General features: G+C 39.0%; 1 protein-coding gene and 1 long non-coding RNA gene across 2 annotated transcripts; one reads left to right on the top strand and one right to left on the bottom strand.

Annotated features, from left to right (window-relative positions):
• Positions 1-50,534: 50,534 nt before the first annotated feature.
• Dmrta1 (DMRT-like family A1) lies at positions 50,535-57,075 on the bottom strand. Its single transcript, NM_001107945.1, has 2 exons — positions 56,338-57,075; positions 50,535-53,826 (listed from the first exon to the last, which is right to left on the bottom strand). Exons 1-2 carry the CDS (start codon positions 56,960-56,962, stop codon positions 52,985-52,987), a joined length of 1,467 nt encoding a protein of 488 aa, NP_001101415.1. The 5' UTR covers positions 56,963-57,075; the 3' UTR covers positions 50,535-52,984.
• Positions 57,076-57,749: 674 nt separating this feature from the next.
• Positions 57,750-62,112, top strand: LOC103692411 (uncharacterized). Its single transcript, XR_592594.4, has 2 exons — positions 57,750-58,176; positions 59,759-62,112. It is a non-coding gene; the product is annotated as an uncharacterized LOC103692411 (long non-coding RNA).
• The last annotated feature ends 9,977 nt before the right edge of the window (positions 62,113-72,089 follow it).

The raw sequence follows: 72,089 nt of genomic DNA, 5'->3' as shown, positions 1-72,089 counted from the left end.
TCTCTGTGACAAACACCATGACTAAAAGCAACTTAGAGGGAGAAATGGTTTACTTCAGCTTACAGTCTATCAAGGGAAATCAAGGCAGACAGGGGATTGGAAGTAGAAACTGAAGCAGAGCACATAGGGTAATACTGCTCATATTCTTTAATTTTCTTGCTTTTCATAACTTAGCCTCGTTTTTATAGAAATACCTGCCAGGCCTGGCCCCACCCAGGTGGTCTGGGCCCTCTCACATCAATCATTAATAAGGAAAATGTCCCTTTTTCTGGCCTACAGGTCAATCTGGTACTATTTTCTCAATTATGGTTCCTTCTTCCGGGTGACCTGACCTTTTGCCAAAGACAGGTGACAAGAAAAATAACCAGCACAATATCCGACATGCAACTTATTAAAAATTTTAAATATATCACAAATCACTTATGATCAAATGAAATCTCAAAAAGTATTTGGACCTTAATTCTGAAGCATAAACTAATCACAAAATCAAGGCATGATGAATCACAAGACATGATGATGCAAGACATGAGGCATCTGAATATCACCAATCAGTTTCAAATAACTTCATTAAGCCACATATAAAACGCATGGAATCATTCTTCAGGTCAAAGAGAGGACTGTATTTTCCTTCTTTCTGCTTTCAAGTCAGACATGTTATTAATGTGCAACAATAAAACATGAGTGAACTAATGTCTGTTAATTCCAGGTAAAATGACTTAATCAGTTTATAAATCACTATATTTTTGACTGTAACCACAGAGGCCAATAATACTCCAGTCTACCAAAACAAACAAACAAACAAAAAAAAAAAAACCCTAGCTAATTTTTTAAAAAGTCGTTAAAAAATGCTCAATAGAGCTTTAATTTTAGTGCACACAAAACATCAATCATGTAATGAGTTAAAAATCAATTTCATATTGACCTATAAAATATGACCCTTTACTGGAATTACCAAATATAACTCAAAAGGTTTGAATGTAAAAGACATATATAAACAATCCTGTGAGTGAATCACATGAGATGGCATATCTCAACCCCTCCCGCCAATCACAGTTAAAGAGCAGACTTTATACTCTCAATATAAGTAATTCTAAACCCAATACATATATAGAGAGTAATTGACATTTATACATCTTATAATATGGCAACATTCTTAAGGCACAAATAACTCTGGAGAGAGAAAGAAAACTAAAACTATATTAGTTTTAAAAAACATTGAACTACAGAAGAAAATATAGCACATAATGAATATTTGGTGGAAATAGCATAGTAGTGGGTGGTGGGGACCTGGGGGTAGCCACTAGAAAGTCCCAGATGCCGGGAAAGCAAGAGTCTCTCAGGACACCATGGGGATGACATTAGCTGAAATACACAATAAAGGGGAGAGAGAACCTGTAGAGGCCATATACAGAGGTTAAGCACGGCCCCTAGTTGAGGGATGGAGCCACCCACCCGTCTCAAAATTATTATGCCGGAGTTATTTCTGTCTAAAGGAAACGCAGGGACAGAGTGGAGTAGAGTCTGAAGGAAAGGCCATCCAGAGACTGTTACCTAGGGATCCATCCCATCTGCAGACACCAAACCCACACACTATTGTTGATGCCAAGAAGTGCTTTCCTGACAGAAGCCTGGTATAGCTGTCCCCTGAGAGGCTCTGCCAAAGCCTAGCCAATACAGATGCAGATGCTTGCAGCCAACCATTAGACTGAGCACTGGACCCCAATGGAGGAGTTGGGGAAGGGCTGAATGATGCAATCCGATCAGAAGAACAATATCAACCAACCAGACTCACCAGAGCTCCCAGACTAAACCACCAACCAAAGAGTACACATTGGGGGAGGGATACATGGCTCCAGCTGGATATGTAGCAAAGGATTGCCTTATCTGGCATCATGGGAGGAGAGGGCCTTCGTCCTGTGGAGGATGGATGCCCCAGGGTGGGGGAATGCTAGGGCAGTGAGACAGGATTGGGTGGGTGGATGGGGGAGCACCCTCATAGAGTTGGGGACAGGGAGGATGGGATAGGGGGTTTGCGTAGGGAAAACCAGGAAGGGAGATAACATTTGAAATGTAAATAAATAAAATAACCAATAAGGAAAAAATGTGAAAATAACAAAGTAATATTTTCTGAAAAATATGAGAAAAATAACTATTAGTAAGGAAAAAGTACTTTTCACTTGGGATTTAAAAAACCTTAAGAAAATCCTGTGGCAGAGACAAAAATACATAGTTTAATGTTTACAATTAATTCATGTCCTAACTGGATATGTCCATTTCTATTAATTTGCATCTATCAATGATTATAATAATCATATATGCATATAGATAATTTTCCCGTATACTAAAGTAGACAAAACCTTTTTAACTTTCATAAAAATGTTATAAGTTACAAAAGAAAATTATAATTGTGGGCTGGCAGGATAGATCAGTCAGTAGAGTGCTTACAGTATAAGTAACTGAACTCAGTTTCTAGAACCCTTATATACAAATACTAGGACCTTACTCTCGTTCCCCAGAATTCATGTAAGAAAGCAGACAAGATGGAGGAGCATGTCTAACCCCAGCCTTGGGAGGCTGCAATACAGACAGAGGATATCAAAGCTTTTCATCCACCCAGCCTACAACTTAACATGCTTCCATTTCAACAGTCTTGTACCAAAAAATAATGATGAAGAGTATTTAAGAAAACTCATCATGTTGTTCTTGGACCTTCACATGACACACACACACACACACACACACACACACACACACACACACACACACACACACAAACAGAGAGAAATAATAAAAACTATAATTAAAAAGGAAAACTTGCATGAAACCAAATCTTCATCATAAGTAAAATTAAAAGACAGATGAGGAGGAGTTTATGCTCCAGAAATGAAATGCTAATCTCCCAAATGAAGAGTTCCTAAGACAGTTTTTAAGAAAAATAGCTCAGTAAGAAAAAATCAAAACCCAGTAGAAACACTACACACAACGTGTGAACAGATGTCACAGAAAGGGAAATAAAACACAATGATTCCCAAGCATCTGAAGAGAAGTTTAATTTTATCAATACAGAAATGCAGAATAGAACTACACTAGCAGGATGCTTCATCCTTAAAATCTGAACTACTGAGTCTATCAAAACCCAAACAAGGTAGAATTAGCTTTTGAAGTTACATATTATCTAGGTTCAATTACATTGAGTTTATTCTACCAATAAATTTGTATCAAAGAATTATGGTGAATATTCAAAATGACCTTTACAGGATTGTTTGTACCAGCGTAAAACTATAACCACAAATGACCTTCAGAGGGTTTTGAATTTAGCAGTTGCATCCATATCCTGGATCTCAAAGCTTGAACCTGATGTGGAAAATCCCCAATACACACTGTAAATTGAAAAAAAGAGAGGTGCTACATTTTGAAAACAGCCTGAGCATATGTAAGATAGTAAAAAGAAACTGAAAGGGAAGCAAAACTATTGTTTTGTACATGTTCTGGGTGTGTGTGTGTGTGTGTGTGTGTGTGTGTGTGTTTGTGTGTGTGTGTGTGCATGTGTATGTGCGTGTGTGTTATGATATATAAATGTATGTGTACTGGAGTGTTTACCCATGCGTGCACCTATATGGATCAGAAGTCAATACAACACAAAGATGTCTCCTTCACCCACTCCTCTGTACTTTTTAAAAATTTATTTAGTTAGTTTATTTGCTTTTTAAGCTATTTTTATTATTGAGAATTTTAGGCAACTACGCAATATAATATGATCATATCCATACTCATTTCCCTCTTTCAACTTCTTTCATACTCACTCCCAATATGCTTCCTCCCTAACTTCATGATTTTTTTTTGATAATTCACTAAGTCCAACTAGTGTCTCTCATATGTATGTGAGTGTGGTGCCACCCACTGGAACACATGAAACATACCAGTGGGAACATACTCTTCCCTCCATAGGCCCTTCAGTAAGGAGTTGGGCCTGGAGAAGACCTTTATACAGGAATTTTGTCTGACTTGAACTTGTGAAGATCTTGTACATATAACACAGCTACAATGATTTCGTGTATGTAATGATCATGTCATGCACAAAAGATGTCTTTTCCTTGCCCAGATTTTATGTTCTTTCCACCCTCATCTTTTTTTTTTTTTTTGGTTCTTTTTTCGGAGCTGGGGACCGAACCCAGGGCCTTGCGCTTCCTAGGTAAGCGCTCTACCACTGAGCTAAATCCCCAGCCCCTAACCCTCATCTTTCATAATAACATTTCCTGAGTCTTGATATGGAGAGATATTGATGCAGAATTTCTGTGTAGGCTGCACATATATATATATATATATATGTATATATATATATATTCATAAACACACACATATATATGTGTGTGTGTGTGTGTGTGTGTGTGTGTGTGTGTGTGTGTGTGTGTGTGTGATCTCACCTACACTGGATCCTACATGTTTTTTACAATATATAATTACCAGACAAGGTATTTCCAGTAGTGTAAAGTGGCATATCTGTTACAACTAACTACTCTTTTACAAGAATCGCTGCTTGCTCCACAGGAGGGAATTTCTTGTCTGACACTGTAACCCTGGTCAACACCATGGTTGGAGGGGCCACTGGCTCTAGGATAGAACCTGCTATTGTTATTTTTCTTTACAGTCATGTTGTCAAGTTGACTCTAAATATCTAAGTTTACATTTACAGAGCTGGACTTCTTTAAACTCTGCTCTAATAACTTTTGAAGTGGGTAGCAGTCAATGCAAATGCACACAATTGATCAAAGTACAGAGAAAAGACTGTCTCTCATCACTAAAAGAAATGTCTTTCTTGTACTTTTGAGCATAAGACACCTTCACTGAAGCTAGAGCTTGCTAGTTTGGTTGGACTGACTGGTCAGTATAGTTCCAAGGATATTCCTGCTTTATCCAACTATATTTGATTGCCAACACCAGCAACCATACCCAGCTAATATTGTAGGTGCTGAAAAATCTAAATTTGGGTGCTCACACTCCTGTACCAAATATTTTACACAATGAACCTTGTCTTAGCTCTGTATACCTTTTAATAATGCTGGATAGTTGATAACAAAAATTTTTCAATATATGTTCAACATCAATTCATTCATTATACATTTCAATGAGAGGTTAACATTTTTGAATATTTACTTTTTACTTGACTCCTGTGATTTTCATAAACAATGCAACTTATGGAAAGAGTCATAATTTCCCTTTGAAACTCTAGATTTTGGAAAATAGCATCTCCATTGAAAATAGAGAGAACTTATTGATGCTATCTATTTCATATATCTTTTGAGGTGAGAGGTATAAATAAGAAGTTGAATCTAAACTAGAGGGCTATTTTGTAGAGGAGACAGGCAAAGATTGTTTTATAAGAGTGTGGTACAGCTTTTTTTATACTTTTTCTTTTATTTTTGAGGTTATAATATAATTAAATCATTCCTCCTTGCCTCTCCTCCTTCAAAACCCTGTCAAACCCCTTTATGTCTTTCAAATTCATGGCCTTTTTTTTGATTAATTGTCGATATATATGCCTTTACATATATATTGCTAAATACAAAGTGTTCAACTGTATAATGTTACCTGTATGTATGTGTAGAGGGCTGACCATTTGGTATTGCAAACCAATTGGTATGCTTTTTCTTGGCTAGACTATTTCTCCTGTATTTATCATTTCTTAAATGCCTGCAGTTGTTTATTTTGGGTTGTGGTATCCTGGGCTTTCTCTCATCCACTTTAGCATGTCTGTTATCCTTATCCTTGTTCAGTTCATGTGTAAGCAATCATGGGGAGAGGTCTTATGGGTGTAATTTCTGGCCTCACTAGGAGACATTTCACAACAAATTTCCTGATCCTCTGGCTCTTCCGATCTTTCTGCCCCTCTGGTATGATCACTGAGTTACAGTTGTAAGTGTTGTTTTGCAGATGGATCTATTGGGACTTGGCTCCAAAATTCTTCATTTGATTTTTTTTCTATAATGGTCTATATCTGTTGCAAAGAAAGTTCCCTTGATAAAGGGTGAGGACTACACTTATCTGTGGGTATAAGGACGAATATGCATAATGTAGTAGTCATATGTTCTCTTCCAAGGTTCAAAACTTCATTTATCAGTGAGTATCTGGCTAGGTTTCCAGTACCAGGCATAGTTTTTCCTTGTGATTATTGGGTGTTAAGTTCAACCAGAGAGCTATTGGTTACTCAAAGATGTGTTTGTCACTACTGTGTTGACCTAGCTGTTTTATTGCTGTGAAGAGATATTATAAACAAAGCAACTCTTAAAAGAAAGTATGTAATTAGAAGTTTGCTTATAGTTTTAGATGATTAGTATATAACCATCATCAATATCATGGGAATCAGGCAAGCAAGGCACTGGAGCAGGAGTGGAGAGCCTTACATCCTGATCTAGAGGCACCAAGCAGACAGAAAGGGAAAGAAGGAGACCAAGCCTGACATGGGCTTTTAAAACCTCAAATCGTATCTCAGTGACAAACCTACTCCAACAAGACCACATCTACTCCAACAAGGCCAAACCTCCTAATCTTTCCCCATGTTTCACCACCTGGGAATCAAGCATTCAGAATATGTGAACTCATGTGGGCCTTTCTCATTCAAACTACCACATTTCATTCCCTGGCTCCCATAGGGCTGTACCCATATCATAATGCAAAATATGTTCAGTCCAATTTCAAATTTCCCCTAAGTCTTTCACAGTTTCAAGACATTTTCATAGTCCCAAGTCTAAAGTCTCTTCTGAAAATCAAGGAAATCTCTTAACAGTAATCACTTGTAAAATTAAAAAGCAGATTATTTCCCACTCCCCACACCCACACCCACACACAATGGTTCACAGTATATACTATCGTTCCTAAAGACAGAAAATGGGGCATAGTGGGAAATGATTGGACCAAAGAGAGTCTGAAAACCAGTAGGACAAATTTCAAATCCCATACCTCTATGTGTGATGTCAAAGCACTATTTCAACCTATAACTCCTTCCCACTTTGATGACAGCAACACACTTTTCCCTTAGACTCCTCTTACACCCTGTATGCAGCTCTCCTTTGTATTTATCTCACAGCTCTGGCCTTTCCAACTTCTTAGAGTCACCAATGCAATCAACTTCACCTTCACAGCTTCTCACAGTGACTTTTCCAGGACTCTATGCAGGGATTCCCCTGCCTGGGGATCTTTAATGTATAGCTTCATATCATCTGCAAATAGGGACAACTTCACTTCTTCTTTCCCTATTCATATTTCTTTAAGTTCCATATCTGCCATATTGTTCAAAAGTGTTGAAAAGGAGTGGAGATCTCTTTCTTTACAGAGGAATTCTAATCCAGTGACACCTAAACTTAACTACAGTTTTTGGGATTAAAGGTTAGTTGGTGGAAGGAAATGGCCATGTTTGAAAGTGACTTCTAATTGAGGGGAAGAAAAAAATTATGAATCAGAGAAAGATTTGAAAGAATGAGTCAGAGACAAGATATGCCCAACTCTCAGAATAGGTAAGAAAGGTGATGTAGGAGAACAATACAGAGAGTTGGGGGAGGGAGAAGAAGGAAGGAAGGGGAAGAGAGACAGCAATTTTATCAGAACAGTTTTACAGAGACAGGTTGCAGCGGAATACAGAACAAGTCATAGAATGAGAAGGAGCCAAAGGATTAGAACAGATTGACAGAGGTAATTTGAAGCCTAGCACAGCAATTCCATCAAAAGCTAAGAGAAGCCAGTTTGAATCACTTAGCTTGGAGAAGAGTTTGAGTCAGAAGAGCTAAGCTGAACCAGACATCCAGAGTTTAGAAAGAGCTAGAAAGTATGAACTTATTCAACAGTAAGTCACCAATATCACAATTACGTCTGGTGAATAAGATACTTTTACAATTCCTGACTTCATTGGGATTACTTCAGTCTTTTCTCCTTTTAGGATGATGTTGGTTATAGGATTTCCCTTTGGTTCTGAATTCTCTAGGACTTTTTAATCATGAAGTCATGTTGGATTGATCAAAGGTTCTTCCTTGAGATGATATGATTGTGTCTTTGGGTCCACTTATGTGGTTTACTATTTTTATTAAATTGTGTATCTTAGGTCATCTGGCATTGCAGGGATGAAGCTAACTCAGTTGTGGTATTTTGTAAGTGTCTGTATTCTCTTTAAAGGTGTTTAATGATCAGTGTCGTTATATCTTCATCAGAGATACTGGACAGTTATTTCCTATTTTTATTGTGCCTTTGCCTGGTTTGGGTATGAGAGTTTTGGTAATTCTGTATTAGATACTGGCTTCATAGAAAGAAGTAAAGAGTGCTTCTTCTGTTTGTGTAGTTGTAATATTTTAAGAAAAATTGAATGTAGATCATTGTTGAAACCTTTTAGAGTCATGCTGTGAATCCATATTATACTTTTAAGCCTTTAAATCAATCAACCAGTTTGTCTGTCATGTGCAATGTATATAAAAACGTTTTATCCAGTTCTGACATTTCTCAAAGTAGTTTTATCACTAATGCTCCTAAAAGGTCAAATAAAAGCTTGTTCAATAGAACTTGAAGCAGTGACAGTATCAAACCTCAGGCAATTCCTTTTTTTAGAATGTTAAAGGTTAGTGTTAAAATTTATAACATATTGTTATCTAACATTAACACTTCCATTGATAAATTCTCAAAATGTTCACTTTGATACTCCTGAAGGAAATTTTGTTTTATTATCTATGGTCTTAAATGTGTCCCTTCTTAATAAGTATGATCAGAGTCATTCCTCTGGAATATTTATGCACATATGTACACAGGTTGAGAACTTGGTTGCAGTTCTTGGCCCTAATAATATACTAGTCTTTAAAAAAAAATTCATCGATTCTAATTTTATGTGATTTATTTATTCTCACCATCACTGGCCTATATTATGGCTCAAATCACAAATGCCACCTGAAATTCATGTGTCAAGCTCCATACTTAGTTGATGGTGTTCTTGGAAGTTGGTGAAAACTTCAGAAATAAGACCTAATTGAATGCAATAGGTCGCTGGGCAATTTTTTTAGCATAGATAAAGCTGTCTTAATACACTCAATTTCACAGATATGCATTTTATGAATATATGAGCTAATAAAGAGGATACAATTACATACACCATCAATAATAATTAGTAATGATGTGCCTCTTAATTAAAACAAAGAGGTACAAGAGGATATGCACAACCTTTCTATGTTATTTCTATTTCAGAGAGGCACTGTGAATGCTGGCCTTACCTATGCTGTATACTGTACTAAATCCCAGGGAAGAAAACTACTTTCAACTCCAGAAGAAAAGATTAAATCCAAAGCATTACTGAAGGATGGGATGAAGCTGCTAGAACCAAGAGAGAAGGGAAGCATAGAAGTTAGATACTTTCCCTGCACCCTTTTACTGGTCAACCGAGTTCTCTGGGGCAAGCTCAGCTGCTCTGTTGACCTGTTGTCCACACCCACTTCCATAATCATGCTGCCTAGCCACCATCCTTTATCAGACCTGGAAAAAACAGAAATATACAGGAATATCCAATGATAACCAGGTGACTAAAGGCCAGCTAAAGACTTCTCCATCAAGATACTGGAGGCCTCAGGGAGTGAGGAGGTCTGGTGAGATGAGGGTTGGGGAGGTGGTAGCAACATCCTCATGGAAATGGGTAGGGGATTGGTATGGGATGTTGACTAGGGTGGACCAGGAGGGAGATAAAATCTGGAGTATAGAAGAAAAAAAGATTAAATAAAATTAAAAGAATAAATATATAATAACAAAACAGTCAACAAAAGCCAGGGTAATATGATACCTTCAAAGCAGAGCTATTCTACAGCAAGCCCAGGATATCATAACACATCTAAAAACAAGAAAATAACCTTAAATTCCATCTTATAAAGATGATAGGGGCCTGAAAAGAGGAAATAAATAAAACCCTTAAAGAAATACAAGAAAATACAATAAAACAGGTAGAAGCCTTTAAGGAAGAGACAAATGAATCCCTTAAAGAAATACACGAAATATAATCCAACAGGTAAAGAAAATAAATAAAATTGTTCAAGACCCAAAAATGGAACTAGATGCAAAAAAGAAAACACAAAATGAGATAACCCAGGAGATAAAAAATGTAGGGAAGAAAACAGGAGCAACAGACACAAGCATCACCAACTAAATTCAAGAGATTGAAGAAATAATCTCAGGCATAGATGATACACTAGAAAAATTGATATATCAGTCAAAAAATGTTAACGCTAAGAATTCCTGACATGAAACATCCAGGAAATCTGGATACCATAAAAAGACTTAAGATTAATAGGAATAAAAGAAGATGAAGAGTCCTGGCTCCAAGGACCAGAAAATATTTTCAACAAAACCATAGAAAACTTTCCCAACCTAAACAGATGCTGATAAACAGACAGGAAGCTTACAGAGCACCAATCAGGTTGGACCAGAAAACAAACTTCTCCCACCACATAATAATTAAAATGCTAAATCTACAGAACAAAGAAAGAATATTAACAGCTGTAAGGAATAAAAGGTCAAGTACCATAAAAGGCAGGCCAATCGTTATTACAGCAAATGTCTCAACAGAGACTAAAACCTAGAAGGACCTGGACAGATAGCATGTGACTGCTAAAAAATAAAATAAAACCACCAATGCCAACCTAGATTAACTCTCAATCACCATATGGTGAAAATAAGATACTTCAAGACAAAACCAAATTTTAAACAATATTTATCCACAAATCCATCCTACAGAAAATATTACAAGGAAGACTCCAACCCAAGGAGAATAAGTACACCCAAGAAAACACAGGCTATAAGAATTCTGCACCATCATAAACAAACAAGGGAAGTATACATAAACACACGCATTCTCTCTCTCTCTCTCTCTCTCTCTCTCTCTCTCTCTCTCTCTCTCTCTCTCTCTCCCTCTCTCTCTCTCTCTTTCTTAAACCACCAACATCAAAATTAACAATCACTGGTCATTAATAGCTCTCAACATCAATGGACTCAATTCTCCAGTAAAGACACACAGGCTAACAGAGTGGATGAGAAAACAGGATCCACCATTCTGCTGCAAACAAGAGACACATCTCAGCAATAAAGATAGACATCACCTCAGAGTAAAGGCAGGAGAAAAGTTTTCCAAGCACAAGGACCCAAGAAGCAAGCTGGAGGAGCCATTCTAATATCTAAAGAAACAGATTTCCAACCAAATGGAATCAAAAGAGATGGGGAAGGACACCTCATACTCATCAATGGAAAAATTAACTAAGATGATACCTCAGTTCTGGACATCTCTGTCCCAAATAAGAGAACAACCACACTTGTAAAAGAAACATCGCCAAAGTTTAAATTGCACCTCAAACCCCACTTATTAGCAGGATGCTTCAACACCCTACTCTCACCAATGGTCAGGACACCCAAACAAAGACTAAAGGGAGAAATAATGAAACTAACAGACTATATGAATTAAATGGACCTAACAGATAGCTACAGAATATTTCTCCAAAACCCAAGAGAAAATATCTTCTTCCTTCAGAGAACCATCTCTAAAATTGAACATACAGTGAGTCACAAACCAAGACTCAACAGATAAATGAAAATTAAAATAATCTCTTGCATCTTATTAGACCATCATTGATTAAAGCTGTACTTCAACAACAAACAAAAATAACATAGGCCTTCACACTCATGGAAACTGAACAATTTCTACTCAATGATTTCTGTATCTGGGAATAAAGAAAGAAAGAAATTAAAGACTTTCTAGAATTCAGTAAAGGCATAACATACCCACAGTTACAGGACACAGTGAAACCAGTACTAAGAGGAAGTTCATAGCACTAAATGCCTCCATAAGGAAATTTGAAAGTACATCTGAAAGCTCTAGAACAAAAGGAAGCAAATCTACTAAAGAGGAATAGACAACATGAAATAATCAAACTGAGAGCTAGAAGCAACCAATTAGAAACAAAGAGAACAATACAAAGAATCAACAAAACAAAGAGTCAGTTATTTGAAAAAATCAACAAGATAGACAAATCCTTAGCCAAAACTAACTAAAAGACAGAAAGCATCAAAATAAACAAAAATCAAAAATAAAAAGGAGATGAAAAAGTGAAAAATTCAAATAATGGTTAGATCTTACTATAAAAGCCTATACTCTGCAAAATTGGAAAAACTAAATGAAGATAACTTTCTAGACAGATACTACTTACCAAAGATAATCAAGCTCAGGTAAACTAAACAGTCCTATAATCCCATGGAAATAGAATCAGTCATTAAAAGTCTTCCAACAAAAAAAGAAAGAAACAAACAAACTGTTAGCTGAGAACATTGTACAGACAATCATAGAAGAGCTAATACCAAAACTCCTCAAACTATTCACTAAATAGAAACAGAAGAAACACTGCCAAACTCATTCTGTAAGACCACAGTCACTCTGATAAATAAACCACACAAAGATTCAAAAATAAAAATTCAGACCAATTTTTCTTATAAGTATTGATACAAAAATACTCAAAATTCTTGCAAACCAAATCCAAGAATACACTTAAAACTTCTACTGTGATCAAGTAGGGTTTATGCCAAGGATTCAGTAATGATTCAATATATGCAAATCCATCAGTGTAATCCACCATATGAAGAAACTAAAAGAAAAAATTGCATTATTATCTCATTAGATGCTGAAAAGGGATATGAGAAAAATCCAACATCACTTCATATTAAAAGTCTTAGAGAAATCAGAGATACAGTGATCACACCTAAACACAATAAAAGCAATATAGAGCAAGCCAGTTATAAATATCAAATTCCACTAAACCAGGGATAAGACAAGGCTGCCTATTCTCTCCCTATCTAGTCAATATAATATTAAAAGTTCTAGCTAGAGCAATAACAAAACTAAAGGTATTAGCTCCTCTTTGTAAAGTGCACACAAATTGGAAAAGGAGTATTGGAAAAGTATATATATATATATATATATATATATATATATATATATATATATATATATATATATACATATATATATATCCCAAAATTCTGCTACAGAACTCCTACAACTGATCAAAACCATCAGCAAAGTGGTTTGATGTAAAATTAACTCAAAAATAAGTAGCCCTCCTTCATACAAATGATAAATGGGTTGAAAAAGAAAACAGGAAATCAACACCCTTTACAACAGCCATAAATGATATAAAATATAGTGGTATAACTCTAACCAAGCAAGTAAAAGACCTGTATGACAAGAATTTCAAGTCTCTGAAGAAATAAAATTGAGGAAGGTATCAGAAGATGAAAGATCTCCCATGATCATTGATTGGTCGGATTAACATAGTGAAAATGACCATCTTACCAAAAGCAATCCACAGATTCAATGCAATTCCTGTCAAAATTCCACCACAATTCTTTGCAGACACTGAAAGAGAAATTCTCAACATCATATGGGAAACAAATACCCAGGATAACTAAGAATTCTAAACAATAAAAGAACTTATGGAGGTAGCCGCATCCCTAATCTCAAGCTGTACTACAGAGCAATCGTAATAAAAACTGCATGGTATTGGTATAGGACAAGACAAGTAATAAATGGATTTGAATTGAAGATCCTTACAAACCCACAAACCTGAGGACACTTGATTTTTGACAACGAATTCAAAACCATAGAGTGGAAGAAAAGAAAGCATCTTCAACATATAGCGCTAGTCTAACTGTATGTCTGCATGTAGAAGAGTACAAATATACCCATATTTCTCACCCTACACAAAATTCAGGTGCAAATGGATCAAGGACTTTGACATATAACTGAATATTAAGTCTAATGGAAGAGAAGTGGGAAAATGCATTGGTATAGGAGACAATGTCTTGACCAGAACATCAGTAGCTCAGACTCTAATATTATATAAAGGGACCTCAAACTGAAAAGATCCTGTAAGGTAAAGGACACCATCAATAGGCTAAAATGGCAGTCTATAGATTGGGAAAGGATTATCACCAACCCTACATAAGACAGAGGGCTAAAATCCAAAATATATAAAGAACTCCTGAGTGAGGTAACCCAATCACAGAAAAACACACATGGTATGCATTCATTGATAAGTGGATATTAGCCCAAATGCTTGAATTACACTAGATGCACAGAACACATGAAAGTCAAGAAGGATGACCAAAATGTGAATGCTTCACTCCTTCTTTAAAAGGGGAACAAGAATACCCTTGGGAGGGAATAGGGAGGCAAAGTTTAGAACAGAGGCAGAAAGAACACCCATTCAGAGCTTGCCCCACATATGGCCCATACATATACAGTCACCAAACTAGATAAGATGGATGAAGCAAAGAAGTGCAGGCTGACAGGAGCCGGATGTAGATCTCTCCTGAGAGACACAGCCAGAATACAGCAAATACATAGGCGAATGCCAGCAGCAAACCAGTGAACTGAGAACAGGACCCCCATTGAAGGAATTTTAGAAAGGACTGAAAGAGCTGAAGGGGCTTGAGACCCCATATGAACAACAATGCCAACCAACCAGAGTTTCCAGGGACTAAGCCACTACCCAAAGACTATACATGGACTGACCCTGAGCTCCAACCTCATAGGTATCAATGAATAGCCTAGTAAGGGCACCAGTGGAAGGGGAAGCCCTTGGTCCTGCCAAAACTGAACCCCCAGTGAACGTGATTGCTGGGGGGGGAGGGCGGTAATGGGGGGAGGATGGGGAGGGGAACACCCACAGAGAAGAGGAGGGGGAGTGGTTAGGGGGATGTTGGCCCAGAAACTGAGAAAGGAATAACAATCGAAATGTAAATAAGAAATACCCAATTTAGTAAAGATGAAAAAAAAAAGAACTCAAGAAATTAGACAACAACCTCAATAACCCAATTTAAAAAATGTAGTTCAGATCTAAACAAAAAATCCTCAAGAGAGGCATCTCGAATGCCCATGAAGCACTTAAATCTTCAATATCCCTAGTCATCAAGGAAACAAATCCCAACGACTCTGAAATTCTACCTTCTACCCATCAGCATTGCTAAGAGCAAAAACTCAAAGAACAGCACATGCTGGCAAGGTTGTGGAGCAAGGGGAACACTCCTCCACTATTGGTGGGAGTGCAAACTTGAACAACCACTCTGGAAATCAATTTAGTTGTTTCTCAGATTTGAAATAGTTTTACCTCAAGATCCAGCTATATCACTTCTGGACATATGCCCAAAAGATGCTCCACCATCCCACAAGTACATTTGCTCACCTATGTTCATAGTAGCTTTATTCATAATAGGCAGAAACTGGAAACAATTTAGATGTTCCTCAACTAAAGAATGGATTTTAAATAATGTGGTTCAGATACAAAATAGAATACTCAGTCATTCAAAACAAAAACATTATGAAATTTGCAGGCAAATTGATAGAACTAGAAAATATTCTCAGGTGAGGTTACCCAGATCCAAAAGGACATGCATTGTATGTACTCCTTGATAAGTGGATATTAGTTATAAAGTACAGGATAGCCTTGATGTAGTCAACAGACCTAGAGAAACTAGGTAATAATGAGGTCCCGAGGGATGCCTGACTCTCACTCAGAAGGGGAAACTATACAGTAGTCAGAGGTGGATGGAAAGAAGGAACTAACTGGATAGGAGAGGGAAGGAGGAGTGGAAAGGGGATGGCTATCAGATGTGGGGAGGGGAGTCAGGAGAGGGCTGGAGTGAGAATGGAAAACAGTGGAGGCATCTCTGGTGACTAGCAGGAGCCCTGGGATAGAGGAGGATACAGAAAGTAGAAGAGTGAACTTGAGATTCCTACTAGAGGGAGATAGACTGAAGTGGCCACCTCCTCATGAATTCCAAAGGAAGTCCACCCACAAAATTTTCAACCAAAAGTCTGCAACATGTACAGGGATAAGTATGACACAGAGACTGAGGGAACAGTCAACCAATGACTGCCCTAACTTGAGACCAATCCCATCTGAGAGAACCAACCCCTGACACTATTAATGCTACTCAGCTATGATTGCATACAGGGACCTAGCATAACTGTTTCCTTAAAGGCTTCATCCAGCAGCAGATGGAAGCAGATGCAGAAAACCACAGTCAAACTTCAGGCGGAGTCCAGGGAGTTTTGTGGAAGAGTCGGGAACAGAAAGTGAGCAAGTCAGAGAGGTCAAGGACACCACAAGTAAATGTGGAGAAAGCTAACCTGGGACCATAGGACTCACAGAGCATGGGCCACCAACCAAGGTGCAGGCAGGAGATGGACTTAGACCCCTATACATTTTTAGCAGGTGTGTATCTTGGTCTTCATGTGGGTCCATTAAGAAGTAGACCAGGGTCTGTCTTAGTCTCTGTTTCCTGCCATCAGATCCCCTTCCTCCTACCTTTACTACCTAGTAGGGCCTGAGTGATAAAGGATGGGCCTAGTCCTGCATGGAGTAGATGCCTCAGGGTGAGGCGGTACCCATGGAGCTCCTTTTCTCTGAGAAGATGAGGGGACAATGTAGGGAGGGATTTGTAAGAGTGGCACTGGGAGGAGAAGGAGGAGGGAGCTGTGATCAGCATGTAAAGTAAATTTTTAAAATTAATAAATTATTGGAAAAAGAGAGCAAGAGAGCAAGAGCAAGAGAGCAAGAGGTGGCGGGAGAACCCAAGTGATGGAGCTGCACAGATGAACAGGCATGAAAGAGCTCTTTACATTAATTTAGATATGTTGAAGCCATTTTTCAATTAAACTTTGTAGGCATGGCTATCCATAACTATCTTTTACCCTCAGAATATCTAGGTCATATTAATTACATTACAAGTAATAGACCATTGTGCATACAATGTGAGATGCACAAGATTCAGCTTCTCTGGGCTACCTAAATCCATCATTCCATCAGAATACCTTCTGTTATTCTCCTCTAAAGCGCTACTTTCAAAAAATAAAGGAAATATAATTCATTCCTGCTCTCAATAAGGTTCCAGACACTAAAACCAATCAGGAAAAAAAGTTTCTTGATGACCATGATGAGGAAAGTTCTCATTGATACAAGCTAAAAAGATGATGATGTGAACACTCTTAGTTACTGATACATTAATAAAATCACGAACATCAAAAAATTCAAAAAACTTAAGAGTATTCAATACAGATACAACTAAAAAGAGCAGAGAATAAATTCTCCAACAGGATTATTTGGAGAATATTTATGTTCACATAAAGATAGAATAGCAATGCATATCATCTCTTTTACTGTTACTTTGGGAAATTGTAATCTATGCAAATTGGTGGGTTAGTTTGCTCAGGAAATTGATTCTCTACAATAAAATAATGTCCCGGTTTCTAGCTGGCGCCGAAATCTCACTAATCCCGGCCCACAGCTCCCTGCTCCCAAACCCCATGGGAGAAAGAGCTCATTGCCCAGAAGTTTGGGCAATCCTGAGACTGCAGGGCACCTTTGCCCACATTCCTGGACCAAGAGGAAGCTGTATAGTGCATCTGGGCACAAAAAGATAAGGCAGTCAAGGTGTAGGAGCCCTGCAGTCCAGACTGCACCCAGATCTGAACAGACTTGGTCAAACAGCTCCCTACACCCAAATCCCATGGGAGAGAGAGCTAGACTTTCAGATGGGCAGAAATGCCTGGGAAACCAGAGGAGACTACGCTCGGCCCACATTTCTGACTCTAGAGGAAAACGCCTAGTGCCATCTGAACCCACTATACATAGGGACCCAAGAGAAGTAGGGGCAGGCCCTTCTGGTTACTGCCCTCATGGAGAGACGAAACTCAGCCCTGAGGAGCGACTACACGACTGAAAGTAGAACACTCTGTTTCCATAACTGACTGAAAGAAAACAGGAAAACAGGTCTAAAGCACTCCTGACACACAGGCCTATAGGACGGTCAAGCCACTGTCAGAAATAGCAAAACAAGGTAATACCAGAGACAACCTGATGGCAAGAGGCAAGCACAGGAACCCAAGCAACAGAAACCAAGACTACATGGCATCATCAGAGCCCAATTCTCCCATCAAATCAAACACTGAATATCCAAAAACACCAGAAAGGAAGATCTAGATTGAAAATCACATTTGATCATAATGATGGAGGACTTTAAGAAGGTCATAAATAACTCCCTTAAGGAAATACAGGACAACACAAGTAAACAACTAAACGCGCTTAAAGAGGGAACACAAAAACCCCTTAAAGAACTACTGGAAAAAACAACAAACAGGAGAAAGAAATGAACAAAACCATCCAAGAATTAAAAAATGGAAATAGAAACAATGAAGAAAGCACAAAAGGAGACATTGTGGACATAGAAACCCTAGGGAAGAGATCAGGAGTCACAGATGCGAGCATCACCAACAGAATACAAGAGGTAGAAGAGAGATTCTCAGGAACAGAAGACTCCATAGAAATTATTGACACAACTGTCAAAGATAATGTAAAACGGAAAAAGTTACTGGCCCAAAACATACAAGAAATCCAGGACACAATAAGAAGATCAAGAGAATGAAGACTCCCAACTCAAAGGACCAGTAAATATCTTCAACAAAATCATAGAAGAAAACTTCCCTAACCTGAAGAAAGAGATATCAATAAACATACAAGAAGTCTACAGAACTTCAAATAGATTGGACCAAAAAGAAAATATTTTCCAGTACATATTAGTCAAAAGACCAAATGCACAAAACAAAGAAGGAATATTAAAAGCAGTAATGGGAAAGATCAAGTAACATATAAAGGCAGACCTATCAGAATCACACCAGACTTCTTAATAGAAACAATGAAAGCCAGAAGATCCTGGACAGATGTCAACAGACACTAAGAGAACACAAATGCCAGCCTAGGTTACTGTATCCAGGAAAACTCTCAATTAATATAGATGGAGAAAGACAAGATATTCCATGACAAAACCAAATTTACACAATGTCTTTCTACGAATCCACCACTACAAAGGATAATAAATGGTAAAGCCCAACATAAGGAGGCAAGCTACACCCTAGAAAAAGCAAGAAACTAGTCTTTTGGCAACAAAACAAAGAGAAGACAAGCATATAAACATAATCTCACCTCCAAATCACTATTCCTTAACATCTCTCAATATCAAAGGACTCGATTACCCAATGAAAAGATACAGATTAACAAATGGGGTACATAATGATGACCCAGCATTTTGCTGCCTACAGGAAACACACCTCAGAGACAAAGACAGATACTACCACAGAGTCAAAGGCTGAAAGACAATTTTCCAAGCAAATGGTCCGAAGAAGCAAGCTGGAGTAGCCATTCTAATATTGAATAAAATAGATTTTCAACCAAAAGTCATCAAAAAAGATAAGGAAAAACACTTCATATTCATCAAAGGAAAAATCCACCAAGATGAACTCTCAATCCTAAATATCTATGCTCCAAATACAAGGGCAACTACATACATAAAAGCTCAAAGCATACATTGCACCTCACACAATAATAGTACGACATTTCAACACCCCACTCTCATCAATGGACAGATCATGGAAACAGAAAATAAAAAGAGACATAGACTAACAGAAGTTATGAACCAAATGGACTTAATAGATATTTATAGAATATTATATCCTAAAACAAAAGGATATAGCTTCTTCTTATCAGCTCATAGTACTTTCTGCAAAATTGACTGTATAAACGGGCACAAAAAGGCCTCAACAGATACAGAAAGATAGAAATAATCCCATGCATCTTATCAGACCACCACAGTCTAAAACTGATCTTCAATAACAAAAAGGAAAGAATGCCCACATATACATGGAAGTTGAACAATGCTCTACTCAATGATAACCTGGTCAAGGAAGAAATAAGAAAGAAATTAAAGATTTCTTAGAATTTAATGAAAATGAAGGTACAACATACCCAAACTTATGGGACACAATGAAAGCTGTGCTAAGAGGAAAACTCATAGCTCTGAGTGCTTGCAGAATGAAACAGGAGAGAGCACATATCAGCAGCTTGACAGTACACCTAAAAGCTCTAGAACAAAAAAAGCAAATACACCCAGGAGAAGAAGAAAGCAGGAAATAATCAAACTCAGAGCTGAAATCAACCAAGTAGAAACAAAAAGGAATATACAAAGAATGAACAGAACCAAAAGCTGGTTCTTTGAGAAAATCAACAAGATAAATAAACCCTTAGCCAGACTACCCAGAGGACACAGAGAGTGTGTCCAAATTAACAAAATCAGAAATGAAAAGGGAGACATAACTACAGAATCAGAGGAAATTCAACAAAACATCAGATCCTACTACTAAAAGCCTATATAAATAAAACTTGAAAATTTGCAGGAAATGTACAATTTCCTAGACAGATACCAGGTACCAAAGTTAAATCAGGAACAGATAAACCAGTTAAACAACCCCATAACTCCTAAAGAAATAAAAGCAGTCGTTAAAAGTCTCCCAATCAAAAAGAGCCCAGGACCAGATGGGTTCAGGGCAGAATTCTATCAGACCTTCATAGAAGACCTCATACCAATACTATCCAAACTATTCCACAAAATTGAAACAGATGGAGCGCTACCGAATTCCTTCTATGAAGCCACAATTACTCTTATACCTAAACCACACAAAAAAACAACAAAGAAAGAGAACATCAGAGCAATTTCCCTTATGAATATTGACACAAAAATACTCAATAAAATTCTTGCAAACCGAATCCAAGAGCACAACAAAACAATCGTACATAATGATCAAGTAGGCCTCATTCCAGGTATGCAGGTATGGTTTAATATATGGAAAACCATCAAAGTAATCCATTTATAAACAAATTCATAGATAAAAACCACATGATCATTTCATTAGATGCTGAGAAAGCATTTGACAAAATTCAACACTCCTTCATGATAAAAGTCCTGGAAAGAACAGGAATTCAACCTAAACACAGTAAAAGCCATATACAGCAAACCAGTTGCTAACATTAAACTAAATGGAAAGAAACTTGAAGCAATCCCACTAAAATCAGGGACTAGATAAGGCTGCCCACTCTCTCCCTACTTATTCAATACAGTTCTCTAAATCCTAGTCAGAGCAATCAGACAACAAAAGGAGATCAAAGGAATACAGATTGGAAAGGAAGAAGTCAAAATATCACTATTTGCAGATAATATGATAGTATATTTAAATGATCTGAAAAGTTCCACCAGAGAACTACTAAACCTGATAAACACCATCAGCAACATAGCTGGGTATAAAACTAACTCAAATAAATCAGTAGCCTTCCAATACACAAAAGAGAAACAAGCCGAGAAAGAAATTAGGGAAACGACACCCTTCATAATAGTCCCAAATAATATAAAACACCTCGGTGTGACTTTAACCAAGCAAGTGAAAGATCTGTATGATAAGAACAAGAAGCCTCTGAAGAAAGAAATCGAAGAAGATCTCAGAAGATGGAAAGATCTCCCATGTTCATGGATTGGCAGGATCAATCTAGTAAAAATGGCCATTTTACCAAAAGTGATCTACAGATTCAATGCAATGCTCATCAAAATTCCAATCCAATTCTTCATAGAGTTAGAAAGAACAATTTGCAAATTCATCTAGAATAACAAAAAAAACAGGATAGCTAAAAGTATTCTCAACAATAAAAGGACTTCTGGGGGAATCACTATGCCTGAACTCAAGGAGTATTACAGAGCAATTGTGATAGAAAACTACATGGTATTGGTACAGAGACAGACAGATAGACCAGTGGAATAGAATTGAAGGCCCGTGAATGAACCCACACACCTATGGTCACTTGATTTTTGACAAAGGAGCCAAAACCATCCAATGGAAAAAAGATAGCATTTTTAGCAAATAGTGCAGGTTCAACTGGAGGTCAACATGTAAAAGAATACAGATCGATCCATTCTTATCACACTGTACAAAGCTTAAGTCCAAGGATCTCCACATTAAACCAGATACACTCAAACTAATAGAAGAAAGAGTGGGGAAGTATCTGAAACAAATGGGCACAGGAGAAAATTTCCTAAACAAAACACTAATGGCTTATGCTCTAAGATCAAGAATCAACAAATGAGATTTCATAAAACTACAAAGTTTCTGTAAGGCAAAAGACAATGTGTTAGGATGAAATGGCAACCAACAGATTGGGAAAAGATCTTTACCAATCCTACATCTGATAGAGGGCTTATATCCAAAATATACAAAGAACTCAAGAAGTTAGAAATTAGTTAGTCAGGGAGACAAATAACCCTATTAAAAATTGGCTTCAGAGCTAAACAAAGAATTCACAACTGAGGAATATCGAATGGCAGAGAAACACCTAAAGAAATGTTCAACATCTTTAGTCACAAGGGAAATGCAAATCAAAACAACCCTGAGATTCCATCTCACACCCGTCAGAATGGCTAAGATCAAAAACTCTGGCAAAAGCAGATGTTGGAGAGGATGTGGAGAAAGAGAAACACTCCTCCATTGTTGGCATTGCAGACTGGTACAACCATTCTGGAAATCAGTCTGGAGGTTCCTCAGAAAATTGGACATTGCACTAGCTGAAGACTCAGCTATACCTCTCTTGGGCATATGACCAAAAGATTCTCCAACATATAACAAAGACACATAGTCCACCATGTTCATAGCAGCCTAATTTATAATAGCCAGAAGCTGGGAAAAACCCACATGCCCTTCAACAGAGGAATGGATACAGAAAATGTGGTACATCTACACAATGCAATACCACTCAGCTATCAAAAACAACGACTTTATGAAATTCATAGGCAAATGGATGGAACTGGAAAATATCATCCTGAGTGAGGTAACCCAATCACAGAAAAACACACGTGGTATGCACTCATTGATAAGTGGATATTAGCCCAAACGCTCAAATTACCCTAGATGCACAGAACACATAAAACTCAAGATGGATGACCAAAATGAGGATGCTTAACTACTTTTTAAAAGGGGAACCAAAATACCCTTAGGAGGGGATAGGGAGGCAAAGTTTAGAACAAAGACTGAAGGAACCCCCATTCAGAGCCTGCCCCACATGTGGCCCATACATATACAGCCACCAAACTAGATAAGATGGATAAAGCAAAGAAGTACAGACTGACAGGAACCAGATGTAGATCTCTCCTGAGAGACACAGCCAGAGTACGGCAAATACAGAGGCGAATGCCATCATTAAACCACTGAACTGAGAACAAGACCCCCGTTGAAGGAATCAGAGAAAGGACTGAAAGAGCTTGAAGGGACTTGAGACCCCATATGAACAACAATGCCAACCAACCAGAGCTTCCAGGGACTAAGGCACTATTCAAAGACTATACATGGACCGACCCTGGGCTCCAACCTCATAGGTAGCAATGAATAGCTTAGTAAGGGCACCAGTGGAAGGGGAAGCCCTTGGTCCTGCCAAGGCTGGACCCCATGTGAACAGGATTCTTGGGGGGAGAGTGGTAATGTGGTGAGGATGGGAGGCGAACACCCATATAGATGGAGAGAGGGAGGCACTTCCGGTGTTTACTGGGAGTCCCAAACTCTTGGATCCCGGCCCGCAGCAGCTCTCTGCTCCCAAACCCCGTGGGAGAGAGACCTCACCGCCTGCTCAGGTGGGCACTCCTGAGGCTGCAGAGCAGAAGAGACCACCAAAAGCTGCCCACCCCTGCCCACATCCCTGGCCCAAGAGGAAACTGTATAAGGCCTCTGGGTTCCCATAGAGGAGGGCCCAAGAACAGCAGGAATGCTGCATCTAAAACACCGCCAGAACCTGAAGGGATCTACCGGATAAACAGTTCTCTGCACCCAAATCCCGTGGGAGGGAGAGCTAAACCTTCAGAGAGGCAGACACGCCTGGGAAACCCGAAGATACTGCACTCTGCACACATCTCTGACGCCAGAGGAAAACACCAAATGCCATCTGGAACCCTGGTGCAGGGAAGCTCCCGGAAATGACGGCGCAGATCTTCCTGGTTGCTGCTGCCGCCCAGAGCTCCTAAGCAACACCCCATGAGCAAACGTGAGCCTCAGGACCACAGGTAAGACCAACTTTTCTGCTGCAAGTGACCTGCCTGGTGAACTCCAGACACAGGCCCACAGGAACAGCTGAAGACCTGTAGAGAGGAAAAACTACACGCCCGAAAGCAGAACACTCTGTCCCCATAACTGGCTGAAAGAAAACAGGAAAACAGGTCTACACCACTCCTGACACACAGGCTTATAGGACAGTCTAGCCACTGTCAGAAATAGCAGAAGAAAGTAACACAAGAGATAACCTGATGGCGAGAGGCAAGCGCAGGAACCCAAGCAACAGAAACCAAGACTACATGGCATCATCGGAGCCCAATTCTCCCACCAAACCAAACACTGAATATCCAAACACACAAGAAAAGCAAGACCTAGATTTAAAATCATATTTGATCATGATGCTGGAGGACTTCAAGAAACACGTGAAGAACTCCCTTAGAGAAACACAGGAAAACATTAATAAACAAGTAGAAGCCTACAGAGAGGAATCGCAAAAATCCCTGAAAGAATTCCAGGAAAACATAAATAAACAAGTAGAAGCCCATAGAGAGGAGTCACAAAAATCCCTGAAAGAATTCCAGGAAAACACAATCAAAGAGTTGAAGGAATTAAAAATGGAAATAGAAGCAATCAAGAAAGAACACATGGAAACAACCCTGGATATAGAAAACCAAAAGAAGAGACAAGGAGCTGTAGATACGAGCTTCACCAACAGAATACAAGAGATGGAAGAGAGAATCTCAGGAGCAGAAGATTCCATAGAAATCATTGACTAAACTGTCAAGATAATGTAAAGTGGAAAAAGCTACTGGTCCAAAACATACAGGAAATCCAGGACTCAATGAGAAGATCAAACCTAAGGATAATAGGTATAAAAGAGAATGAAGACTCCCAGGTCAAAGGACCAGTAAATATCTTCAACAAAATCATAGAAGAAAACTTCCTTAACCTAAAAAAAAGAGATACCCATAGGTATAAAAGAAGCCTACAGAACTCCAAATAGATTGGACCAGAAAAGAAACACCTCCCGTCACATAATAGTCTAAACACCAAACACACAAAATAAAGAAAGAATATTAAAAGCAGTAAGGGAAAAAGGTCAAGTAACATGTAAAGGCAGACCTATCAGAATCACACCAGACTTTTCGCCAGAAACTATGAAAGCCAGAAGATCCTGGACAGATGTCATACAGACCCTAAGAGAACACAAATGCCAGTCCAGGTTACTGTATCCTGCAAAACTCTCAATTAACATAGATGGAGAAACCAAGATATTCCATGACAAAACCAAATTTACACAATATCTTTCTACAAATCCAGCACTACAAAGGATAATAAATGGTAAAGCCCAACATAAGGAGGCAAGCTATACCCTAGAAGAAGCAAGAAGCTAATCATCTTGGCAACAAAACAAAGAGAAGAAAAGTACACAAACATAACCTCATATCCAAATATGAATAGAACAGGAAGCAATAATCACTATTCCTTAATACCTCTCAACATCAATGGCCTCAACTCCCCAATAAAAAGACATAGATTAACAAACTGGATATGCAACAAAGACCCTACATTCTGCTGCCTACAGGAAACACACCTAGGAGACAAGAACAGACACTACCTCAGAGTGAAAGGCTGGAAAACAACTTTCCAAGCAAATGGTCAGAAGAAGCAAGCTGGAGTAGCCATTCTAATATCAAATAAAATCAATTTCCAACTAAAAGTCATCAAAAAAGATAAGGAAGGACACTTCATATTCATCAAAGGAAAAATCCACCAAGATGAACTCTCAATCCTAAATATCTATGCCCAACTACAAGGGCACCTACATACGTAAAAGAAACCTTACTAAAGCTCAAAACACACATTGAACCTCACACCATAATAGTGGGAGATTTCAACACCCCACTCTCATCAATAGACACATCATGGAAACAGAAATTAAACAGAGACGTAGACAGACTAAGAGAAGTCATGAGCCAAATGGACTTAACAGATATTTATAGAACATTCTATCCTAAAGCAAAAGGATATACCTTCTTCTCAGCTCCTCGTGGTACTTTCTCCAAAACTGACCATATAATTGGTCAAAAAACGGGCCTCAACAGGTACAAAAAAATAGAAATAATCCCATGCATGCTATCGGGCCACCTTAGCCTAAAACTGGTCTTCAATAACAATAAGGGAAGAATGCCCACATATACGTGGAAATTGAACAATGCTCTACTCAATGATAACCTGGTCAAAGAAGAAATAAAGAAAGAAATTAAAAACTTTTTAGAATTTAATGAAAATGAAGGTACAACATACCCAAACTTATGGGACACAATGAAAGCCGTGCTAAGAGGAAAACTCATAGCGCTGAGTGCCTGCAGAAAGAAACAGGAAAGAGCATATGTCAGCAGCTTGACAGCACACCTAAAAGCTCTAGAACAAAAAAGAAGCAAATACACCCAGGAGGAGTAGAAGGCAGGAAATAATCAAACTCAGAGCTGAAATCAACCAAGTAGAAACAAAAAGGACCATAGAAAGAATCAACAGAACCAAAAGTTGGTTCTTTGAGAAAATCAACAAGATAGATAAACCCTTAGACAGACTAATGAGAGGACCCAGAGAGTGTGTCCAAATTAACAAAATCAGAAATGAAAAGGGAGACATAACTACAGATTCAAAGGAAATTTAAAAAATCATCAGATCTTACTATAAAAGCCTATATTCAACAAAACTTGAAAGTCTGCAGGAAATGGACAATTTCCTAGACAGATACCAGGGACCGAAGTTAAATCAGGAACAGATAAACCAGTTAAACAACCCCATAACTCCTAACAAAATAGAAGCAGTCATTAAAGGTCTCCCAACCAAAAAGAGCCCAGGTCCAGACGGGTTTAGTGCAGAATTCTATCAAACCTTCATAGAAGACCTCATACCAATATTATCCAAACTATTCCACAAAATTGAAACAGATGGAGCCCTCTACCGAATTCCTTCTATGAAGCCACAATTACTCTTATACCTAAACCACACAAAGACCCAACAAAGAAAAAGAACTTCAGACCAATTTCCCTTATGAATATTGACGCAAAAATACTCAATAAAATTCTGGCAAACCAAATGCTTGAATTACCCTAAATGCCTAGAACAAATGAAACTCAAGACAGATGATCAAAATGTGAATGGTTCACTCCTTCTTTAAAAGGGGAACAAGAATACCCTTGGCAGGAAAGAAAGAGGCAAAGATTAAAACAGAGACTGAAGGAACACCCATTCAGAGTCTGCCCCACATGTGGCCCATGCATATACAGCCATCTAATTAGACAAGATGGATGAAGCAAAGAAGTGCAGACCGACAGGAGCCGGATGTAGATCGCTCCTGAGAGACACAGCCAGAATACAGCAAATACAGAGGCGAATACCAGCAGCAAACCACTGAACTGAGAATAGGACCCCCGTTGAAGGAATCAGAGAAAGAACTGGAAGAGCTTGAAGGGGCTCGAGACCCCATATGTACAACAATGCCAGGCAACCAGAGCTTCCAGGGACTAAGCCACTACCTAAACACTATACATGGACTGACCCTGGTAGGTAGCAATGAATATCCTAGTAAGAGCACCAGTGGAAGGGGAAGCCCTGGGTCCTGCTAAGTCTGAACCCCCAGTGAACTAGACTGTTGGGGGGAGGGGGACAATGGGGGGAGGGTGGGGAGGGGAACACCCATAAGAAAGGGGAGGGGGGCGGGGATGTTTGCCCGGAAACTGGGAAAGGGAATAACACTTGAAATGTATATAAGAAATACTCAAGTTAATAATAAAAAAAAAAAATTCTGGCAAACCAAATCCAAGAGCAATCAAAACAATCATCCACCATGATCAAGTAGGCTTCATCCCAGGCATGCAGGGATCATTTAATATACAGAAAACCATCAACGTGATCCATTATATAAACAAACTGAAAGAATAAAACCACATGATCATTTCATTAGATGCTGAGAAAGCATTTGACAAAATTCAACACCCCTTCATGATAAAAGGCCTGGAAAGAATAGGAATTCAAGGCCCATACCTAAACATAGTAAAAGCCATATACAGCAAACCAGTTGCTAACATTAAACTAAATGGAGAGAAACTTGAAGCAATCCCACTAAAATCAGGGACTAGACAAGGCTGCCCACTCTCTCCCTACTTATTCAATATAGTTCTTGAAGTTCTAGCCAGAGCAATCAGACAACAAAAGGAAGTCAAGGGGATACAGATCGGAAAAGAAGAAGTCAAAATATCACTATTTGCAGATGATATGATAGTATATTTAAGTGATCCCAAAAGTTCCACCAGAGAACTACTAAAGCTGATAAACAACTTCAGCAAAGTGGCTGGGTATAAAATTAACTCAAATAAATCAGTAGCCTTCCTCTACACAAAAGAGAAACAAGCCAAGAAAGAAATTAGGGAAACGACACCCTCCAAAATAGACCCAAATAATATAAAGTACCTTGGTGTTACTTTAACCAAGCAAGTAAAAGATCTGCACAATAAAAACCTCAAGACTCTGAAGAAAGGAATTGAAGAAGACCCCGGAAGATGGAAAGATCTCCCATGCTCATGGATTGGCAGGATTAATATAGTAAAAATGGCCATTTTACCAAAAGCGATCTACAGATTCAATGCAATCCCCATCAAAATACCAATCCAATTCTTCAAAGAGTTAGACAGAACAATTTGCAAATTCATCTGGAATAACAAAAAACCCAGGATAGCTAAAACTATCCTCAACACTAAAAGGACTTCAGGGGGAATCATTATCCCTGAACTCAAGCAGTATTACAAAGCAATAGTGATAAAAAACTGCATGGTATTGGTACAGAGACAGACAGATAGACCAATGGAACAGAATTGAAGACCCAGAAATGAACCCACACATCTATGGGCACTTGATTTTTGACAAAGGAGCCAAAACCATCAAATGGAAAAAAGATAGCATTTTCAGCAAATGGTGCTGGTTCAACTGGAGGTCAACATGTAGAAGAATGCAGATCGATCCATGCTTATCACCCTGTACAAAGCTTAAGTCCAAGTGGATCAAGGACCTCCACATCAAACCAGATACACTCAAACTAATAGAAGAAAAACTAGGGCAGCATCTGGAACACATGGGCACTGGAAAAAATTTCCTGAACAAAACACCAATGGCTTATGCTCTAAGATCAAGAATCGACAAATGGGATCTCATAAAACTGCAAAGCTTCTGTAAGGCAAAGGACACTGTGGTTAGGACAAAACGGCAACCAACAGATTGGGAAAAGATCTTTACCAACCCTACAACAGATAGAGGCCTTATATCCAAAATATACAAAGAACTCAAGAAGTTAGACCGCAGGGAGACAAATAACCCTATTAAAAAATGGGGTTCAGAGCTAAACAAAGAATTCACAGCTGAGGAATGCCGAATGGCTGAGAAACACCTAAAGAAATGTTCAACATCCTTAGTCATAAGGGAAATGCAAATCAAAACAACGCTGAGATTCCACCTCACACCAGTCAGAATGGCTAAGATCAAAAACTCAGGTGACAGCAGATGCTGGCGAGGATGTGGAGAAAGAGGAACACTCCTCCACTGCTAGTGGGACTTCAAACTGGTACAATGTGGTACATTCTGGAAATCAGTCTGGAGGTTCCTCAGAAAATTGGACATTGAACTGCCTGAAGATCCAGCTATACCCCTCTTGGGTATATACCCAAAAGATGCCCCAACATATAAAAAAGACATGTGCTCCACTATGTTCATCGCAGCCTTATTTATAATAGCCAGAAGCTGGAAAGAACCCAGATGCCCTTCAACAGAGGAATGGATACAGAAAATGTGGTACATCTACACAATGGAATATTACTCAGCTATCAAAAACATCGGCTTTATGAAATTCGTAGGCAAATGGTTGGAACTGGAAAATATCATCCTGAGTGAGGTAACCCAATCACAGAAAAACACGCATGGTATGCACTCATTGATAAGTGGCTATTAGCCCAAATGCTTGAATTACCCTAGATGCCTAGAACAAATGAAACTCAAGACGGATGATCAAAATGTGAATGGTTCACTCCTTCTTTAAAAGGGGAACAAGAATACCCTTGGCAGGGAATAGAGAGGCAAAGATTAAAACAGAGACTGAAGGAACACCCATTCAGAGCCTGCCCCACATGTGGCCCACACATATACAGCCACCCAATTAGACAAGATGGATGAAGCAAAGAAGTGCAGACTGACAGGAGCCGGATGTAGATCGCTCCTGAGAGACACAGCCAGAATACAGCAAATACAGAGGCTAATGCCAGCAGCAAACCACTGAACTGAGAATAGGACCCCCGTTGAAGGAATCAGAGAAAGAACTGGAAGAGCTTGAAGGGGCTCGAGACCCCATATGTACAACAACGCCAAGCAACCAGAGCTTCCAGGGACTAAGCCACTACCTAAACACTATACATGGACTGACCCTGGACTCTGACCTCATAGGTAGCAATGAATATCCTAGTAAGAGCACCAGTGGAAGGGGAAGCCCTGGGTCCTGCTAAGACTGAACCCCCAGTGAACTAGAATGTTGGGGGGAGGGCGGCAATGCGGGGGGGATGGGGAGGGGAACACCGATAAGAAAGGGGAGGGGGGAGGGGGATGTTTGCCGGGAAACCGGGAAAGGGAATAACACTCGAAATGTATATAAGAAATACTCAAGTTAATAATAAAAAAAAAAGAAGGAGAGAGGGAGGGAATATGGGGATGTTGGCCTGGAAACCGGGAAAGGAAATAACATTTGAAATGTAAATAAGAAATACCCAATTTAATAAAGATGGAAAAAATTTCACAGTCTTTACGTTATTCATTTTTACAAGAAATGAGAGGACAAAGCTCCACCTGCTTTAAGGAGTTGAAGTTTTTGTAGCTAAAGCAACTCTGATATCAAACGAAAACTTGTTTGTTACAGACCTTTAGTGCTGTCTCACAGCTTGCCAGGGCAGAAGTGCAATCAGATGTGCTGGCTCCGCTTCTCCATGGTTATTGCATTATGTGGCAAGAAAACAAGTTCCTCTGCAGGCAAATGGTTTTATCTGTGTTTTCTTCACCATGATATTTAATTTAGACCTATTTGAAAGTAGAATCTAAATAAAATTATAAATGTAGTAAGCACTTTTTCATATATATAGTACATGCAATACCTATAATCCATATATATATATGTACATATATATTTGTATATAGATACATGGAAACACCTGTTTCCCAAATAAACCCTCCACTTATGTTTCACATGGGATTACTTAATAACTTGTAAAATTGCATTTGTATATTTTACAGGCAGATATATTCACATGTATACATGCATCTATATAAACACATACCATATGCTCATAAAGGAACATGTCACAGAAAACTGTAAACTAGTTCTGTAGTTAGATATGGACCTGGTTATAAGATTTGTATCATACACTAGTTACAACTTGTTGAATTATTCTTTCTTAGGCTGCTCATTTGCTTTCATATATGAAATAAATATTGACTGTAGATACTATATTGAATGTATAAATCACTTGTAGGGTGTTTATACAGTCTTTTATGTATAGAACAGTATTATCTGCAAATAAGGAAACTCTGGCTTCTTCCTTTCCTATTCATATCCTCTTTGTGTTGTTCACATGACTAATTGCTCTAGCTAATGTTCCAAACACCATTTTGAATAGTAATGGCAAGAGTGCCTCGTTCCTGAATTTCCTGGAAATGCTTTGAAGTTTTTCTCCATTTAATATTATATTGTCTGTGGGCTTGTGCATACTGCCTTTATTATCTTAAAGTGTCTCCCCTTATCCCCAGATTTTTCCAGGACTTTTACCATTAAAAGATGTTGGATTTTGTCAAAGGTCCTTTCCATATCTAATAAGATGTATCATTTGATTTCCAATTTATCTATTAATTCTAACCGATGGAAGATAGAGCAGGAATATTGGAAGAAACAAATCTGGAAGATCACTTCAAGGAAATAGTCTTCTCCAGGCACAGCAAGGTAGTTGAACATTCGAGCTCACAGCTATTGTGACAGCATACACAATGCCTGTGCAAGCACTAGCCAGATGAAATTGTTGCATGGGCTGGGAAAGGAATCCCACCAGTAGCTGAAGAGCCATTAGTATTTGATAGCCTCTGGGAGAGGAAGAATGAGGCTTCCTTAGTGGTGAGCAATACTCTGAGGAAGCCCCAAGAGTAGATGAGCAACTACTCATATTGAACTCAATAGATGAAGAAGGGGAAGGAGGATGGAGAAAAAGAGGAGGAGGAGGAGGAGGAGGAGGGGGAAGAGGAGGAGGAGGAGAGGGAGGTTAAGGAAGAGAAAGAAGACAATAGTGACAAGAAGTTCAATGGGTTGGGAGATGAGGGTGAAGAGCAAGGATCTAGGAAGTTGAAGAGGTGAAGTAGAGAGGCGAATACCATCAAAATGCATTGCATGAGTCAATAGCTACACCCATAAAGTCCCACCAACCTGACTGCCAAAACAGTCACTGGACAACACCAATAGACTTTCCAAAATGGATGGGGAAGGCCCACGAGACCTCAATCCTACACAAAAGATTTACAGACAATTAAAGAATGCTTAAAGCTGGTCAAGTAATCTTCACCAGGGAAAGCACACCAATTGGTTATTCAATACTAGTCAGCCCTGAAAACATGCAAATTAGTAAAATTACACAGACTGAGCAGGTTATAGTTAAAAATATATGTGTATATACATAGATAGTGGCTAATCTATAGGAAATAATGTTCTGTAGAAGCAAGATAGTCGCACATATGAAAACACAACTATTGTGACAGCACGCGCACAAGACATGTGCAAGCTCAAACGTGACAAAAATAAGTGTAGAGTGGGCAAGAAATCCCACCACTAGCTGAAGAGCTATTGGATTATGATGGCTGCTGGGAGAGAGAGAACAGTTCATGCTATGCAAATATATGTGCGTATAATATCAATAAAAAAGAGTCTGTGAATGTGAAAGAGAGCAAGTAGGAGTATATGAGAGGGTTTGGAGGGAGAAAGGGGAGGAAAGAAATGTAACTATATTGTAAACTGAATAATAATGGAAAAAAAGAAAAAATTACGTATGAGATATTGAAAGAATTCATAAAAATATTATTAAAAACCTACAATGAACTAAAAATTGTTCATTTCTTCTGGCAAGGAGGGGGGAAAGAGTTTTTAAACTAAAGAAGGAAGTTGTTTTATACATCTAAGAATTCTATAAGAAATATTTATTATAAAACTTTTATATACTTAGGAAACACATTTAAAATCTTAAATATTTATTTGAAATGGTGTTTTAAGAATTTTTCTATTGTTTATATCATTATAAAACCTGAAATGCCTAGAACAAATGAAACTCAAGACGGATGATCAAAACGTGAATGCTTCACTCCTTCTTTAAAAGGGGAACAAGAATACCCTTGGCAGGGAATAGAGAGGCAAAGATTAAAACAGACACAGAAGGAACACCCATTCAGAGCCTGCCCCACATGTGGCCCATACATATACAGCCATCCAATTAGACAAGATGGATGAAGCAAAGAAGTGCAGGCCGGCAGGAGCGGGATGTAGATCTCTCCCGAGAGACACAGCCAGAATACAGCAAACACAGAGGCGTATGCCAGCAGCAAACCACTGTATTGAGAATAGGACCCCCGTTGAAGGAATCAGAGAAAGAACTGGAAGAGCTTGAAGGGGCTCGAGACCCCATATGTACAACAATGCCAGGCAACCAGAGCTTCCAGGGACTAAGCCACTACCTAAAGACTATACATGGACTGACCCTGGACTCTGACCTCATAGGTAGCAATGAATATCCTAGTAAGAGCACCAGTGGAAGGGGAAGCCCTGGGTCCTGCTAAGACTGAACCCCCAGTGAACTAGACTGTTGGGGGGAGGGCGGTAAGGGGGGGAGGATGGGGAGGGGAACAGTCATAAGGAAGGGGAGGGGGGAGGGGGATGTTTGCCCGGAAACCGGGAAAGGGAATAACACTCGAAATGTATATAAGAAATACTCAAGTTAATTTAAAAAAAAACCTGAAATGCCTTAATTAAAATTTTGATGTTTTCTCTGTATACTCACACACTAACCTAAGAGACACCTCAATATAAATAGCCCTAAAACAAACAAAATACAGTCATTTACTTTGTATTTCTTATTGTAAAGAACTTCAGGGTTTATTTGTTTACTTATTTTGGTTTTGATTTTAGGTTTTGGTTTTACTTTTTCAGACAATGAAAAGGAGAAAAAGAAAAAGTTGGGTAATGATCTGTTAGGAGGTAGGGGAGGGGAAGCACGGGCAAAATACGTTATATAAAAAATAAAAATTAACATAAAATAAATCATAATTGATAAAAATGAAATCTGCTGCCATGGTATTTTCAGTTTGCATAATAATAAAGTAAGTACAATAATAAAGAAGTGAAGGGAAAAGTTTTCTGTTGCAACTGAGGAAAATACCTGCTCAGCTTCCTGCCTCAGTTGCTCAACACTCTTCCTACATTCTTTCTGAAGTGTGACTTTCTAGCCCTTAAAGCACAATGTGCATATCAACACTGATGGAGAAAATGGGATTTGGTTTTTTATTTCTTTTGTTTTATTTTGATATTTGAGACAAAGTCTCACTGTGTAGGTCAGGTTAGCCCAAGGTAGCCTCAAATTGTCTGATATACTCCTGCCTCAGCCTTTCAAGTGCTGGGATTACAAGTGTTAGATGTCACACATGAACAGAAATTCCAAATCAAAATAATAGTGAGATTGTACAGAAAAACTTGTTTCTGGGTAGTGATTATAACATCTTATACTACACCAACATGACTAACATGAGCTGAAGAGCATGACTAACATGAACATGAACACAGTCTTACCAAAGTGAATGTGACCAATTAACTGACAATTCTATACAGTGTTTATAGCCAAAATGTATAGAGAATGTAGTTTAATTATTCACATAGAGAATAAGAAAGCATTCCATTGGAGTTATTCAGTCATATTAATTTCAAGTAGTATGTTAGCTGCTTGCATTGAAGTAAATTTAATTATAAAATTTAAATAGAATTTAAAATGAAATAAATATTTTCTTAAGAGATTAATGAAATCTCCAATATATAATGCTCAGTGCTGGTCAGCGTGACATCTTAGGAACACCATACAACAAGGAAAGCTAACACCTCCCTGAAATAAACTGACAATTGGCTCAAGTTTAACCCCAGTTCTAAGGATTCCTTAGAAAGTAGCATGTTTGTGGGATGGCGGTTCCCACAGAAGTAGACTGCGCCCTCAAGTGGAAATTTGAAAAATCACTCCTTAGATTTGGCTCTTTTTGAGCAAGATGCAAACAGATACAGCCAGTAAAATTAACAGCTGATAAAGAAGGAGATGTCTGGCCTGATGTTATCTGCGGCCTGTGACTGCTTTCATTTATAAATGTGATGTAGAGCCATTTATAATATAGTTAAAATGGCTATATTTGGTGGTGTATCTCCTAAATAAAATAGTTGTTTTATCACCAAAATAAAAAAAATATATAAACTTTATTTACAGAACCTGAAGGTTGTTTTTCATTGAAATGTCTGAGGTATATCTGTTACTTCCTATTATTTAATCTGTTTCTCCCTCAACCCAGCAGCCTCTAAGCTCCTAGTCATTATCACCACCGCTGTTGTCAGGTAAAGAGCCTGGGGCGTTGAACAGTCAGCTCTGTCTCCAAAGACCAAACAGAAAGCAGATAAATCAAGAGATGAGCCCTAGACCTTGATTTTATTTCAGATTTCTGTCATTCCACACGTTTTACAAGTAAAGTGAAATCACAGACTGGAGAAAAGAACAAATTCCCAGGAAATATAGAGATTTTTTCCCTAACAACAAAAATTAAAAAAAATAACAAAAGAAAATTAAAAGATAACATTAAAAACTCTGGAAGTTTCTATAAGCCTGCCCATGAGAATTGTTTCTTTCCTTGGCGTGAACAACATGACTAATACTACAAAGACAATCACAGACAAGTTCAGTGTTGCGGTGACATAAGGAATAAATCCCTATTTGCAACATGAAACCTCTGGTTTTGCTAATAAATTTCTAATTAGTAAGCTGAGTAGATATTAACCTCTGACTTTTAAGACATAAGATTTGAAGGACTCCTTCCTCACCAGCTGACCACGCATTCAAATCCCTGTGCCTGGTGTCAGAAGCTTCTACTGAATGCTAATTTCCTTGTACTCCTTTTATCTTACATGATCACTTTTGAGTTTCTACGTAGCTCAAAATGCTGTTTTGTTCATGGTGATAATTAAATTTCAAAATCATCTAACATGTCTGTAAGAATTAAAACCCCTACAATTGGCTTAGTATCAGAATTTTTAATAATATTACTGTTTTGGCCACTTCTTTTAAACAGATTTTTAAGAATTTCATCTGCAAGGTACCATATTTTCATAATGTCCACACACATTTTTCCCTCCAACTGTGCGTCTGCCCTGCAACTCCTTCTCAACTCTATGATCTCTTCTATAATTTTATTACACACACACACACATGTATATGTGTGCATGTGAACATATATATATATATATATATATATATATATATACAACCTGATGAATCCATTTAGCATTATTTATGTGTAGCTATATTTATGGATGATTGCTCTAGATTGGATAACCTATCAGGGAGCTCATCCCCAGATAAGACTGATTCTCCCTCTCTGGGCAGCCAATAATTACTTATAGCCTTTTATCTAAGGCTTGAAACACATTGGGGTGTTATCATTGTGCAGGTCTTGTTTAGCATATTATTGAGGTTGGATACATTAACAAGCAACTCCTTTTCATGTACAAAAAAGACACTGTCTCACAGTAGATGTCTTAATCCTTTGGTTCTTAAAATTCTCTCTGTTTCCTCTTCTATGCTGTTACCTGAGCCTTATATGTAGCAGTTGTGAGGTAAATGTATCAATTAGAAATGAGTATCCCACAGTCAATTGTTCTCTGAATTTGGACAAGTTGAAGATTTCCATGACGGTCTCGATCTACTGGAAAAAGAAGATTCTTTGATAAGGGATGACAGCTATATTTATCTGTAAATAAGATAGATGTTTTAAAATACAGTTGGTGATTATATTAGTAATTATATACAATTACCAATAAGAAAATGTCAATAGTAGATTCTCCAGGATTCATGACCTCACCACAGGTATATGACTCGGTTTGCGGTACTGATATGAATCCCTTCCAATAGAGTGTTTCTTAAGTGCAATCATATCTTGATTACCCTCAAGATATAAGTGCCACTGTTACATCCTTGGGGTACTTACCTTACCATCCTTACCATACTAGTCATTGTGGTATGTAGGATAAGACTTTTGATTTTCTCCCATTGCAGTTTGCAAAACACTTGCAAATGCTCTGAGAGATAGTCCTCAAAGTGAAGACCTCTGGGTCAATTCCAGCTTGATTTTTAGTCCTGTGTCCAAAGTGTGTGGTGTCCTAAGCACTGACTTTCAAGTTCTGAGAGGTAACCATAGGCAATGGCAATAGCCTGCATTGCTCTGGAAGGTTCATGGATGACCCTGACCAACAACCCCCAAGGGAGGTTTCGATGCCTGGCATTAGAATTTTTTGTTAGATGGTGCCTTAGGGTTTCCATTGCTGTGAAGAGGCACCATAATCAAGGAAAACATTTCATTGGAGCTGGCTTACAGTTTCAGAGGTTCAGTCTATTATCATCATGGTGGGAAGCATGGCGGCATGCAGGCAGATATGGTGCTGGAGGAACTGAAAATTCTACATCTTGATCCAAAGGTAGCTGTGAGACTCTTTCAAGGCAGCCAAGAGGAAGGTCTCTTCCTCACTGGGTGGAGCCTGAGCATAGGACCTCAAAGCTCAACCCCACAGTGACGAACTTCCTCCAACAAGGCTTCACCTCCCAATAGTGCCACGCCACCTAACAGTTTCACTTCCCATGTGCCAAGCATCCTCAAAGCACCAGATGGTTTATAGCTGTGGGGAGAAATCATTGTCACCCTATGTAGAAAAACATTATTTAAATTATAAATGTACAAATATATATGCATATAGATACATATATGCTTTACATGTGAATTTTAAGAAAACATGAAATAAGGTTTTGCTATGGGTTATTGGGGGGAGAAGGGCTGCAGGAAGCATTAGAGAAATGTCCTAACTCTAGACATGCCACCGCAAAATCTTAGTCTTCTACTACTTAGTCTTAGTCTACCATGGGCTGGACATGGTCTCTCCCCCAAAGTGTCAAACTTTTTGGCTTTACCCACAGTGTTCTGCTACAGAGTAGAAATGGAATCCTAATTAAAGTCCCCTGAGTCAATGGAGGTGGTTTTTAGAAGAGGATAGTGAAGGAAAACGTGGCCTCTTTAACGATGTGATCAGTTTGATGTGACCTCTTCTCCACTACTGACATGTACCCTCCTAGTCAGAGAACCAAAGCAAGGGGCCTGCTGATTTAAAGCTGTCATCTCCTACACCATAAGTCCAGATAAACTCTGGTAAAATAAATGAATTGTATCAGGGATTTCATTACAGAAAAGGAGATCAAGTTATCAGACTCACTGAACATATTCTCTAAAAATGATTAGCTGAGAGGTACTTTTGTATGAAAGAAAGGAAGAAAGAATGGAAGAAAGGAAGGAAGAAATGCTCCCCTTTCATTGTTTTGTAAGCATTTAAAATTGAGAGCTTAAGATTTTGAATGCCAAAAGCTACACTTATAAACATTCACAAGTATGGCTGCATAAACATGAGATGGACAAGGATAAAACCAACAGACATGGTGATGTGGAAGGACAAAATCCCATGAGGCATCAACCTTACGAAGACTTACAGGTAACTAATGAATGCTAACAGTAGGAGAATAGTGTTTCCCTGGGATGAGTATATACCTATTGGTTAATCAAATACCAAATGATCAGCCCTGAAAACTTATATACAAGTAACATTATACATATTGGGCTGGTTTTATTTATATATTTAGGAACACACACACCAACAATAAATGAAAATAAGATGACAAGAATTTGAAAAAACAAGATTTGAAGGAGAAAAGGGAAGGGGGAATGATTCAACTATATTATAATCTCAAAATATAAAATTAATAAATTTTAAATTAAGATTTGTATGTGTTATATATACTCCCAGGCCCCTTCATCCTACTACTTAGAAAAAAACAAATATCATATCTTTGCAATACTATATAGTCAGCAGGTTACCAACCTCCTTGTGTCGAAATCATGGTAAGAAGGAAATCTTTCCATGTGGGTCTCTGATGGCTTTTGTCACCCTCAGTGTTGAACAGCAATGAGTTGCTGAAATGGAACTGCTAGACCAGTAGGGGTGCTCTGTGACGTTACAGTTCCAATGGAGTCATGGGATTTGCCACCTTTCCTTACAAGGGAACTAAAGGGCTTAGAACCTTTGTTCTACAACTGTAGCCCTAAATGTCATTATTTCTCAGCCCTTGTCACTGGCTAGCATTTGTATTACAACTTTCAGGTCCATGATTTTAAGATGTTTTAAGGGCAGTTGCTGCCACTGCTGCCAATATTACAGCTATTGTCACCACTCTCACTCCCATTTCTACAGGGCTGTCACCCTGCTCTTCTGTGACTCTGCCTCAACATTTGTGAAGGCCGCTTGACAATTCCAGAGCTTTTGCCACAATCAAGACCTCTTCCATGGTTTGGTTGTTTCCGCATTTCTGTAGCTTATTCTTTCTCCCAAGCTTCACCGCCTCTTTAGTAGACATTTTGCCAGCCAGCGCTGCTGCACTGTCTCTGCTGCCTCTGTTTCTTTCTTCCCATCACCAACACAACCAAAAAGACTGATTTCCTATCTAAAAACAGATAGAAAGCTGCAGCTCAAGATAAGTGTGGGACAGGCTGAAGGGAGAAAGGGGGAAGGGCATAGATTTGGTTTTTGTTGCATATATACCTCGGTTGGTTGGTAGAGTGATACTGGCTTCATAGAAAGAGTTTGGGAGTACCCCCGCCCCCTCATAACTTAAGAAGTATTGGTTGTTTCTCTTCTCTGAAGGTCTGGTGGAATTCTGCTGTGAGTCTGTCTGGGCCTGGGATATTTTTAGTTGGAAGAGTTTTTGGGGTTTTTTGTTTTGTTTTGTTTGGATTTGTTTTTATTACTATTTCCGTCTCTATCGGTCTGCTTAGGTTATTGATCTCTTTTTGGCTAAACTTTAGTAGTTGGATGAATCAAGAAATTCATTCATATATTTTAGATACATAATATAGGAGAGGGTTTTAAGTATCCCCTTATTATATTAGTTATTTTTCTATTCCTGTAACAAAATAACATGACCAAGGCAACTTATAGAAGAGTTTATTTAGGTTTTGGTTCCACGGGGTTAGAGTCCAAAACATCAGAATGAAGGTAGCAGGTAGCATAACACTGAAACCATGGCTAAAAACTTACATTTCAATCGACAAATACAAAATGAGAAGACATTTGGAATAGCATGAGTCTTTTTAAAGTTCAAAACTCATAATCGCTGGCATTCTTGCCTAAATAGCCACACCCCATCAACAGTCCCACCAATTAGCAACAAATTATCCAAAAATACGAGCAAGCAGGAGCCATACTCAATCCAATCCCCAGAATTGCAATATTCAGAATTTCTCTGCTGTCCTCTGAATGTTTCCCTTTTCATTTCATATATTGTTAATTTGTATTATCACTTTCTTCTTAGTAGTTTTGTCAAGAATCTGTTGATCTTGTTTATCTTCTCAAAGAACAAACTCCTGGATTTATTTACTCTTTGTGTTGTTTTATTGCTTTCTATTTCAGTAATCTGCAGTTTTACATCTACATCTTTAAAATAAAATGACACTTTAAATCAAATGGACCTAACAGATATCAACAAAATATTTTATGCAAGCACCAAAGAATGTACAGTGCACAACAACACATACAAATTTTTCTTATTGATTTTAGTCTGAAGTCTATAAAACAAAAAATGTGGTACATCTACACAATGGAATATTACTCAGCTATCAAAAACATCGGCTTTATGAAATTCGTAGGCAAATGGTTGGAACTGGAAAATATCATCCTGAGTGAGGTAACCCAATCACAGAAAAACGCACATGGTATGCACTCATTGATAAGTGCCTATTAGCCCAAATGCTCAAATTACCCTAGATGCACAGAACACATGAAACTCAAGAAGGATGACCAAAATGTGAATGCTTCACTCCTTCTTTAAAAGGGGAACAAGAATACCCTTGGCAGGGAAGAGAGAGGCAAAGATTAAAACAGAGACTGAAGGAACACCCATTCAGAGCCTGCCCCACATGTGGCCCATACAAATACAGCCACCAAACTAGATAAAATGGATGAAGCAAAGAAGCACAGGCTGACAGGAAACGGATGTAGATCTTTCCTGAGAGACACATTTAGAATACAGCAAATACATAGGTGAATGCCATCATTAAACCACTGAACTGAGAATGGGACCCCGTTGAAGGAATCTTAGAAAGGACTGAAAGAGCTTGAAGGGGCTTGAGACCCCATATGAACAACAATGCCAACCAACCAGAGCTTCCAGGGACTAAGTCACTACCCAAAGACTATACATGGACTGACCCTGGACTCTAACCTCATAGGTAGCAATGAATATCCTAGTAAGATCACCAATGGAAGGGGAAGCACTTGGTCCTGCTAAGACTGAACCCCCAGTAAATGTGATTGCTGGGGTGAGGGTGGTAATGGGGGAAGGATGGGGAGGGGAACACCCATAGAGAAGGGGAGAGGGAAGAGTTAGGGGGATGTTGGCCCGGAAACCGGGAAAGGGAATAACAATCGAAATGTAAATAAGAAATATCCAATTTAATAAAGATGAAAAAAACAGAAGAACACTGGAAACAATACTAGGCACAGTGACATATAGTCTTATATGACTAATATATATAATATATTAATACAATATTGCTTATAATTATATAATATATTTGTTATTATATATAATAAACATGTAAATCATATATTTATATTTGTTTAGTTATTTATTTTTTACTTCTATTTTATTTGTATATTTATTAAATATTTATATATTTATTTAAAAGTTATCTAAAATATTTATATTTATTTAAAATGTATACATAAATATAAATATATGTTTATACTTTTATAATTATATATATTTCACTATAGTATATTATATATGGTTATATATAATTCTGTATTAATGTATTTAATATACATTATACATATATATTAGTCATATATGACTATATGTTAGTGTGCCTAATATTGCTTCCATTATAATAAAATATAAATTATATACGTAATGTATAACTATATATATATGTGTGTGTTTGTATATATGTGTGTGTGTGTGTGTGTGTGTGTGTGTGTGTGTGTGTGTGTATGTCATTGTGCCTAGTCTTATTGTAACTTGATTTGCAGTGTTTGGTTGATATCCCTGGGAGGCCTTCTCTTTTCTATAAGAAAATGGAAGAGGAGTGGGACTCAGGGGGAGTTAGTTCTAACAACTGCAGTCTCCTTTTTCTCCACTCCTCCCAGTCCCTCAATCTCTCTCCCCCACCAACCCTCTTCCCCAGTGCCTAACAAGTTACAATAAGACTAAGCACATACCTTCATATCAAGACTCAACTATCTTCATAGCAGTTTTATTCATAAATTAGAAACAGCCTAGGTGTCCCTCATCCAAATAATGGATAAAGAAACTGTGGTATATTTACATGGTTTACATGTAAAATATTACTTAGTTGTTTAAAAATATAATCACAAAATTTTCAGGCACATGGATGAAACTAGAAAAAATATTTCTGAGTGAAGTAACCCAGACCTAGAAAGACAAGCATCATATATACTCACTTATAAGTGCATGATAGTCTTAAGTAAGGGATAATTATGCTACCATCCATAGACTCAGAAAAGCTAAGTAACAAAGAGGGCTCTGGGAGGACTGTGGATTTCACTGGGAAGGGGAGATAGAATAGATTTCTCAGTTGTGCAGGTGTTTGTTTATTGTTGTTGGATACAATTTTTTAGGCTGTTTCTATTACAGAGAAGTCTTTCTTTCTCTTCTATGGCTGATAGTTTTGTTGGATAAAGGAGTGTTGGCTGGCACTCACTGTCTTTTAGAAGTTAGGAGTGATTGCTCCAAGTTCTTTCAGCTTTCAGAGTTTCTATTGAGAAGTCACCTGCTATTCTGATGGAATTCTCTTTATATATGGCTTGTGTTCTTCTACGGCAGATTTCAATATGCTTCCTTTGTTCTGTATACTTAGTATACTTTCGTTATTTTATGGCATGGGGAATTTCTTGCCTGGTCTTATCTAGTTGGCGTTCTGTGTACCTACTGAATCTGCACAGGTTAGGTATGTCAGTTGTTAGTTTGAGGAAGTTTTATTTTATGATATTAACAATGGTGTTGTCTATGCCATAGGCGTGGAATTTATCTCTCTCATTTGTGCCTTTATTTGAAAGGAGTCTCATACTTCTTACACGTTCCTTTCCTGGGTTTTGAATTTTTTCTCATATTCTCTCCTTGTTTTGTCTAGACCCTCTACTTTGTTTTTGAGTCCAGATATACTGCTACCTGCTTGATTTATTCTACTTGTAAGGTGTAAGTCATGAAACGTTTTCTCCTCTAATTGCTATATTGAGTATTTTCTTGATTCCATCTTCACTTTAGCTTCTGTTCTCCTCAATGTTTCTACCTATTTCTTGGATTCAGTTTTTTAATCCTGAATTACTATTGTCATTTCATTTAGCTATGTATTTGTGTTGTCTTAGATATCACTCAGGTGTTTGCTCTCTATTCTCTTGGAGTTCCGTGAATTAATTGTTTGTGTCTTCATTAACTTCCTTGAATTGATAAAAATTTATTGATTATTCTTTGAAATTCTTTCATTGGCTAATCAAGGTAGTTTTCATTGGAGATTACTAGATTGAAAATAGACATGCTGTCTTGGCCATTTATGTTGCCTTATCTTTTGTGGTTTGATATGTGCATGTGAACTTCTTTTTTTTTTTGCTATGTGTGTGATGTGTGGATCTGTCCTACTTTAAGTTGAGCCAGTGTGGGAGCTATGCGACCACAAATTGGCCAAGTAAAGTGATGGATGAGCTGTTTAAATGGACAAGGCAGAGATGTCTCTGAAACTGTGGTCTGGATTTAGGCCTGTGGATACAGAGGTGGCAGCAGGCAAGGGTAGGATAGGTGGTGATAAAGTGAATGTCTCATCAAAGTCGGAGCCATGGATCTGGAGGAAGGGCTATGCATATGGAGATGGCAACAGATTGGGTGAAATAATGGGAAAGGGAGGAAGCAAAGTATTCAGTGAAACTGGTTCTTGGGCTTGGGTAGGAAGCATCTGGAGCTAAGCTCGTGAGGATGCATGGCGGAAGGCAGGGTGAAGATAGAAGAAGGGAGAAACAACTTACTTTGAGCATCTTACAGTATCTGTGAATGTGATCTTCCATTTGTTATATCTTTTAAATTATCTTTGTTCATACTAAGTAATCCCCCTCTCTCTGCTTGTTTATGGCCGGCCTCTACTCTCTCTCTCTCTCTCTCTCTCTCTCTCTCTCTCTCTCTCTCTCTCTCTCTCCCCTCTCTTTCTTCTTTGTGTGTGTTTTTTTATTTCTCTTCATTGATTATATTTCCACTTTTTCTCAATTTTTTAAATCTTAATACTTGCAAAACTTTATCTGTCTTACCCTATTGGCTAGCACTCTAGTACACATTTCAACTAAAATACTTAGCAATCATTCTCTTCTCTCTTCATTATTGTTTCCTAATTAAAGACAGCATCAAGTAAAATATTTGTTGTATCAAAACAAGGCAATTTCCATTTATGGAAGAAACAACTGTTTGTCTAATCAATAGTCACTTCTTTGCAACAATATCTAAAGTATATATACATTCCGCTAAGCATGTAACTGTCCCACAGTTGCACTAAATCATATAACAGTACCTTGGGTACTGAGACATAGACAAATTGCTGCTGAATATTATTGCAGGGCTCTCTGGGGCCTACCAGCGGTATAAATAAGACATGGAGGCTGCTAAATAAGTTTAAAGCTTAGGCCTTTTGCTGGAGCAGTCTCTCAGCTACTGTTTAAACTTAACCCAATTATTTGGCTAGCTCTATTCCTTTCTCTGCTCCAGTCTCTGTTTTTTTCTGAGCACTCAAGTCTGTTCTTGAATCCTTCTTCTGTGTCACTCTCTCTGCCCACAAGTTCAGGGTGTGGGGGATGAGGGGTGTTAGGAATAATGCTTTTAGACACTGTTCAAAATTTACCCTTGTGTTATTCAAATGCTGATTTCTCTGCCACCACATATTGTTTCAATCCAGATGGACACCAGATTGCTAATGCTTATACCAAGAATCCCCTGTCTCGAGTTTGTGTAAATAGTTCTTATCAATTATCCTCTGCCTTGTCAATAAATGCTGATCACCCAGTGGCTTGGAAGAACAGCCAATAGACCTGGACAACTACCAACCATAGGAAAGATGTGGGAGAAAGAGATTCAGAACAGCAGCAAACTAGAGGAATTGGAGCTATGGAGAAAGTGTCCAAAGGGCCAAGTCAGTAATAATATGCAGGTATCATGGGGTGGGTCTGGGAGATGACAGATTAGCATAGAAAGTAAATCATTTGAACGTTCAGCTGTTGGGGTGAAGTTTTAAATAAACACTGGGAGTTAGCATAAGGTAAATAAAGATAGCCACCCATTTAATTCACTGTAATATTTATAATAAAGATAATTTATTTACAGGGTTACTCTCTGCCCACCTAATGACCATCACGTATTTACTACAACTAATCAGTAGCAGGGCAACCTCTGACTTACTTCAAGATTGCCTTTAGGGAGGTGAAGAAGGACGAATATTTATAAAATAGAAAGCCCAGGGATGGGCAATGGAAATGACAATATGAGAATCCTGGCAGCACTTAGTTCTCTGCAGGTATAGAATTAGCAAATGAACATACAGGGACACACCTCCTCACTATGTAAAGGAAGGCTCTTCCAATGGGATATTTTTAGAATAGATTTCATTCTCTGATACTGGTACCACTCAGGCAAATAGTGTCAGCCCTTGCTTATAAAGAAAATGTATCATGTACACTATGTCCAAATAAACCTATAGATAACATTTTCTTAATGTGAACACTTATATTAATAAGTTCAGTTGCATGATACTTATTTATCCCTGGACTATATTATTGTTCTTAGATGCAAAATTGACTTTGATTTTGCACTTTCCAATGAATAAGACTTCTTCCTGGTTGGGGGCAATGATTGGGGTATATAACATGATTGATTCACTTTTTTGCTTAGCATCTGATATAACAGTGGTCATTCATCACTCACTTCTACTGCCACCCTTGAGAAAGATGTTCACCCTGACATTGTCATCTTAATTCTTAGTATAGTCTATCAGTTAAACTGTATAAACACTGAATAAAATTTTCATGGTCCCCACTCCTCCCATTGCTTCCTCTCTTTTGTGTGTTTTCCATGACAGCAAAGTAAGGGAGGACTATTTGATCTTTGTTCAAAGACAAAAGGAGTCAACCTGGAGCTTTCAACTGCGCTGTAGGAATGACCTTGATGCATTGTGGTAAGATTAATCTTCACAGTGCTGATACTGAGAGGAGAGATTGATAATGACATATATCTGGAATGAGTCCTGAATAGTGGACAGCAGTTTGGTTGGATAATAAGGACCTTGGACCAGAAAGTGATTAGATCTAGATAAAAAAGCCATGTAGGAAGATTTCTCCAAATAACACAAATGTACGTATGTGCTGTCCTAAATAGAGCTCAGCCAAGAGTAACCTTTGAAAAGTAACATTTTAATAACCTGTACAGCATAACCTATTATTTGGGGCAAGAGGAGAAAGTTCATGCAAGCAGAGATGGAGCTTATGCTGTATGAGCAACATAAACTTTCATTCACCAGGGCCAGTTTGGCTAAGAGCAGACATCCACACAAAACTCCAGACATGGCATCATTTCCCAAGGAAATCAGCCAGCCACCTGGTGGCAGGTTGATTGCATTGGACCATTTTCATCACTGAAGGAACAGCTCTTTGTTCTCGATGGGGAAAAACCAAACCAAACCAAACAACAAACAAACAAACTGTCTAGTATGGTTTTGCTTTTTTGTATTTCCTTCCTTTGATATTTCTGCTAAGCTCACACTCATGGTATTCTCTACAACATTATAGAATATGTGTGACAAAGAAACTTATATCAAATATTGAGCTTATGCCCATGGATCTCACTGAACCATCCTGTCCCCCTCATCCAGAAACAGCTGGTCTAGTAAAATTATGAAATGGCCTTTGGAAAGCTCTATTATGGCTCCAGCTGGTGAGAGCATGTTAGGGCTGGAATACTATTTTTCTGTGGATAAGATAGGCTCTAAATCAATGTAAATACACGGAGATGTTTTTCCTCAACTCAAGAGCTGAGAACCATGATACAAGAATGATATTTTCGGGGCTGGGGATTTAGCTCAGTGGTAGAGCGCTTACCTGGGTTCGGTCCCCAGCTCCGAAAAAAAGAACCAAAAAAAAAAAAAAAAAAGAATGATATTTTCAAACTGCTCCAAATGGGTTTCGTTTCTTTTTCTTGAAACTTACTTACTTATGTTGGTTTATAGGTCTTATTACCTAATGAAGAAATTGTGCCATAAGAAAGTACATTTATTTTTGGAACTGAAGACTACCATTGGTCATTTCAAACAACAGCAAAACCACATGAACAAGCTCCTTTAGAGAGCTGCTCTTCTTCCAATATTTGTTAACAAAAGTTAATGAAGAACTGCAAAAATCTATGGAAATGAGACTGTTAATACTATACTCTTCAGAAATGAGAATTTTAGTCACTCACCATAGTAAACAACCATGGTTAACTAAGGTACCTGCTGGAAACAATGAAAAGATAAGGGAAGTTATAGATATAATCTATGACTCATGACCAGTTACAGTCCAAACTGGAGCAAAATGGTGCAGGCTGTGTGGGTGTGCGTGTGTGTACATCCTTGGTATGTATGTCTGTATGTTTGTGTGCCCATCCATGTTTGCACATGCATATGTGTATATTGATGTTCCTTGACTTTTAATGAAAATATATCACAATAAACCCACTATATGTAGAAAATATAAATTTGACACCTAATATACAAAACATAATAGCTTAGCGAAACTGTGGAGTATTGGTTGTTTAGAATAGAGCATTTGAAGCAGATTTGGGAGCCACAGATATCTGTCACCACCCAGCATCTAAAGAAATTAGCATATCACTAGTCTGGCAAAAGATGAAAATTCAAAATACCGCAGCTGCCACTGGATGCCTACCACACAGGCACTGTCGTGAAGCCCGAAAGACATAAAAACAATGGTAATCGGGGAACATCTTTATACTGCAATTTTCTTGTCTTCAATACCTACTCTAACCAAAAGGTAATAATATTTGCTAAATATATCTCAGGATTAATTTAATAGGACACTTAAATGCAGGTTTGGCTAGGTTAAAGAGAAATGTGCACCTGGCAAAGATGGATAAGATACTTTCTGTCAATGAGAAAGATCAGCATATTTTGTCATCCAGGGAGCACTTCTATCAGCTTTGGGTGAAAGATATTTTATGTACATCTGTTACTTGGAAGGAAACAAGGCAAACATGAATGATTATAAAAACTGTGCTGGCAAGAACTACAAGACTGTGCTATAGGAAACTACATTTCCCAGATTCCCCCTTTTCATAACATTCAGAGTGAAAGCTGACCCAACATTCTATAGAATTGTGGGTGAAGTTTGTCAGATATAAGTAAAAGAGGAATCATCGAATTCAGACACCCAAATGTGTTTCCAGTGTGCCTTCCTTTTTCCTGACTCCGTGTTGCTTTCCACTGCTGACCTCACTGACCCTCCATCTGATGCCAATGTAAGAACCAGAGAAGTCACAGCTGCTCAGTCCCTGGCTCCCCATAGCCTTCCCAATCTCTCTTACTTGAAAGCTATAAAGCTTCTGAAAGTTCCCACTTGTCCATCTACACGGTTGGTGCTTTAGCCAAATTGGTTAGTGATTCTCAGATGTGCCTCCAATGAAATGTTTATTTTCAAGATGCTCCTTTGTGTTGGGACAATATTCTGTAAAGTCCTTATTTCCACAGGCAGTTACAAGGGCTCTGTCTTCCTAACCGAATCTTAACTAATGAAAGGGAGTCTGAACAGAGCTCTGGTTGTGCTGGTCACTTCCTTCAAGGCCTTACAAGAATCCCAAGCACACACACAATAGTATGTTGTGAAAGTGTGGCTCACTGTGGCATGAAAACCAAACAGGAAGCCTGGAACTAAGCCTAGATATTCTCCAGTAATAAGCGCCCTTTGGTTCTACATGCACTAAGTGGATTAACCACAGTTACAGTGCTCTGTGTTGAGCAACCGCCACCAGGGGGCAAAGATAATATCTTAATACAAAGCAGTAACAGTGAGAGTTGTTTACTTAATACCAGGATATAAGCATTACTGTACTGTGCGATTTATTCAAGCTGCCTTTTATCTCCACGAATCTTGCAGGTTAGATATTACTAACGTTATTTTCCTGAGAAGAAACAGATGGCCAGAGTGTATGTAACTTGCCTGTCTCAACAGTAAGGCAAGAAATCCTTCTAGGAAGACATTTGACTACTACTTACTTGGTAAACAATCTTGCCATGTTGGTCTCCAGGGCTCTCACTCCTGAGTCCTCTTTTTCTTGAGCATGTGTGTCTCACAATAACCTCCACACTGAATCCCTTTTAAACCGCACTGTGTTCTATCTCCTCTCTTTTCATATCCTTCTAGGAGGTTTTCACATAGAACCATTTCTCATGAACAATGTTCAATTGATGAATATTGTCTATAGACATTTTTGGGGGGCTTCTTAGAACTAAAACTTGTTCGTTCACTTATTTAACAAATCATTCTCATGCTTCTGAATAGCCGGTAAATGATTCCATCCCAATACTGAGGTGATCATAAAAAGCTCCATCAAGCAGGCCTCTGGTATTTTCAACACAGTAATTCCAATGGAAATATTATGGCGCAGTCAGAGAGCATCAACTGTGAAAAGGCCACTCCTTTTGCTCTTCTGCATTTTCTCTCCATAGAGTTGTCAATATCTATGTCTCATACAACGCATGGAGAAGACAGTTCAGTCTTTGTCTTCCTAACTGCTGACTAGAGAGGTTAGGTGCTCAGGCCTCAAGTAACTTATAGGCATAAATATCATAATTATAAAGAACTCACTGATGTACTGACATGGCCAAAGGGTCCCAACCTTAGCCGTTTGGCTGATGGTTCTTTGTACTCATGAAAAAGCAGTCTATGAAAAACAGGAGGCTGGGTCTAGTCTCTTAATCACATCTCTGCTTTGCACCTAGCTCGATGCATGACACAAAGTACATGAAGTACATGCCTAAGAAATGCAATGACTCAATTTCTCATCTAATACTTTTATTAATCAGTAAATAATGAGGTACTATTTGCCACATATTATGCATCAGACACCACACAAAGCTGCAACGAAACATGCATAATCCTTTCTCATATCTAACAGTCTCAAATTACTAAAGTAAGAAAGCCTTCCTGGTAACTCATACTATTATTACCCTTGGGACTGATTATACAGATCTGAGCTTCGGTTTCCTCAATGTCTAGCTGGTAGTTGGAAGAATTTCCTATTTTATAAAGTTATTTAGGTCTTAAGAGTGGTATGAATTGTTTAGACTATATAGTGCATCATGAAAATTAACTTAATATTTAGATAATTAAAATAATATGTCCACATGTTTTTGTTATTGTTTGTTTTGTTTTGTTTTTAAGACAGAGTTTCTCTATGTAGCCATGGCTGTTCTGGAGCTCATTTTGTAGACCAGGCTGGCCTTTAACTTAGAGATTTATCTGCCTCTGCCTTCTGAATGCTGGGATTAAAGGTGGCCATCACCACACAGCCAATATGCTCACATTGTTATGTTAATTTTATGAAGAATCCAGCAATGCTAGAATTGCTGTACTTTTCATCCAGATTTCTGCCATTTACTAAAGCTCTCTTTACATCATACTGTACATTTGACGTCCTGAACAGGATCTACTGTATCTCAAAAATAGAATGTAGATAGTAGATTCATAAAATAAAAACAACTCTAGGGTCACCAAGTGTCCTGATCTGAATACATTTTAGGAGACATAGAATCTCAGGAAACTACTCACAGTCGTGTACTAACGGGCCACTTGGTAGAATCATTTGGTTGAAAGAGCCATCATCCAAAATCAGTCTGATCTTAATATATGTTGGCTGCAGAGCAATTGGTTGCCAGACTTCGTACAGTATTCAGGCTCTGAGCCTGAAGGGTTTCTCCATTTTGTTTTGCACACAAAAGGTGAGCAGTGTATCCACCTACATTTTACAGACTGTTCCTCCATCCTGCTCCATTAACATTTATGCAAATTGTTAAACACGTTGCATTCCAAATCAGCATGAGATACTCTCCAGTCATGCATTAGATTTTTTTTTTTTTTGGTAAAATACACTGTGAAAACTTATTAGCTTAGTGGAAAGGACACACATATGTAAAAATAATTTTAAAAAATGTCTAGTGATTCTTGCTGCTCAGATAAAGATATCTCCAATTCCTACCACATCTGAGTCTTCATTATTCTCCACAATACAGTGAAGCCATTGTCCGTTTAAAACTTAAGGCACATGAGGAAAACATTGTACAGGTGTTCCATGAGCCGTTTTTTCCTGGGGCTTCCCAGTGGCTGAATTGAAATGCTAGATGGATGATTTTAAATGCTCCAGGTGGGGAAAGAAATGGATGCCTTAAGACTCTAGAACACCACTAAGTTTTTAAAGGCAGCAAGTTTTACTGACCTTTGGAAATTTTGTCTCTACTAAATACATTAAATATACTTTATATAGAATCAGTAGATATTTATCTGAGCAGATAACTTGGTTGTTGAATAATTTCTTCTTACCTTTGAGAATGGGTGACAAGTTATCTAAAACAAATGATAAGGACTGTATCCCCAGATAAAAGCATAAGCTACTCAAAAATTATCCTTAAGAGAAAACATTTCAAAACATGAAAATAAATACACCATGATCCAAAATGGTTACTTCACAAACGTGTTAGTCTGTAACAGTTAGAAAACCACTTGTTTTCTCAGAACTGAATTGCAGTTTGTGATAGTGGCCAGAAGAGGGCAGGGTCTTGCTTCTTATGACCCTAAAGTTCTTTGTGCATTTACAATAACTTTAAAGAGAACATTCAAAAATATTTCCTTTCTACAAATAGTAGCTAAAGAGTACAAAAACGGACATTCCAAAAAATATATTCAAATTTATTAGGATTGCTTACTATTGGTCATTTATCAGCAAATAAAATGTTTTTAAATACTTGGAACAATTTCTGGCTCATCTGTGGTGGAGGAGGAAAAGACGGGAGGGAAAAAGGAAGAGGGGAAGATAGAGTTGTTTTAGAATAATAACCACAATCTCCCACTCCTGGTTCATATTCTGCCATACGAATTTCTTTTTACACATGTTCACAACTATAACCCCAACTGTACAATAAAATAAAAGCATGTATGACTTTATAATAAAAGTGATAATTTAGGGAGAAAATTCATTAGTTTAAAATAATAGTATTTCCTGAAATAAGTTTATTCAAGGCATATATAATGATTAAATGCTTTTTGATTTAATAAATGCTAAAGAAAATCTAAAATATATTACACTGCTTAGAAAAATAGCAATTAAGACTGAGAGGTCATTCTTATGCTCTTTGAAGTACATTAATAAGGGTGTGTGCGTACATGCGTGTGTGCGTGCCTGTGTGTGTATGTGTTGCATGGCTCCAGAAACACCACAGAATGGTAGAGTGAATATGTTACAGGTGCTCCTGATTGGGCCTGAAATACAGTCTACCACCAGTTACTAAATGTTTGCTAGGAAGGTGGGGCGGCTCCCTAATCATCCCTGGAAATGCATAATCCAAAGTTGGCCGAAAAGGCAATGCTGGAACGAGTCCAGGCGTTAGGTAAGGCGACATAAAACCAGACAGTGCTCTTCCTGGAGAAGAATATGCCAGGCGCAGTGGGCTGAAAGCTAGCCTAGGATTGAAACTGTAGAGAGATGAATCTCCTCCGTAAGCAGCAGACGCAGCTTCAAGAGGAGAGAGAGCTGATTTATTATTTAGAGTCCCAAAGCCAATGCCAGCAAGACTAAAATCTGAAGCCCTCTGAAAGGCTGCATTTTCCAAGTCTGCATGTGCTAGGTCCCTGCAGTCTGGCTTATGTTCTTTCCCATTTAAGATCTGTTCAATGGCTTGGACTACATCTCCCTTGCAGAACTGTAGGATGCCTTCTAAGCGGCTACGCTTGTAACCTGGAAAAATCCTGGTAAGAATTCCGAGAGGGTCTCGTGGTCTTGAGGTCACCGTGGAAAGGCTGGCTGTGGTAGCAGTGTAGTCTCTGGCCCACTCGCTTTCATTCCCTGATTCCAGGTCAGAGGAAGAGAAGGACCTGGGGCTGTCTTCTCCTCCTGACTGATCCGTGGGGCAAGGAGACAGGATGATGGTCGATTTGTCCGACTGTTCTGAAATAGATGACATGAAGCCCTGTTTCTCCATGGTAACATTACCGTTAGATGATCCCGGAGAACGGTGATGAGTGTTGGAGACTGGTTCTTCGTGTCTACTCTGGCATGACTCACAGTTACTCTGTTTTGGTTCTGCAGAAAACAAAATAAATCAGTCATAAAAATTTGCCACAACAAAGTTATGTCCACCTAAAGACAATGATGGATGAAATAATTCACTCATTCACTCTGTGTGTGTGTGTGTGTGTGTGTGTGTGTGTGTGTGTGTGATGCTGTCTATACAGTATAATTAGCAATTTTGATTCACCCAAAACCATCTTCATGAAAGTCACATTTTAAAGATCATGCAGAGCTAGCCTGTGTGGGTACAGAGGAGGTTTCTCATGCATTTCAGGATATAAAGTTATACAGTTAGTACCTAAATCTCTTAGAAATTAAGGATCAAAAAAGGAGAGTTTGTTGTTACTCAAAGTGTCAATGTGCCACACCGTCTTGGAATTAAGAGATTTTTCAAATTTTGCTTTGGTCTAAGTGATGTTCTTCTGTCCCACACACAATGATCCTATATAAAAAGAACTAAGGAAAACAAGTTGTGAATATTCCACTTAATTTAAATGGTGATCTGCAATGTTTTCTGGTGTTTCCCTGTATCTTTAAGAAATAGTCCTAAACATGCTCTATAAAAGTTTACAGTTTATTTAAAATGTAAATTATATCCAATTTAACACTAGAGGGGTCAAAATGCTGTCACTACATAAAATACTTGATAAAAGAAAAGTTTGAAATGTAAGTAAAAAATACATCTAATAAAAAATTTTAAAAAAAGAAAAAAGTTGTGGCAATTTTAAGACTGCACACTGGTGTTTTCAACTTTAAGTAATATAAAAACTTGTCGAATGGCATTTGCCACATGGAAATCAATTTCTATTACTCTTCTGTTCCACTTGCTTCTACAGCAACTCACTGAGTATTACTCCTGAAACATAGGAAATATCAAAATTAAATCTCTGTCATTTTGTCTAAAAATAATGTATTACTTCTAGATTGAACTCCCAGGACAAATATCTCTAAAGAAATACTAGTTTCAAGCTGCGCTTGGGGGCTTACAACTGTGATTCCAGTACTGAGGAAACTGTGGTAGACACTTGGTATAATTCCCTTCATCCCTGTCCTCTCTACTTCTGGGGATTCTTTTATTCATTGTTTTAATTTTGGATACTGATAGTTTTCCTTCCTTTGAACATAAGCATCTTTTACATAGGAAAATGTTATTCCCCTCTGAATCACTGTAGGTCTTTGTCTAGTGAATGAATAAGTCTGTGAATGAATGATATATACAATATCTTACAATAGTGTATTCATGTTGTTTTAAGACGGGGTAGTCAATTTAGAAAGCCAATGAAGATGCCTCTAAAATATAGACTTGTTTTTTTATACACAAGTCGTTGTCACAAAATAATCTAATACAATCATAGGCCTGCAAATTGTACCCCTTAGTACAAAAAGTTTACATAAATCCGTACCATCAGTCAAATCTCGTTAACAATGTACTAAAAGAATGCTGCAGTCTCTCACCTGTCTTGATCTTCCGTGAGAAAGGCTTAAAGTCCATTGATCTATTGAAATAAACTAGAGCATGTGTCCAAACTTGACGTAAGAGAATGCAAATTTTTAATGCAGAGATGGACTTCTTTCAAAATTACAACCTGTTTTGCTAAGATCTGCAGTTTTGACCACCAAGCAAAGTTTCTAATTAATAACTTACCGCCGGTTATCGCATAACTTCGTGTGATACAACCTGTTTGGCATTTTAACAAAATGATTTAAAGGAAATTCTCATTCAACATCGGTCCTCTGGATGGCCGAAATGCATGGCCAACACGATTACATTGATATTCCAGGAAAAGTTGATTTGGGGTCATTTTAGTTATAGACACAAACAAGAGATACTAGCCATGACTTTGAGGTCAGAAACTACACGGAAATACTAACACACTCTGCTGCGTTCTCTCCAGCTACAAACTGACACTCTCGCCAATGGTTTCACAGTCAACAGAGAAGGCTCAAACTATTTCCAATGAGAACTAAATGTTAGTCCCTACAGCTTTTCTCTCCTTCGGGAATTGTGCTTAAAGAATTAAAATGGAGTTGGGGAGGGAGAGAAAGAGGTGAGCAATTTCGGTTTCTTCTTATGTGCTAACTGGTGACAAAACTCTGTCCCAAAACCAAAGATGGCCAAATAACCACAGTCAGCTGGTTTCCTGTGCAAGAACACTCTGGTTTTACAACTGGAGTGAGTGATAGCACACCCGCTAAAGTTTTCTCTCAGTGCCTGCGTAAGTTCTTGCCACAGAAAAAGTCAAAGCAGACCGTGCCTACATCCTCTCCCGGTCAGCCTGCGGCTGTGATCACCTATACTTCACTGTTTTCATTATCTTTATCAACTGTCAACAGGAATGAGCTCTTCTAGTGAAAGCCTAACTATTCCCACCCTAGCCATCCACAGGGCAGATCCGCATTCCTCAACTTCAGCACTTCTTTCAAACAATTCTTTCTGCCCACTATAAGGGAGCTGCTGCTCCTTTCTACACATTCTTCCAGAACAGTCATTTTCTCACGCGAAAAGCAAACCAAAAGACTCACCCTGCTTTCTCTCAGCAAAATCTTGCTGGAAAACCTCGAAAGCTGGGACAGACCGGCTCCCAGGGTGTCTAGAGGCACCCGCTCCCAGAGCAGCTACAGTCATGGGGCTACTCAAAACCTGGGGACTCTCGGTCCTGCCGCTGCCCCCCGAGGCTGGAGCCCCGGGCCCCGATGGCCCCTGGTACAGGAGCCTGTGCAGCCCACGGGCCTCGCTCTCCTCCTGCGCCTGCTGCCTGCGCAGCGCCACCTGCGCGGCCATGACACGCTGGCGCTCGGCGATCAGGGTGCACTTGGCACACGCGCAGTCCCGCCAGCGGCAGAAGCGCTTGTGGCCCTTGAGCGCTGACACCACGCCATGGTTGCGACAACGGGCGCACTTCGGGGTCCGCGGGTAGCCGCAGCCCACCGCCCCCAACGCCCTATCCAGCCCAGGACCCGGAACGCATCCTGCGCGACCCGCACTTGCGGTGGATCGCAGAAAAAGGCCAGGCGGCCTTAGGAAAGTCGCGGACACCGGGATCCCCGACGACACCGACCGCGCAGCCGAAGCGGGAGCAACAGCCCGCCCTGGGCCCAGATGGGGTCGGCACCCGCCACTGCGGTCTCTACGAGGAAATTGCTCCATTGTGAGAAGTCGCTTCTGAGGAGTGGAAACCAGCAAGGGCGCGCTGTCCAGAGCGACCCTGTAGAGATATCCGCTGAGGACCGGCCTAGGTCCCGCTGTCCTGCTCCACGCACTGACGATGAGTTTGGTCTCCTTTCCCAGAGCAAGAAATCGCGGAGTCTAAGAGCTCCAGAACCTGACCGAGGGCGCAGCCAGCCAGTGAGCCTCTGAGTCTAGAGGCTGGGACAGTGTCCTGAGCGCTGCCAGTCTCCTGAGCCTAGGAGGGCCAGGCTGGAGGACCACCCCGCCCACCTGGTAGGCTGGCCAAGGAAGGAGGCCAAGGGAGGGCCTAGGGCTGAGAGTGGGGACTTTCAGGGAGGTGGCCTGTGGGATAGTTTAGAAACGGTCCTGATCAGACTGAAAGGTCCATTAAGAAAAAGAAACCTGTATGTAGTTAGATATTCACCCCCCTGTCAGATGTAGAGTTAGTGAAGGACCTTTCCTAATCTGTGGGCTGTCATTTTGTCCTAATGACAGTGTCCTTTGGCTTACAGAAGCTTTGCGTTTTCATGAGGTCTCATTTATTAATTGTTGACATTAGTGCCTGAGACATTGGTGTTCTGTTAAGGAGATTGTCTCCTGTACCGACAAGTTCAAGTCTATTCCTACTTACTGTTCTATTAGATTCAGTGTCTCTGGTGATAGCCAAAATATATACAGAACTGAAGAAGATATACACCAACAATCTGAATAACCCGACTAGATGGGGCACAGAGCTAGAGAGAGATTTCTCAACAGAGGGATCTCGAATGGCGGAAGAGCATGTAAAGAAATATTCAAAGTCCTTAGTCATCAGGGAATGCAAATCAAAACAACTCTGAGATTCCACCTTAAACTCATCACACCGACCGAGATGAAAATCTCAAAGGACAGCACATGCTGGCAAGGTTGTGGAGCAAAGGGAACACTCCCCCACTGCTGATGAGAGTGCAAACTTGTTCAACCACTCTGGAAATCCATGTGGCGGTTTCTCACAAAACTGGGAAGAGCTCTACTTCAAGACCCAGCTGTACCACTCCTGGACATATACCCAAAAGATCTCTCACCACCCCACAAAGACACATGGTCAACTATGTTCATAGCAGCTGTATTTCTAATAACTGGAAACCACCTAGATGTCCCTCAAGAATGGACAAAGAAAATGTGGTCCGTTTGCACATTGGAATACGACTCAGGTATTAAAAACAAGAACATCATGAACTTCATAGGCAAATGGGTAGAACTAGAAAATATCCTGAGTGAGATAACCCAGACTCAAAAGGACATGCATGGTGTGTACTCACTGATGAGTGGATGTTAGCCATGAAGTACAGGCTAACCACACGGCAGTCAACAGACTTAAAGAAGCCAAATAACAAGGAGACCCGAGGGAGAATGATTGAATCTCTCTCAGAAGGAGAACAAAGTAGATATCGGAGGTTGATGGAAGGAGGAGCAGGGTGGGAGAGGGGATGGGAAGGAGAAGGGGTAGGGAGAGAGATCATATGTAGGGAGAGCAGGAGACAGAGATAGGAAATGAGTAGAGGCAGGGGAGAGGGTGAAATCTCTTAGACCACAGGACATACATGCCAGTAACCTGGGATAGGGAGAGGTCCCAGAGGGTCTATGGAGGTGACTCTAGCTGAGACTCCTAGCAGAGGGGAATATGGCTTCTGAGGTGGCCATTTTCTATAGCCAGGTTCAAGTCCAAGTGGAGGAGTAATGACAGCAACCCACCCACAAAAACTTCAGCCCAAAATATGTCCTACCTACAAGATGTGCAGGGACGGGCTGGAGAGATGGCTCAGCCGTTAAAGGCTAGGCTCACAACCAAATATATAAGATGTGCAGGGACAAAGATAGAGTAGAGACAGAGGGAAAGGCTAACCAATTACTAGCCCAAATTGAGACCCATCCCATGGGCAAGAACCAATCCCTGACACTATTAATACTTCGTTGTGCCTTCAGACAGGAACCTAGCATAACTGTCCTCTGAAAGGTTCCACCCAGCAGCCAATGGAAGGAGATGCAGAGACGTTAGGTGAAATTTGGGGAGTCTTATGAAGTAGTTGGAAGAAGGATTGAGGGACCAGAAGAGGACAGGGATTCCACAGGAAAACTGACAGAATCAACTAACCTAGACCCTTGGGGGCTCCCAGAGACTGAATCATCAACCAGAGAGCACACACTGCACTTAGGCCCCCTGCAGATGAGCAGCTAGGTCTTCATGTGAGTCCCCAACAACTGGAGCCTGTGACCTGCTTGCCTGTGGATTCCACTCCCTTAAATGGACAGCCTTGTCTGGCCTCAGTGGGAGATGCTGTGCCTAATCCAGCAGCAACTGGATGTGCTGTGTGTGTGTGTGTGTGTGTGTGTGTGTGTGTGTGTGTGTATGTGTGTTACCCAGATTGGCAAGAGTGTCTTGAAAGAGTTTTCCCTCACCTATTGAATGACCTTGTGAACTTTAAAAACATACCCAGAATGGGGGAAGGACTTGCATGAGGAGGTACTGGGAGGAAAGGGGGGCTATTATTGGGATGTAAAGTGAATAAATAAATTTATTTTAATCAAATAATTATTTTAAGAAAAGAAAAAGAAACCTTTTACCCCCACGACCTAACTCCATCATTTTCTCAAGGAATGAATTATAAAAATAATAATGCCAATACCTTACCTTTACTGCCCTTATTTAAGCAAGAGTTTAAGTTCTTTCTTAAGCTCCCTGTTTTGACTAAACTGGACGATTTGCTTTTAACTTTTCTTCTTTCCTTTTCCTAGATGAAGTCTTCATGGCACCAATATGACAGAGAGACACAAGACAGCTTGGAAGACTGTGGCTGCTTCTCATAGAAAAGGTAGTTTAAAGAGCTCCAGAGGCAGCTTCCAGTGTATAGCCAGATTAATTCAGAGTCAAGGTGTTTCACGTGCTTTTTATTCACTCACATGCGCACATCTTACGGGTGCACACACATAGGATAAAGGGAGTATGTTTAAAACATTTGCTCTAAGGTTAGTATGCATCTCTACTCTGGAACTATTTATGAATAGCACTTGTGTTAAAGCTCTCTCAAAAACTACTTCACATTTTTCTTGTGAGATACTAAGAAGGCCATGAAGATCAATCAAGGCTTTAATTGTTAAGAGAGCATGTTGCTCCTAAACCAAAGGAACATTTGAAGCAGAAAATTCATGAATATCGGCAATAAATGAAAGAAAGAGTCAGCACTCTGCAAAGCCCTTATTAAATATTCAACTGCTTTAATAGGCATAGGGACTCTGGCCCTAACAGTGGCAAATAATCATGTTCTTTTAGTTATTCATGATATTTCCAGGTTGGATAATGACTCTTGCCTGCCCACTCAAAATCTTCACCAGCACCATGCATCACCTCCTGACATACACACATCTTCTCACAGAGACATGCTACCCTTCGTAAACATTGCTATGACCTTGGGAACTTTAAAAACATACAATTGTGCCAAGCCAAGTGTTCTGATTCTTTTGAAGTGAATTTTAAACTGTCCTGGTGATGAGGGTCTGCCTAGAACTACCATAGCTCTCTGGCATTTATGATAACCAAATGCTTTCAAATCTGCCTAAGGCCTAGTGATCCACAGCTGTGGGAATAATAGCCAACATGTGATAGATGAGTTTTTACAGCTACATGAGACATAACATGAATAATAATAAAAAGTCCCTGTTTCTAGTCACTTAGAGAACTAGTTACATAAACAAAACTGTGTAGGTTGGCAAAAATGTCTTGAAGGGTTTTCCTCACTTGCTGAGTTTACCTCATAATGTGACCACAAAAAGGCCTGCACATTTAAAGGAGCTACTAAAATTTAGCAATGTCCTCCTTTTTGTATTAGAAACTAATGTTCCCTTACAGTATGGCAAGTGATAGAGGCTTCCTTTCAAGAAAATGAAACTAGTTTCTAGCTAAATTTATTGGAATAAAATGTGTGCAGTTTGAAAACGGAAAGCCTGAGGTGATGCATATAAACACACATGGGATAGAAAACACACATGGGATAGAAGATACACATGGGACAGAAGACACACATGGGATAGAAGATACACATGGGATAGAAGACACACATGGGATAGAAGACACACATGGGATAGAAGACACACATGGGATAGAAGACACACATGGGATAGAAGACACACATGGGATAGAAGACACACATGGGATAGAAGACACACATGGGATAGAAGACACACATGGGATAGAAGACACACAAGGGGTAGAAGATACACATGGGATAGAAGACACACATGGGATAGAAGATACACATGGGATAGAAGACACACATGGGATAGAAGACACACATGGGATAGAAGACACACATGGGATAGAAGACACACAAGGGGTAGAGGACACACATGGGATAGAAGACACACATGCTTCTCTGGATGCCTTTAAACTCAGCCAACAGACATGTTAGGTCTGCTGAAAACAGCAAGACCGTTTCTGAATGAATAAAAGCCTTTGCCCTAAAAGGAGGAGCAGACCACCAAGGAAGCCCACTCTCATCACTTAGATTCAATTGTACTGGAAATGATGGCCAATATAACCAGGCAAGAAAAATGACAGTGAATTCATTCAGATCAGAACAGATGTCATAAAAGTCACTCTATTTACAGGTTAAGTGACCTACATATATGCAAAACTTTCTGGGGGGGAAAAAAACTCTTAAAACTAAGCAGCAGCTTCTGACAGTTTGCCAGGCATAAGATGAATATTCATAATCTTTGCATTATAATATATTAAGACAGTCAAATAGCCAGTGAGGTAAGTGAGAAGATAAACCTATTCGTGGTAGCATTCAGATCTAAAACATTTGAGCTATTTGTAATGAAATGCATGAAAATTTGAAAACTAACAAAGTTGTGCTAATATAAAGATACTGTGTTCCTGAAACGTGTTCAGGAAACACATTTCTTGAAACAGCTAAGGTATTGTCTGTCTACATTTGTAAATTATTCAGTCTTCAAGATAAAATTACAGTGGGTTTTTATTTCTTTCATAGAAACTGTCAGGTCCTTTCTTAAAACAATAGGAAAGTGCAGAGAAATAACTTTATCAGGGCTTAAAATATCTTTAGAAAAGAATAAACTTGCAGAACAAACATTACCTTGTTCCAAGAATTATTGCAAAGTCATGCCAATCGAAATTGTAATACGACGGAATGGAGTTTAGAAAAACACTTGCAGATAAAGATGCTGTTTGCAGATGGGCTGAGACACCTGGCAAGGGGGGGATACTGGGGGTCCCCCTCCTCACAAAAGAATGGGAGGGGAGAGGGGGAGGATCTGTGTGAGGGGGAACAGAGAGGAGATGGGGTGCTGATATTTGAATGTAAAGTAAGTGAATGAATGAATGAATGAATAAATAAATAAATAAATAAATAAATAAATAAATAAATAAATAAAAGAAAAGGGCTGTTCTCCCAGGATGCTTTGCCAGAACAATTGGGCATCTGTATAAAAAACATTCACTGTGACTTATATCTCTCATCACAGATAAAAGGAACTGAAACTGTTCTATGGCATAATGGTCCTAAAACTAAGTAGGAGAGAACGAAAACCACATGGGATAGAAGACACACATGGGATAGAAAACACACATGGGGTAGAAAGATATACAACACAGTTTGATAGACGTGAGACCTCACCAACCCTCGTTCTCCAGGATAGAAAAATAGTGATTGCAAAAGATCAGAAGAAAAAAAGGAGAGAGGAGAGATAACCATTGTGGTATTGTTTAATTGTTTTAATTGGATTTTGCTCATCATACATCTGCATGCCTAAACTTACATAATCATGCACACTAAACGCCACAAGTTCATCGTGCAATCACTTGGGCTCAGCCAAATCTACTCCTCTAAGCAGAAAGCATAGACCGACATGAGAGCAAAATGAGCAAAAGTAGTTAACTTCAAACCCAAAGCTGGAGTAAGGATTTACATATGTAACATATATACTGGAAAGCCTGAATCTTTCTCTACTCCTCTCCTCTCTGTCTTTGCACCTCCCTTACTTTCCCCTTTCCTGGGGCCTCACCTCTCCTTGTTTCTTATCTTAATACTATGGGTTCCTTCTTTCCCTCAAATTATGTATTCTTCTTTTTCTTCCTTTTTCAGTCCATCTGACAGCAACTGAATACTGCCCCTGTTTTCATAAGTTACACTAAGAAGTTAACTGCTACAATTTAACAATGGCCTCACTTTTATCAAATGAGAAGGCAGTGTGTTTAATTGAACTGTCTGTACTACAACTATTGTATTTTCAAATGTGTTCTAAATAAGCATCTGATGGATGAAAACTGGTGATGTTCATCAGATGCGAGGAAAGGCAGCTAGCCTATAAATACTATTTTTCTCCACTCCAAAGCACCTACACATTTTCACTTTTTAAAAGATCAGTTTTATTGCAAGTCTGATTCCCTAGCTAACCTGGACTCTGGAAGTCAACTGACATTTGTTGTTATGCCACACCAAACACTGGACCTGGAGGGGTGGAGGCATTGTTCTATAATTGTAAGTAAAGGTCTGTCTCTTCATAACTGTCCTAGGTGCACCATTTATCGACTCAGTGTCACAGGTGGAATACAAGTCTTTCAAGGATATTCTGAAAAATGTGGTTCATTTCATTTGTCAATGAGGCCTGTAGTTATTTTCCACTAATGTTCTTGACCTGTACAGTCTCATAGCTACCTGTCTGCAGCCTCTTTCATAATGTCTCTCATTACAGCTGTCTGAACTTCGGCTAGCAGTACCCAACTCTCACAGGAATTGTCCCATGTTTTCTCTTGTCAGGGGTTCTCGCCTTCTGAGACAAAAGTCCAGAACAAGGCAAAATATCCTGAGTCCTAATTTTGCTTTCCACTTTCAGGTTTTCCTTGGGTTTTTTTCAGGCTAATTCTTCTAGTACCTCTAAAAAGTTTTATTTCTATAATTTACAACTCAAATTTTCAAATAGCCTTTTATTTTTTAATTGTTTTCTTTATTTACATTCTAAATGTTGCCTCCCTTCCTGGTCCACACTCCAAGAGTAATTCATCCCATCCCTCCTCCCCTTTGCCTCTGAGATGGTGCTCCCCACTCCACTACCCACCCACTCACCCTTACCTCCCCTCCTCACATCCCCCTTCCCTGATGCATCAAGTCTCTACAGGATTAGGCACATCCCCTCCCACTGAGGCCAGACAAGGCAGTCCTCTGCTACATATGCCAGGAGCCACAGACTACCCCATGTATGGTCTTTGGTCTGTGGCTTAGTTTCTGGGAGCTCCCGGGGTCAGGTCTTCATTTAATGGTTGTTACACTTCTAGACATTTTCCCCAAACAGTGCTTTGTTTTAGGAAAGAGTTTAAGACAACATATGAATAGTCTTGAAAAGGAGAAAATGAGCTTCTCAGAGTCTTCTTGTGATACACAATTGAATTTACAAAGCAGAAATCCAAGAAAATGAGTACAGACTGCAACTGACAGAAGCCCAGGAAACAGAAGGGAAGATAGGATGTTCTCAGATACTGTTGAGAAAGGAAAACCAAACTGGATGACACTGAGGGACGACATTGTGAGAGGACCAGGCGCTTGGGTGGGAAAGTTCTACATGGCCTAGTTTTACATCCTTTAAGATGTGCAATTCCTTCATTTGGTTTGGAATATATACGAGAACACCCTGGTCCATTTAGTCTGAGGCTTTCCAAGCCAAACTGTGTGGGGCAATGCCATGGCTTGTCAGATGACCATGGGCAGGTTTTGAAAAGCATTTGTCTTTCCTTGTACTTGCCCAGGGTATTAAAGAACATTGAGAGGCCACATTGTACAGCATAACAGACATGCCAAACTGATATTTCACATTTTATGTTATATAATTATTCTACTTTGCATTATTAATTTTATTTCATGTCTTCCTCTTTTAAAGGACATGAATATATGTTCCTCAAAAGAGGCTTTAGAAATCAAATTATTTGCTTAGAATAAGGCTTCACAGGTATTAACACTGACTAAATGTTGCAAATACTTTTAAACCTTTTGATTTATGTCAGAAATTGCTTCCCTAAAATGTCCATGAATTTGAATTCTACTATGTACTTCATTTGGCCATCGCCCCATGTCTTCTTGCTTTAAAAAAAAAAAAAACCAAAAAGAAAAATCAAGTAAGTAGACAAGCCCAAGAAATTGATGTTTCATTTTCCCGAATTAAGAGTAACAAACCTGAAATTCCACAAGGAAAATAATCCAAGAAAATTTTGCTTGATAAGAGGTGAAATGTGATGTGGGGGATAAAAGCGAACTGTAGCAAAATATCCAATCATAACATCACATACCCTGATGGGTCTCTCAAAAATCTACATAGACTCGTACAAAGTGCTAAGTTAACCAATCTGCTACAAAAGAATCTGTTGACTTGCAGACTATCGCACACATGATGCTCAAGACTCTTTATTGAGGCCACTTACTATTTTACAGAGACAACCAATTGTCTCGGAGAATTTCTCCCTAGGATAATCTAATATTCAGACTCCTTAAAATGTCCAAACTTCTCGGCACAAATCAGCAGCATGGTGGCAGCTGCTGTGCAAGTAAAAACACCCCCCTGCTGGGTAGCCCTGCTGGTGACTCAGAGTTAGCCTGGCTGGCTTGCTCATCAAAAGCCAAGAGTCCTACCTAACAGCAGTGCCACTTTAAAGTCAAGGTGTGGGGATGGAGAAATGTCTTCATGGTTAAGAGTTCATGCTTCTCTTGAAAACACCGGAGTTCAGATTCTAGCACCTATTTCAGGTCACAAGTGCCTGTAATTCTAATTCCAGGGAATCCTAGGTTCTTTCTAGCCTCTCTGGCACCTTCACTAGCAGTGGCATTTATACACACAGACACACACGTGCGCGCGCACGCACAAACACATACACATGCACATACACACAATTGAAAATAAAATAAATTTTTGTTTAAAAAAAGGGAAGGTATTTCCTTTGCAAATTTAAAATAAAAGTCCTAAAGTCTTTCATTTCCACGTCTTCTTCTAGTAAACTTCAGGAACAATTCTCCTGTTCTCTCTTTGCTTTTGTTTTTCTTTGCCACACCCCACCATGTAAACAGCAGTAAGTCAGAACTCAAAGCAAGACTTTTTCTGGTACTTACCCAACTAGAAATTTGAAACATCTTTTCCTTTTACTCTGCGGAATAAGCAAAGGCAAATTAGATACGTTTTTATTCCTGTCAAGCTGATTTCAAAGGCACTCTTTCTCTGTGAATGGCACTGTTGTGAAGCCTTGCCAATTGGCCTTAAAGAAACAGTTAAAAGCCTTCTTAGGGAGTTCCTATCCCCCCACCCAGTTTTGAAAACCAATGTGATTACCTTAAAACAGGATAGATGCTAGTGTTTATTCTTAAATATATTCTGCCGATTGTACCCGAAGAAGATATGTAAATCAGCTCCTCAAATATAACCAAATATCTATTTATACTTTGGGAGAAATTATTGTAGAAACAAGAAAACATCTTGCTCATTTTTATAATAAAGTGTGATAAAGATGGCTTTGAAAGTTTTGCATTAGAGCCTTCTGTCTTCTGTAGCCTGCCGGGCTGTGGTACCTATGGTAGAAATGTCCCAATTAAAAAGCCATGTGAGTAAGAAAAACAGCTTCTATTCAGCACAAGTAGCCTAAGCAAATACATCGGGTAAATCCACCCCTCCTTGGCTCCTTGCCATTTCCATCTCCTGGTTTTGAAATCCCGGTCTTTGTAAGTATCAGGTGGTTGTGATGAGGTGTTGTCAGGCCTCTGACAGAGTTATTGTACTGGGTAGAGACTGGTGGGTTTTGATCAGTGTCTTCAAAGTCAAAGCTTGGAAACTAATAGCTGCACATGAAAACCCAGAGCCATAATGCAGCTAACATGGGGCTCTTTCAGGTGGCCCCAGGGATCGACTTAATTCTCATGTGCAGCTCCACTGCAATTAGCGGTGTGCAATGGGGTGGGAAGATGCACACGAAGACACATAGCTTGAGACTCATTATCAAATGTGATTCTGGAAAATAATCACCAGAGGGAGAAAGGGGAACTCTCATTTTATTACTTACTTTTTTTTTTTTTTTGGCTTTTTTTTTCTGACTCTGATTACCATATTGCTCTTAAAACATCACTTATCGGTTCAATCTCTGTAAAAGATTCAATCTCTGAAAGAATACTTATGTTTAGCTTCTGAGCTCTTATGTCGCTATTTTATAATATCCTGGGTGACAGACACTTCCCTTTATGACTTTTCATGTTTTATTTTTATATTCTTATATATTCTATACTCTTGTATATCTCTTTTTTTAAAGACCATAAATACTTTAAATTGCTTTAAAAATAGAATGCGTTCCTGCTTTTTTTTTTTCAACTTTCTTCTCCACAAGGTTATTGACAGCAACTAAGAATAGAGAGGCATTTCATTTACCTATCCGTGAGACTCCCACAATTGCCCTGCTCACACCCACTGACACAGCCTCGTAGCTGTGTATACAAACACACAGGGTTCCTTAAAGAAACTGAAATCACAGGTGGAAAACACATGATTAAAAAGTCAAATAAATCCACATTTAAACATTAACTATGCCATATGCTTCTTTAATATTGAGACACAGTGGGGTGCCTTAAGAAACTCATTCAGTCCAGGGAGGTAGCAGCTGGGCTCTGTCAAGATGTCTGTTCACTCCACTTATGAAAGAGAAAAAAGAGTGAGCATGCCCCCATTCTTCCTGGGTTTGCAGCAATCATGACAGCACAAGGTCAGTGCAATGAAAAAACCGCAAGCATATCTTCTTTCTCAGCACCTGATTTGGTAAATGACGTCTTAATAAATACTTGTGTTCTTCAATAAGGTAACGATGCCTAACTTTTTGTTCCTGTTTTGAATTTTTATCATGAAAAATTAAAACTGTCCCAGAATAACTAACTCATCCAGCACGGCCACACTGCGGACAAATAGATTCTGATAAATTATGTGCCCATAAAAGAGGCTTTCTCATGTCTGTTTCGGCTTTATGGATGTCAGAGCAAAATGGATGTCCTAATAATATCCATCATTCCTCTCCAGTCTTGTAGGGTTTGGAGAAAGGCCTTGGTTCCCAAGGCAGCAGCTTCCTCATCTCTAATATGTAGCTTTAGATGCTCCATTTATGTCAGTCACATCGGGAGTCTACTGAATACTCTGAGAACACGAACAAGTCCACATATAAACAGAATTTTATGTAGCACCCCAAGCCCACTTCGAAATTGAGAACCGCGGAATAAAAGGTGTCTGAACTTTCTTTCTGATTTAAAATTCCATGACTCTTTTTTAATATCACTGTAAAACCCCCTAATCCATGAAGCACTGATGCTAAACCAAGAGAGCCTCTAAAGTTTACAGGAGAAATTCAAAATAGCACCTTGCAGTGGGAAGTTTGAAGCAAACTGTGTAGTTAGCAGTTTTGTCTGTTGATAGATTACAATTAATCCAATATCTGTATTCATGTTTTAACAAAAACACAGTTGTATAAACAGAACGAAGATAAGCCTAAGAAATGCATACACCTGCCATTTGGATCCATGAACAATCATTCATCTTCTTGAATGCTACATAGCTTCCACATTCTCATTGGTTTGAGAAATGTCTAACAAACAAGGAGGGAAAGTGATGTATTTTCCTTACTCAGTAATCAAAACACTGTCAGTACTAAATTCATTGTGAATAAGTCGAATTTTAAGTAATTAATTTGAAAGCCACAAGGCTTCACTCCTGAGAGTGAACTCCACGTGGTTTAGATCTTTGATAACTAATCCCATATGAAGGTTTAGACATGACTCATATAGATTCATTTTATGGAAACCTGGCCACCAGCGTGGCAGTGTTGTGAGATGGTGAACCCTTCTTCCATTTATGGAGCCCAGTGGAAAATAGCTAGGTTACTTTGAATAACAACTTTGTAAAGAATTAATGTCGTCCTCACAGGGTCTCAGTGAGTCCTCATGAGAGTGGCTTGTTGAAAAGACACACACCTGCCTCTGAATCACTGTCTTCCTGACATAATCTGACCATGTAGTATCTGTGGTGAAACTCGTGTTCATAGGACTAGCCGAGCTTGGACATTTGTCTTATCTAAGCAAACCTCATTTCTTCATCAAATACCAAGTCAGAATGGCAAAGATAAAAAAAAAAAAAAAAAAAAAAAAAAAAAAAAAAAACAGCTGACAAAAAATGCCAAGGAGGATGTGGAGAAAGGAGAATTCTCTTTCGTGCCTTCACTGATGTTAGGATTGTAAGGTGGTACAGCCACTGTGGACATCAGAAAAGAGAATTCTCAAAAAGCTAAAAATGAACCTAGTCAGTGGCCTATCTATAGCAGTCCTCGGCATCCACCTAAAGAAGACTGCTCCTGAGATACCTGCTCAGACATGTTGCTGCCATTTTATTCATAGTAGCTGGAAAGGAAACAAACCTGAATGCCCTTCAGCTGATGAACGGATAACGAAAATGTTACTTTAAATTAAAAGCTTGCATCATTTGAAAAGCTGATGATCACATCACCTGGACCACTTTAGTTCCTAAATTCTTAACCTCGTCAGAATCCACTGTCACAGCTCTCAAATCGCTGAGAATCTACAATATGTCAACAGAGCAGAGCAGAAGCAATTAAACACAAAACAACTGTTTATCCTTCGGTGGTTAATCGCAGCAAGCAGTTGGGGTCAGTACAAGTAGAATGATAATGTTACTTTTCGTACGAGAGCTATTAATCTAGTTTTAGAGAAATAGCCCTTGCCACTTAGCCGCCATTATAATTCTTCATTCTAAGACATGTCCATATACAAGAATGTTTAACAGCCCTAGCTTAACTCCTGTCCTTTTAGGTTATTGTGATATTAAATTTCCTTTTCCTCTGTAAGGTCTAATAAATAGCAATTATTTCAACAAATAGAGAAAAATATTCATATGAGTAGCTTGGTTATCAGCTGGGATATCATAAGTTGGAAGGACCAAGTTCAAGCCAAATTCAGTCATGTTGCCATTAACATGAACTGGATAAAAAAAAAAAAACTTAACATCCCTCAAATTGTGTCTTGGTATAAAAATGGTATAGCATGTATATAAATGTATATAAACCTAATATAAATGTATATAAATCAAATATAAATGTATATAAATGGTATAAAATGTATGAAAATGGTAGCGGGTATGTAAAAACAGAGGCTAGTCTATATGTATAATGCAAAAGTAATAGGAGATACTATTTGGGGGGAGAAAAGAGACCAAAAAGAAGGGGACAGTGGATGGGTGACAAGATAACTGAGTAGGTAAAGGTGTTGGTCATCAAGCCTAATAATCTGGGTTACATCCTAGGGATTCACAAGAAGACAGAACTGATTCCTGCCAGTTGTCCTCTGATATCCACACATACACTGAAGCATTTGCTTAATGAGTGAATATGTACATACACCACAACACAGAGAGAGAGAGAGACAGACAGACAGACAGACAGACAGACAGACAGACAGGGAGACAGACAGGGAGACAGACAGGGAGACAGACAGGGAGAAAGAGAGTAGATAAGTATTACCAATTTAAAAATGAAAGAGTATGTGTAATGGTAGTGGGTGGGGGGCTGAATAAAAGGAAACTGTATAAAGACACATATGTGAAAATGTCATAATGAAATACTTCTTTGTATGAATCATTTTGTTGCTTTTAAAAGTCTATTAAATTGATATGTACATATAGAATTAAACATATAATAATATATGTCAAAATACCTAGAAATCCATGGGTATATTTAGGCATTCAGGAAATATGACTCAGATCAGTTACCTCAACAATGATAATTATGCTCTTATCATGTGTTTACTCCCACAACTTTTTCAAAATAAGAGAAATCTCTTGATTTATTCTTCATGCCCTCATCTTTTGCTCACCCAACTGACCTTGAGGTGTTTCTACCTCAGATCCCAGAATGTTTGCGTTACTGGAATACAACACCCCACCATGCCAGAAATTTTAGTCATGTTCTCTAAAGGATTCACATTTGGTAAAACCATAATTACCCATGTCACGGAGAAATCACTAACTATTAATAAGTTAATGGGCAATTTTAGAGAATTCCATTTTCTGATTCAACAGATAAAGTGCTTGGAAGTCTTCATTTCACTTCAGCAACAAGGAAAAGGCTGAAAAACATGAAAACCCTTTACACATTTGAGAGGTGACATACTAGGACAGACCACTACATCAGAGACACAGCAGTGGACACAGAGAATCCACACACCAGTGGCCCCAGAGACTCCACCCTCACTTGATAAGGACCTAGTGTGGGTTTTCCCAAGTGGAGCAGGGCCACTCACGATTTACAGAGCCCAATCCACACAAGTCTGGAATGTGTACATTGGAAGTCACTGTACTTCTGTGACTGTCACTCCAGGCTCCAATGTTCTCACAAGGAACAGCTAGAATAACCGCATCCTACTTTTGGTGCAGGAAAGGAAATGTAACAGTACTAAAATGCAACAGGACGTTCTGTTCTTACGTTTAAAAGGGTTTATCCTAAAGACAGCACATTTTATCAAAGATTGACCTGAGTTTTGTCAATTCCTAGCCAAGATAAAGAGAAATGCATAATCCCAGACTCCTTTGGCCACCCTATCCTGCATCTTGTGGATGGACGTGAGAAACATGGGTGAAATTCACAGACCAGAGACGGAGACCCAGATGTCTGAGAACAACTCGCAGGACTAGAATATCGCCCCCTGTAGCACTTCTTCCTGCGGATTAATAAAGGCAGGCCTGGATATCAAAACTCCTTTGATCCAGAACACTGCACTATCATTGGTTTTAATTCCAATTTGTCACAAAGCAGAATCACTTCACTCAAAGAACTGTCATGATTGTCTATATTGATGTGGAGAGACCCTCCCTGACTCAGGGTAGCACCTTCTGGAAGTAGATCAGATAAATGGGGAATTCAAAAGGACTCTCTCACCATTTCCTAGCTTCTCGATTGTCACTGCTTGCCCAGTGCTGCTGCTGCTGATTCCTTCACTAACATCGGGATCAGTGTTCCCAAGATTTCACCACAGAC

Source organism: Rattus norvegicus, chromosome 5 (genome assembly GCF_036323735.1).
Source record: "Rattus norvegicus strain BN/NHsdMcwi chromosome 5, GRCr8, whole genome shotgun sequence".
Classification (NCBI taxonomy): Eukaryota; Metazoa; Chordata; class Mammalia; order Rodentia; family Muridae; genus Rattus; species Rattus norvegicus.
Note: the sequence above shows the minus strand (reverse complement) of the source record. Positions and strands in the feature narration are given on the sequence as shown.

What these genes read in the sequence shown, in the direction of transcription:
- Dmrta1 (NM_001107945.1), bottom strand. Translation starts at nt 56,962, where the DNA reads ATGGAGCAATTTCCTCGTAGAGACCGCAGTGGCGGGTGCCGACCCCAT. An exon ending in TTTTGCTGAGAGAAAGCAGG is followed by an intron (nt 53,827 to 56,337) that starts GTGAGTCTTTTG and finishes TGTTTTCTGCAG; the next exon opens with AACCAAAACAGAGTAACTGT.